We start from the raw sequence: 72,089 nt of genomic DNA on the forward strand, positions 1-72,089 counted from the left end.
AACAGGATGTCTGTGTATAACAGGCATGTCTGTGATGCATGTTTGTATATGTTAATTATTTGTTTGTCACATAATTTAAATTGAATTTTATATTTCAATTTGCGTTTCTTCTGAGGGGCTATGTTTTGCCTTTGGATGTGTGCGCATACTTAAGTGTATTCTAACATCGGCCCTCAGCCTGGTGAACTCTGGTTGACCTGTAGGGAGGGGAATAGCCAGGTCAGTTGTCTATTGGCCAAGACAAATAGCAGCCAGCACCAATCACATTACATGCATCCCCTGCAGCCACCAGCCTTGTTAGTGCAGTAATCACTCATTGTTAGAGACCTGTCCTCAGGCCTATCTCAATCTGCCCTTTAAGACGATTCTTATACTATCTATCTATCTATCTATCTATCTATCTATCTATCTATCTATCAACACTGTGTGGTTAATTACTATTCTGTCACTCTATCTGTATGTATACAGGAAATTCCACTGCTAAAGCTGATGCAGACTCACTCATTCACATCCTCACATACACGATCACTGCTGTCTGCTGTCTCCGCAGCCATCTGCTGGGTCATGTGACCGGCCAAGCTCTGCTACATCTGATGAGCTGTCAATCAATCAAACCCAGAAACAATAGACAGAAAACAGGAAAGACAGGCACAGAAACCATACACATATTGCTGGAAGCATGTGTCACGAGCTACACCATAATTGTTTATCAGCATACATGTGAGTAAACATAAAAGTAGCATGTGACTTGCAGAACAGAGACACATATTTCAGTGCAGTGACTGCAAAGTAGAAATGTAGAAAGTAGGTAGTTGCGCATATTTGGCAGGAGATTACCAGAGTTTCTGAAAAGGATGTATAATATTTGAACTTTGCATGGCACCATTAAGTCAAAAGTTAAGAGCGAAAACAAAATAAAAACAAAGAGAAAATTATTATTTTTTGAATGGGAATGGAGAGATAGACCAAACGCACACCCATCTACCACAAACACACACACAAGCGCACACAAACAAATGTCCGAAACTCAATCACCAGAGGTCGTATTAGTGAGTGGGGGAACAGATTCGATTAGTGCTGTATTAGATACGGGAAATGATTTCTGTCAAAGCCATCTTTACTGCAATTATGATATGATAATTATGTGTTTCATTATTTACGTGGGAAAGATACAAGGCTGGTGGCTTCTGGCTGAAATCACTAGTGCTGGGCAGATGAACATTACAGAAATTACAAAAGGAAAAGGCAGTTGAATATAAGACATGCGAGGGCGTTTAAATTCTAGAAATGTGTGCAAAACAACTGATCTACAAATTGAGGAGTCATGATTTCTTGGACAAAATTATTATAGACCTCATAAAGGCAGTATAATTTTAAAGCATCTACCATTTGAATTTGTAAAATGTGCTATCTAAGCAAGTTATTAGTTTCATTTACAGTGTCACAAATTCCAATGCCAAGCATATGTTCTATTGACATTGATGTTATTATTATTATTACTATTATTATTATGATTATTACTTTACACGTTAAGCCTTTTTCTGACAGTTGTTTTGAAAAAAAATGCCAGAAAATGGGACTAAGAGACCAGGGGAATGGCATGTTGCAAATGATGAGGCCAGCTGGGAATCAAACTGAAGATCCACCATCCAGGACGAACCCGCCCACATGGCATGCACCCCAACCGCCCAGCCATCAGGTTGTTCATGTTTCATCATCTTGAGGATCATTTATCTTCTTCTTCTAGCATTTAATAGGTCATTCATTCAAAACGCAATGACAATCCCTATTGCAAGGAGTATTGCCAGGGTTGATGGTACTGACTGAGGTACTGAGATATGCTGCTGCGACTTCTACTGCCACCACAACACAATATGGGTGAGCACCATTAACCCTTGTGTGGTGTTCATATTTTTGTTACACAGCAAGTGTTCACGGGTCTGGTGGACCTGTTGCATTTTGGTGTTTTCAGTTCAACACAATCAAATCATTTTATGTTAAAATATTTAACAGATGTTTTCCTCATTCCAATTACAAGCAATATAAACAACATAAATGGTAAATATTTGCTCTTTACCTTTGTTAGATCACATTTAAAATGCTACTCGTTTTTTGTTTGTTTCATTGATAAAATGTAATTACAAAATAAAATCAATTCTAATCATGGTAAGAGTAGAAAAAATAAACATATTTACAAATGAAGGAAGGTTTTTCATAACTACTGACTTTTGGTTTTTTGAACTTCCTTAGAAATTTAGCCCATTCAGGTCAATTTATGCAACACAAGCTGGACACATACAGTAACCATGTCAGTCAAGACAACACATCAGCCCCATTGAACACATTGTCTTTTCATGCCAGCCTATACAACGCATAAGGGGCAGAGTAATACTGTGTGTGCTGCATATGTACTTCTTGTACTTGATGCAAGTAGCATCACAGGCAGCCCAGATCTTTATACCATATTTTGCAGGTTTAGATGGTAAATACTGTCTGAAGGGGGAAGTGGCCCCAAAATGGCATCAGCTGCTCATCATATTGACATTAGGGTTGTAAAACAGTGGGAGGTGGTGCACCCACTTGTCCCACACTGTCCTGATGGCAGCTAGCTTGTCTCTGCCGTCAAGCTGGTCTGACATCTTGGTTATCAAACCGGAAGATCCTGGAAATTATGTGGAGGTTTTCCAGAGACATTGTTGCACGGAAAAGTTCTCTGTCAGTTTCTGCATCCTACAGGGACCACATGAGTAACTGCCATGCATGCTGGCCCTGGTTACATCCTTATCACCTTGGCAGCCCTGTCGGGTGGCTCATTTCTTGGGCAAGAAGACCATTCAATTTTATCATTTACTGACATCCATATTTCTTCACTTGCTAGCTGCTGATGGGCTTGTTCTGGTCCTGGGACTGGCTGGTCCTGGACTGGCTGGTCCTGGACTGGCTGGTCCTGGACTGGCTGGTCCTGGACTGGCTGGTGAGGTCCTGTGGCTCGTCTTTGTTTAGGAGCTAGCTGATGCTCAATCTCATTCTCTTCTTCAAAGTCACTGTCAGACCCTGACTTTTCAGAAATGTGATCCTCAGATTGTGAAATCTATTCCTCTACGTCGTTATCAAATGCTTCCCTCTCTTCCAAAACCAGTTGCAAGGCCCTCTGAGCAGAGAATCTTTTGGCCATCTTGATCAGTTGTAATAACGGAACCACACTGGCAAAGCTATATTTATTGTGGCCCAGCCCTAATTTGCAACTGGGATAGAGTATGAGAAAATAAAGACTTGTTCCCACAAGACAGATGGTGTTGGTGCTTGAATTTTGCAACAATGCTGCAACCTTGTGCGGGAACAGCAGGACGGACAATTCCAACATTGTCACACACACACACACACACACACACACACACACACACACACACACACACACACACACACACACACACACACACACACACACACACACACACAGAGGCCCAGAAAGGAGGAGGACAGAGTGAAGGTACACAGGACCCAAAATTTCCACACTTTCATTGGCCCTGGGTTCAATAGACCCAAACATCCTGTATGTAACATAAATGTGTAGGGAGGTTGTACATTGTGTGGTCATTGAAAATGTGTTGTGATATATGTTCTTCACAGGAAATGAGCCAAGGCCAATGAATCTAAATTTGAAATAAAAAATTATCGTATTACTTTTCTTTGATACAAAAATGAAAACGGGTCCCACAGACCCAAACACCATATAAGGGTTAAACTTTCAGAAGGATACAGCTAAAGGACAGCACATCAGTCACGATATGGAAAGAAAAGTATAGGTTTTCTATAACTATAGAACTACAATATATATGATCAGTGATATAACGTGATATATGATAATACTGTTCTCGACACAGAACCTGTGAATAAACTCAGAGTGTATAACAAATTTCTTATATTCTTCTGCCTACCTACCTGTACATACTACTTTAAAAAAACTGCTAGCAATTGAAATGGAAGGATAGCACCTTTAAACAGCAAACAAGTGCCGTGTTCCAAATATAGCCATACCTGCAAGTAAAGTGGGTTGTTTCCAGCTTGACATTATGTGCTCGGTGCTTAGAACTGCAGTTCTGTAAACTTGACTGGGTCTGACTTGACTCGGGTGCTGCTTACTCCAGCCTGTAAGTGACCAGCTGCTGCACAAAAACTAAAATTCACCAGATATGTATCAGTGTCAGATATTATACTTGTCATTTTAGCCTGTGGATATCACTCCTGGCACCAGTCTTTGTTATATGTTTTGTGGACACATAAAAATCGAAGAGCAATTCTAGGCTTTAAACGTTGATTGCGATTGGGAAAATATCAGTATTAAGGGCTGTAGAGAAACAGCTTGTAGCGGTACAAAAGATTACTGAAGTTGAATTAATTTGAAACAAGGCACTAGCAAAATGCAATATGGTGTGTGGATTAATATGGATATGGATGTGTTGCATTTTTAGCCATACACTAGGTAAGGATTGTAAGTCAAACAAGGAGAGAGGAAAGCAAGAAACAATCTTTTTCTTCACTATTCACCACAAAAACCACTAAACATAGAAATGCACAGAATCTTCACTAAACCAATTAAATTACAGCCTGCACTATTACTATAATCATACTATACAGCACAAAGAGCTACAGCTGCATTGTCTACTCATAATCCATTGGAATAAAGTCAATAAAAACACAAACATATACACTACCATTCAAAAGTTTGGGATCAGGAAGAAATGTCCTTATTTTTGAAAGAAAAGCACTTTTTTCAATGAAGACAACATTAAATTAATCAGAGATACCATCTAGACATTGTTAATGGGGACTATTCTTGTTGGAAATGGTTGATTTTTAATGGAATATCTACATAGGGGTACAGAGGCCCATTTCCCGCAATTATCACTCCTGTGTTCTAATGGTACATTGTGTTAGCTAATCATGTGGAAAGGCTAATTGATGATAAGAATTATGCAGTTATGTTAGCACATGAATAAAAGTGTGCGTTTTCATGGAAAACAGGAAATTGTCTGGGTGACCCCAAACGTTTGAACGGTACTGTATATGTCCATACATAAAGCTGCATTCACATTCAGGCACTATTGCATGTGTAAATACAGGTGCACATGCACATGCACATTTACATCATCATTGAGAACTGCAGTTTTCACTCTACCTCAAATTCTCGCCCTCAGCTTGAATGTTGGTTGTATGGGATCCCATGCCACCTTAACATAGCTAAACTTGCAGTGGGCCATTGGCGTCTGACAACCCAGCGTCTCTGTGGAGTTCACCAGTGGTTTAGGGAGCTGTATATTCCAATTAGCTGGCAAGATCCCGGAGCTATGGATAGTATACAGAGGGAGTCACATTCAATTACAGTCTGCGTCCACTGTGGATTTGTGTGTTTTTTACCTGTCCTCATGCATAAAGTAAATACTGCAGTTCCCATGTGCACTGGTGTCAGAATGTGTGTGTGTATGAGGGGGTGGTTAGGCTGGATAACTGTGTATGTGTATTTATGTTTATGTGCATGTTTTTATGTGCATGTATTTAATGGCTCCTCATCACAGCAACATCATTTACATTAAAAACAATGCCAGTTATGTACGTGAGATCTCTGCTTGACAGACTATGCGCAAAAATGCCAACAGCTTGTGAATGATGGTCAGCAAGCTGTCCTACATAACTCTAGCTTAAGGCAAATAAAAACACAGAAAATATGGTAATGTATTCAAGTTGAGGAAAAAAAATACAATAAGTGCCATATTTGGGCCCATACATCATTATATGACTTCCCTTTTGATTTACTCGTTTTCTCTGACTTATTATCATATGAAAATAACAAGGAATTTATATTTAAGCGGCTGGAGCCTTCGTTCTTTTGCTATATTCTTTACATATCAAAAATCGTTTGATGTGTTTTTTGAAATGCATTCCTTGAAAAAAACAAAGGCATGCATAAATTAACAGCTGGGACTGCAATTAGACAGTCACTGTGATTGGAAAAGAATAATTATCCAAAGGCTGGCCTGCTTAGGGCCTCTTCAACCACTCAGCCCAGTGAAAATAAAGGAAAAGAGGGGCAATGCAGATGACACAGAATAAAAATAAAACATATTATTTTTGACCAGCAGGGATATAACTGAAAAGAATTATCAATTATAAAGACTGCATTGTTTTTCAGCTTGTTATGGCTGGTTATGGCTGAAGTAGACACACCAAAGCACTTGCTGGTTATCTATGGCAGGGCTTCGTTAGCTTTTTCCTCTTTCAATGTATTTCTTTTTTTTTTTTTGCCCCAATCCTGTAAAACTATGCAAAAGTTGCAATGGATTGATAGAGTGCTCTTATTCTGTGAGGGTACTGGTTAGAGAGATTGAAGTTTGACTAAAAATTTAAGGCAATCAATTGACTGGTTAAGTTCTGTGAAATGTCCATGCTAACATTAAATTAATAAGGGAAGTACCAGACTTAAAAAAAGGTAAGTAAATTAAATTAGGTATAAAAATCATGAAAAATCAGGCATCATTCTGTGCTCTATGCTGAAAGTATGTCTGTTGAAGGGGATGGTCTGCAGCTTTCACACCCAACCAGATAAATCATACTAATTGTGCAAATTTACCTAAGTTTGTTTTAATTGAACCAAACAGTTTAAATGTGAAATCAAAAATGCTCACTGTAGATGTACAATATTGTTGTCACTTTTCAGCTGTGGACTAAGTTAACTTAAGTAATAAATTGACAGTCACTGGTGGCCACGAACTGCTGGTACATTGGTATCAGATGTTTGTGGGATGGAGGCTGAAGCGAGAGGAGGGGCATAGACAATTTGACAGCTTTTAACAGCAGATTATCTGTGAATCTGAGCTGTGTCTGGTTACAGTTTGTCAAACTGCCAGTTCTAAAATGGTCACTGCAGAGATGGGTGTCGGTGGTGATCCTCAACTCTCTGTGAACGTGACTCTCCAATCCCCTATTTCTACTTCGCTGCATCAGATTTAGGAAATTTAAATGGCAAATTCTGGAGAAGATGCATTTGCTTCATGCAGGCATAGCTAACTAGCAAGGTGTAGTATTGATTAAGTGGGAGAACCTCGGTTGCTATTGCCCTATAGTTTTTAGAATATGACACTATCAGGGGAAGGGGTTGTGCAGTGTGAGTCCATTGTCCATTAAAAAAAAGTCCATCAACATATAATTTCTGGTCTGCCCAACAAATCCTGTCAACAAACATGACAACACTGTACCAGTCTAACTGCACAATTAAGTACTACATAGCTCACAGTCAGCTTGTATGATTTCTGCAGTTACTTTACAACATTTTTAACACCTGTTCAAGTCAAGCATCTCAGAACAAGTTAGAATTTTCCTTATGCACTGTAAAAAAAGAAGAAAAATTACAGTCTATTCAGCAGAATTGGTATTCTGATTTGTTTGAACATGGAAATTAAAATAGCTATACTTGACTTGAAAATGCACATCAGACCAATTGTGTGTACTTCATTATGTCTAAATTTGTAATTGTGAATAAGCTGAAATTGTAATTTGTTGTTGGTACAACAAAGTTGGAAAAAAAAACACAGGGTTTCACTTAATACACAGCAAGGGCAAGTCCTCATGCTTTCTTTTCCTTGGCTAACAACAACTCAGCTACGACTCCTTGTAGCTCAACAGGTTGAGTGGGCGACCCATAAATAGGGGCTATAGTCCCCGGCCCAGCGGTCATGGGTTTGAATCCAGCTCATGGTCCTTTGTTGCAGGTCCTTCCCCCATTCTTCTTCCCACTTTCCTGTCTCTCTCACACTGCTGTCTCTCAATCAAGCCAGAAAAAGGCCAAAAAAAATTATAGCAGGGTTGATTTGAATTTGGCAGTTCTGTGAATCACACTATTCAGCTAATAAACAAGTTTATATAGGCCAAATGAATCAATTAATAGTCGTGACTATTCACAGAACAATGTAAATGTAAGTGGTACAACAATGAAATATAACTTAGGACAATAAACTAGCAAATCATTCAATTCAAAAATTTTACTGCGAAAAGTTGCCTTGAAATTTTAAATTTTCTATTCTTTTTTAAGGTGTGCAGACTTCGAGCCGGCATCTGACATTCAGGTAGTGCTAATGAAGGTTTCATTGTTTGAGCCAAATCTTAGAAGAACCACAGTTCAAGTACAATACTATTGACTCACAACTATTAGCATCCAAAGTGAGAAAACCAGTGAGATAAATTTAGCCTGACATCAGGCAGATGAGCAGCCCTGCACAAAATTGACCAAATTGCGATTGCTGCACAATGCATGTCAGTTACATTTCTATCAGAGTTGATCCAATTTCTTTTGATGTCACCATGACATAGGCAAGGAGGACACTGTGAGATCAAGATCAAAGCAGCTGTAGTTTGGAACCACATCCTGCAGTTGATCAGCAGCATCTGTCTGACCCTAGGGCATGATGGGTAACATCTGATTGGCACCACAGCTTCTAGTTGATTGTAGATTAATATTGGACTGATTTAATTGTTGAAGTATTTAGCAACACTTAGATTTCTGGTAAGAAATGTTTCAGTCCTAGCGGTCTGAATAGCTGACAGATCAGAATAGAAGCTGCTATCTCATATTTATTTCCTCTTCATTTGACTATTTATTGATGTTTTCAGTGTATTTATGTAATGTGAACCAAGTCTGCATTGTGAATATATAGTATATACAACAGCGATCTGATACCATGTTGACTTATGTGGATTTATGTGAAACTGAGGCTTCACTAAGAACAGAGATCACAGATTTCCTGTGAAGTATTTTAATACACTATACTATTAAAAATATAAGAAACTTACAAACTCATATACATCGATCAGCCATAACATTATGACCACTGACAGGGAAGCTAATCACATTGATTATCTTGCTATAATGCAATGTTCTGCCGGGAAACCTTGAGTCCTGACATTTATGTGGATGTTTGACATGCACCACCCACCTAAACATTGCAGGTCAAGCAACCTCCCAACCCCCATGGCAACAGCAGTCCTTGATGCTAGTTGCCACCCTCAGCAGGACAATGCACCCCAACACCCCACAAAAACTGCTCAGGAGTGGCTTGAGGAACATGACAGAGCTAAGATGCTCACTCAGGTTCCACATTGCCCAGATCGAAATCTTATTGAGCATCTGTAGGATGTGCCACAATATGCCTGATCTAGTTAGGTCCCACCCTGCAACCCACAGGACCCACAGAATTCAGTGCCACCATCCTGGTGTGACAGGACATCCCCAGGGGTCCTGTGTCCATGTCCCACTGAGTCAGAGAAGTTATAGCAGCATAAAGGGGACCAGCACAATACTAGGTGGTCATAATGTTATGTCTGGTCGGCGTATGTGTCTGATACCATTTCAATAAATCAGTGTGTTTCTGTAACTTCATGTACTCAGTGAGGGATGCTGGAAGCTGTGTATTGTGACTGCTGACTCATAACACCACTCTTTGTTGACTGATCTCGTAGGTGCTGGTTCATTTCCACCCTCTACCCTGTCTGTCCTGTCTTCTAGGCACCTTCCTAAGCAGCCTACTATTCTTTTCTGATCTAGAATCCACCCACCCGAGATATGGTCTGAGTCAGCCATATCTTTGTGCAAGTGGACAGTCACAAACTGTCAGTCACTTTAAGCGAGCAGTAAGTCCCTGGTTCGATTCTCAGTCGGCTGCACATGCAGCCTGGGAAACTACTTCATGTATTTATAGGAGCCAGCAGCTTAGGTAATTACATGAGATTCTTAGCTCTCTTGGGACCGTTAATTGGACATATTTTGACTGCCACTCAGAGCTCATATCAGATGATATGTGTCTGAATCGCTGTCATTTTCCATGGTCTGCTTTTCAATGATCTGATTGATGAATGACACAAAAACAAATTCTTCCTCATCGGTAGTGTCAGGTACACTTCATTTCTAGAGTTGTTGTCATCAAAACCCTCCGATATCAAAGAAAGTGCTTCACTAAATTTGTAACCCAGCTGCAATGCTGTTATGTTGTTGTGACAAAAAGCCAAATACACACTTCTGTGTCATTGGGTCTGTCAAATTGGAAATTATGACATTTCCCTCTAGAATTATCATCTAACATACTGTTATTAAAAGATGGGTTGCAAGTGACTCTATAAGCTCTTTAGAAAAAAAATGAAACATTATAAACCAATGCGACTTGTCATGTTTTGACATTTTGACACCAGAATAGTATTAAAGTCAAACAGCTTAAATAATATCAGGGAGTCAAGTGCTCAGTTAAAAGGCTGTTTATACCCTGAGGTATCCATTTGAGGGTTAAACTGTGCATACCCTGGTCAAACTGCAATCGCAATTGTAAGCCCAAACAATTGATGTTTACTGTCTGCAATTGAAATACCTGCTGGAGCAGAAAAATTGAGGTGAGTCAAAAGATTCATTTTCTTATCTCACACCAAATGAGTAGTATCTGCAGTGTCATCGAGATCTGAAATACTTTCTTACTCTTACTTACAGCAGCTGCTCTATATTCACTTTTGTTTTACGTCGACACTTACTGGTTGTGAGCCAAGGATTCTCAAGGTTCTTCTGGAATGATATTCATCCATCAAACCCTAAAAGCAAGACATCCTCTTGTCTTCCCTTTTGCTTATTGTCCATCGTCTTCCATAGCTTTAAAACACAGCCACGTCTATCCTTCTCAGTCTGTCGTTGAACTTGGAGCAAAAACAGTCTAATTCACAGGCCAAACTTTCCCTTCTCCGATATGTTGATTTGATATACTCCAATAGGGCCTTTCTCCCAGACACCATCAATTGTCTATAGATTTTTCTTAGCTCTCCTCAGAGGAGAAACAAAAGCAGACCCTGAGAAGCCTCAAGCCTAAGAGGCTTTATTGATATCGATGTTGGGAGAATATCGCCCATTTTCACCAGGGGATCAATCAGCCCGTCACTGCTTGCTTTACTAGCTGTGGCCTCTCTGCTTGTGGGCTTGCAGTCAGTGTGAATGTGCTTGTGTCTTTATATGTGTGTCTGTGCTCGTGCCAATGAGATAGAGATATATAGATTTGTAATTAAATAAAATGATTTGTGTTTTACTGTGAATGAAATTAAAAACAAGGGTTAATATCAGGTTAAATAGTCCCATACTGAACCCACCACCCACCAGGTGTAAGCCACCTTTAGCCCAGTGTCAACTGGCATAGGGTTTGGACACCCAGGAGCCTGTACAAGGCAATGTAGCTAATGGATGGATAGTCCCATACTACTCACACACCAGTCCTCTGTATTCTCCTTAAGTACAAGGGATAATATCTCTTTCACAATCCACGTCTGGAGTGTACTGTCCACCAAATTTCATAACTCAGAGCAAACCTGAGCAAATCATTTTTCCATTTAGTTAGCTGCCTCCGTTTTCTGAGGGGCTTAGCGGAGGGTTTCAATTAAAGAATTGGTTATATTACACTGAGGTAATTCAGGTTTAGCACTGAAGATGACAGCCTCGGATTCCTCTGAATAAATGCATAGAAGTAATTGCTCCAATCCATTATGCAGCATAGTGGACACAAGTGGTTAAAGTTAAAAAACAAAACAAAACAAAACAAAACAAACAAAAAAAAACCAAAACGGAAAGACCATTTTCTTGTTACCGTAACAAAAGCTTGTAATTAAGTTTCCTTATTTCGGAGGTATTGTTTAACACACTTTAAGGTACATCTGTTTCCAAATACAGAGCTTAACCTAAAATAAAGGTCACACAAAATGAAAAAGACTTGGATGAGGCCAGAGCTCTGTATACAGCTCAAAACCATTAAAAAAGCAATCTAAGAACTGTAGGGGGACAGGAGAATTTCAGTAAACTGGATCTATACTGCACAGAATGAATAAGAAAAGTTTACACTTAAGGTTTATTGCTGGCAACTTCATGATGTGCCAGACTCACAGAATGTTGACCGTGAGTTAAACAATAAAATCACTGAAGCAATTTGAGCTCAGTTTTCAATTGTCTGTCTCAGACAAGTCTAACAGAACAGATCTGTTTCTATATTAATAAATTCAGTTTATATATATAGATATATATATATATATATATATATATATATATATATATATATATATATATATAGATATAGATATATATATAGAGATATAGATATATATAGATATAGATATACATATATATAGCGAGGACTGAACACCCCCTGTGGCAAAACCCCCCGCAGACAAGCACAAATATTTGTTAGAGCGGTTGTGGCACAATTTCTGCTTTTGGGTGAAGCATTGAAATTCTCCATCCTGTAATGACTAGATGGACCCAAAATCTGTTTTGCTCCAAAGAACATAGGCAAAAAAAAAAAACAAAAACAAAAAATCACTACTGGAGCTTGAAGAGTCCGTTACAAACCAGTGCAAGGAAATGAAAAAAACAAACCAAAAAACTAATAAATACATAAAAGGAGATTTTAAAAAAAAAAGAGTTTGGACCCTGTATGAAACAGCTTTCGTAATCCAATATTAATTTAAATGTATTTTTTTCTGTCATAAATCCAAAATTTTAAGTGCACACTCTCGGTCTACACCAGGGCTGTCACTGTGAATCTTTTGTAGCCAAAAGGTCTAGACAGGATTTAGACACACCTTCAGTAACAAAATGTGAAATTACCATTATAGAGGCGTGTACACCTGAATACCATAAGAATGAACTGCTTGTTCACCTCGTTTACTGCTGCTCTGTCAATGTAACTTAAAGTAAATGCTATTTTTATTTATTTTGTGGCTCATAGGTCACACTCTAGGTGTTGTAATGGAGCACGAATGGACACTTTTAAAACATTTAATTCCAGGAGCAAACGTCATTCATGACATCAATGACCCTAACTTGATTTCAAGACAGGCTAATGGTTCATCATGGTAGACTTGCTTTTGTTAAACCTGCCAACTCACTGACTGCTACATGACTCCAGTTAAAACACGTGCAGTACATTTCTGATGAATGCACTTAAGGAATAGATTGGTATACTACATATATCCAGGTCCCTGAATGTTCCACGGTACATGCTGTACATTTAAATTTTCAGTGGGGCTTAGTTTGTCACATTCAACTCATGGCAACACGAGCAAATCTATTTCAGTGTCTTTGATTTGTCAGATAGTTTGAAAAACTTTTTCCAGCTTCACTTTTATTTTACTCCCAATATTTGCTGCATTGTTATGGACAAAGTGCCCTGCTCCTCCACAGCTTATGGTTTCTTTGTCAGCAATTGCACAGGCAAATCAATTCAGAACTTCAAAAAAGGCCGAAATAAAAAAAAAAAACTGACAAAAAAATCAATAAATCCATCCATGCATTCTTGATACACTTATATACTTAATCTTCATTAGGGTCGCGGGGAGCTGGAGTCTATCCCAGTTGACTTAGGGTGAAGGCAGGGGACACCCTGGACAGGTCACCAGTCTATCACAGGGATACATAGACAGACAGACAGACAATGGACAATTTAGAATTATCAGTTAACCTCAGCATGTTTTTGGACTGCGGGAGGAAGTCGGAGAAACTGGAGAAAACCCACACATGCACAGGGAGAACATGTAAACTCCATGCAGAAAGATCGGGACGCGAACTGGGGATCTTTTAGCTCCAAAGCCAAAGTGCTCACCGCCAAGATACAGTGCAGCCCTAAAAGAACAAACAAACAAAAAAAAAGGTGATATCAGTGTAATATATGTATGTCAGCCAAATCAGAGACTGCAGCAATCTAATATGTTGACTGTTCCTTTCAGAAAATGTTCATTAAAGCAATTCATCCACTGTATTATGATTCAAGGCAAGGCTGGGTGAAATAGCTGGAAAATTCTCAAGATAAAGGTATACCATAAACAAAATGAATAAAAAAAGAATGAAGAAGAAAAGAAGGAAAGAATACAATTTTAAATCTAACCACTGAGGACTCTATTGAGGTTAACATTAACACAATAATGAAAACTGAAGTTTTCCAAAAAAATCATTCACACATGAATATATATGATGAAGGAATCATTTCGCCTTGATATACAAAATACAAAATTAGGCAATAAAACCTGGAGATGCTGAGAGGGTGACCAGGGCAAAAGTGTCACACTGCAGGTTAGGTTTTGACTGGAAATCTCCAAACAGGGACCTGATATCAGTCTCCGTATCCCCACTGATGTTAAATCAGTCTTCAGATCAAGCTGCTTGGAATGTGTTGCTGAGGTGAAGGTGGCTGCAGACACAGGGTTGTGGGTATTTTTGACCATATTGTAAGAGAAACTTGAACCTACTGGCCACAGCCTCCACAAAGGAAGGTACGAAGGCAGCGGATGTGGGTTACAAATGGCTCAGGCGGCCATGGACTGGTGAACCTCAGGAGAACTGCACAGAAATCAATGGGGAGAGCAATGAAGGGAAAAGGATCTCCATTCTAAACATGTATGACAGACTGTAATGAGCCAGTGAGGATATTTGAGGTTTGTTCATACAGCCAAACTTAGTGTTTTCATTTAGTGATTCTGGTTTGTGTTTTAATTTTCGTTTGTACTCGATGTATTTAAATGTAGCCACGGACATTCAGCCGAACAAGTTTCATATTGTCACTAATGAAGTGTCTATCGCAGGTATATATTGCCATTGTTTAATCTAGAAATGCTAATTGAGACTACGAGGGCAACTGTATGGGATGGTTGACGGAAATGAAATAGAAAAAACGAAACGTGCATATATACATGTGCTAGTCCACATGGATTGGAACACAGGTCTGCTTTCAACACAATGGGCTAAAGTTGCACTGACATGCTGACACATACAGCTACACGCGCACTACTATGCATGCAACTATACACATACCTTTATTACACACATTCTGCAAGTGCACATGCACAGACTGCCGCCCCTTGGTACCAGTTAGAGCGACAATGACTGTGGCTGTTGCTTTTCCTGCCAGCTGGAGAGTGCTGATGGAGTGTGATTGTATGCAAGTAACCGCGCATGTGTGTGTGTGTGTGTGTGTGTGTGTGTGTGTGTGTGTGTGTGTGTGTGTGTGTGTGAGAGAGAGTGAGAGGAAGAGAGAAAGATTCTGTCTACGTGTGGGTGGGGGAGGTCATCACGAAGGAGCAGAGAAGGGGATGGGGGAAGGAGGGTTGCACACCTGGCATCCGCCACAGATGGGCATAATCATCTTCTTACCCAACCCTCCTCCCATCACTCCACACACACCCCTCTCCTGTCGCCTCATTCACGCCGAGGTATTCACACTCGCACAAGCACACACACACACACACACACACACACACACACACACACACACACACACACACACACACACACACACAGTTAAAGGAGTCCACTCATACACCCTGATTTGAACAGTAGTCATACCAGAGTTGGATTGTCTGAATTGGTCCAGCTGACAAAAGCAATTATCATCCATTAGAGTCACAAATTCTCATGTTACATTTGTTTGTAATCCAAGCAAAATTCATAAGCCTATCCGTGAAACAAAATGTCAGCATTACCTAAGCTTGTTTTTCAGTTGTAGTTTCAGTCAACTGAAAAAACAAACAAACAAAAAACAAACATGGATTAAGCGGTGACATGATGCTTTATGTTGTGGCATTTCATAAAAGATGGAGACATCAAGACAAAGACAGTTACATATTTCAGATACGACAACTCTAGATGGATTGTCACGTTTAAAGTTAATGAAAAGGTGCCACTGTATGGATTAGATTTTCTTTTGAGTACCACAAATTGAGGCAAAAACACATCTGTGTGATCTGAAAATGTTTCAAGTTTGTGCTTTATCCAACAGATTTATGCCGGTAGTTCATATTCCTATCGAGAGAAAAAGAAAAGGAAACACAACAAAGGAGAAATGGCACACAGAAATAGAGTAGGTTTTTAAGTAAGGATGAAAGTAGGCTTCAAAAATATCCTAAATTGTGCAAATTTTTATACGGAGTCTATGTTTTATGGTACTTATCCAGGTTGTTTTCTCCTGGCTAGATCTTTTCTTGTGTTGTATTTACTCTCAGATGTACGTCACTTTGGATAAAAGCATCTGCTAAATGAAAATGTAGAACTGTAGAATCCTTTATCTTCTGCTCAGGTACTGCATAACTAAGAAACAATAAAAACAATTGCCTCACGATTTAATCTCCAAACCTATCATGAAGCCCTCCTTGTAGAAATGAAGGCATTAAGAAGTTCAAAATGGGGTGATTCTCTTCTACTTTTTTCTTTCGTTGTGAGTGTCTCACTTTTTTTTTCCCCGGATTATTTTCTAGATAATATGCACTCAACCCTTTGGGGGCTGATAGCCCAACTAAAATCCAGTGCAAGGGAAGCACACCTGTTTCCTGTCATGACAAAAATACACTGCATCAGTAGTGACGCAGGACTTTATTACATCAATGCTTAATAAACTACTGTTCAGAAGAACAAAGGATATATATATATATATATTAGGGCTGGGACTTTAACGCGTTAATTTCGATTAATTAATTACAGCAAAAATAATGCGTTAAAATAATAACGCAATTAATTGCACCCTCCTCAGCTCCCTCATTTCTGGCATACTGGTAACTCTGATGAACACTCCAGCCCAGTAGGTGGCAGTAATGAACCTAAAGTCTGTTTGTAGCCATGAAGAAGAAGCACAGGAAGCACTGAGTGAAGTCAGGCACTGGTGAACAGTGAAGGAAGACGAGATTGAGCTTGTTGGACAGAAAATTTTCTTTTAAAAAATCTTCCCGATGACAGCTTGGATAAAAGCCTGGTTGTGTGCAAATTGTACAACAAAGAGTTTTCTGATCACTGCAGCACTTCAAGCCGACAGTATCACTTCAATGTAAAACATGTTGCTAACGGTGTAGTCATCCCATAATAGACCACTTTTCTAGACAGTGCTTGAGTTTACAGAAAGTCTTAAAATGTTGAATAAAATCGCTATAATTGCACTTAGATTTGCAGTAATCTGTGAATGTAGCAGACATGAAAAATGCAGATAAATAGAAATGAAACATTTTTGTGGTTTAAGTTTTTACTCCGTTGAGGCTCTGCCTCCTTGGAGGAGGAATAACCTAAACAACAAAAATATCTCTTTTAATAACTTAATTATAAACTTTTTGTTTATAAAAAAAATTACATAAATAAAAATTGATATTCCTATAAAAAGAACCATCAAAATTACACCATTTATCAGACCCAGAAAAGATGAAAACACAATGAATCTCTGGATTTTCAACTTTCTGAAACTCCTTGAACTACTTATGCTGATTTTATGTGCCATACAGTGGAAAAAACAACTAAATTCAGGCTTTAAGTCATCAAAATCACTTTTGTATATGTCCCATTTTCCTTTTTTAAAATAAATTTTAAATTATAAACACACATATGTCTATTCATTGTGTCAAATATTGCTGTTTGACAAAACTGCAACTAATTGTGATTAATTAATTACAAAGCCTGTAATTAATTAGATTTTTTTTAATTGCGTCCCACCACTAATATATATATATATATATATATATATATATATATATATATATATATATATATATATAGAGAGAGAGAGAGAGAGAGAGAGAGAGAGAGAGAGAGAGAGAGAGAGAGAGAGAGAGAGAGAGACTAGATAACCTTGTTTTAAAGTTACGTAACTTTAAAACAAGGTTATCTAGTCTCTCAGTCAAGATTTGGTTTGGATTCTGGACTAATGCTAGATGGAAAGCAAAAGACTCACACTGAATGTTGATTGATAATTTAACTTAATGTTGATTATCCATAGTAAACAATATGGATGCAAATCCTTCATTAACTAGCCACATATTCAGCCAAACAGCAGCATAGATATGGTTTTATGTTAAATAACAACAAACATCCACTTATTCAAGATTTAGAAGAATACATTCTACTCTACTAATAAATATTGTTTGTTCATACCACATTCTTTTCTGTATACTTACTCATAGACTGACAGGACAAACTGTATTAAAAGAAATGGGGCTTGTGGTGGCAGCACTGGGGTATGAGGTGTGACTGTGGGGTGATGGTTTAAAAGAGGCTCACAGGTCAGGAAGTAGGGACCCTCGGCAGAATTTCTCTTAAGGCCCCTTAAGGCCTCTTCAGGTCAGCATTGGCTCTGCATCTACCTGTTCAACAGATAATGAGTAAGTCATTGTGTGTCTTTCACAAATCGCATGATTGAAAGACAGAGCCACAGAATGACATGAACAAACCTATTCAGAGTGCATATCAGTTTTCTGAGCCAGATTTACAATGTGGGAAGCCAGAAAATCAAATGTACACACTCCTTGAAAATGTTGCCATTCAGCTGCTGTGGCCACAACTCATGAAGTGAATGTTAACACAAACAGCTGCTGGAAATGTTTCTGTTCAGCCTGTATGTTTACAGGGTGTTTCTATGTTTGCTTGTGTTTGCAAAACTTGCTCCTCATTTTTGGTATTTGCAAAGTGTTTTGTGTATTTGGTTGTCCATTCTGTATTTGCAGCATTCTTTACAATGCTATGCCCATGTTATCAATTTAGGGAAATTATTGTTTTTTTTTTTTTAATGTTTATATTTTAAAGTGTCATTGAGGGGAAAAAAAAGACTTAATACTGTACATAGTAACTGAATCAGGTACTTTGCTGTGCATTCTGTGGAGACACTGGTATAGAATGTGATCACTTGTAGGGGTGCTGGTTTGGCTAGATATATCTAGAATTCATCAGCTGATATCCACAGCATGAATTGTGAAAATCTGCACCTGAATTACAACTATTTGGAATCAGTGTCTCTGCCATCTACAGTTTAAATTTGACTAGTCATAACTAATAGATAGATAGACAGCTAGAGAAGCGGATATAATTCCCCTCAATTCCATAAATCAACACTTTTATTTTTAAGAAACTTCAATTAAGTTTTAACTGATCAAAAGAATGATCTTGATGTCTTCAAATGGAGCTCTGCTTGGTTCTAATGTATAAAGATATCTTCAATTAGAATTTAGGCAAACTGATAATTTGGATATCTGTAGTTACGTCAGAAGTTATGGCAAGTCGGAGGCAACTTGCTTTTCACCCATACAATGCCACTAAAACTGTAACCGAATACGACAAGTCTTTTAAACCATCATGGCAGAGCAGCTTGAGGCCACAGTTCTAGTAAATATTGACCACACATCTCTTATAAATGAATCTCATTCTCCTCAAACTCCTCACAGATTAGCTTTTTTTCTTTGACTATATTTTTTAATAATCCAATCCATCAAAGCAACCACAAAAACAGTTTAAATGCTTTTCAGGACCAATACCCAACGGGAAGTCTTGCACTAGCAGTGTCATGAACAAAAGTTAACCATGACTAGTAATGGCGTTTGAAATATCTGCAACTATTATTTTGACTGGTCAGAATGACATTGTAGAGATCTAGAATTCTGACTCATCACAACATAATTATGATTTGTCAATATAGCAATATTAATACATTTTTAAACGCCTTGTCATAGAATTGTGCCTCCAGATGTAGTGTTAAAATTGTCTCATGTACATGTGTCTGATGAGCTGACTTGCTAACTTTCATCACTGGGAAGCCTATATTTAGGATTCAACTGGTTTTGAGGAGTTTATAAGACCTCTGTAGCTCTGTATGCAGTAATCTAGTTTTAGATTAGACTAGCTGTCGATGGTAAGTAAAAACCTTTTAACAGAAGGCTGGACATGAAAGAGAACAAATTCAGTCCCTTTAAAAGTAGTCTGGGGATGAATGTGTATTGTACATGTCTTATAATACCTTATACCATTTGCTTCTTCAGATAAGATGCTGTCCTGTCATGTTTTGTTTTTTTTTATTTTAAATATCACTGGTATGCATTGTGGTGTCTCGAAATTACTGTGGCCAAAGGCTTATATCTAGCCCTAAATACCTTCAAAAATTGTGGAAAAAAAGAAAGAAAAAAAATTAGTCACAAAAGGTCAGATGATTTATTTATCGAAAGAAAAAAAGACAATTCCAGAGGAAGTTTGGCATGCTTGAGAAGTAGCATGTGTCATTTTCCCCCCCACCCCTTCCTATCCTCCTTCTCCCTTTCACCTCGTCCACCCCTGAGGGGGGAGCTCGCCATTTCCAGGCAACAAAAGCGGGACATGGCCTGCAGGCTTTGATGTTTATTTTAGCAACACCCCCCCACCCCTCCAACCCCGGCTTTCTTTTGTGTCTGTCCAGGTACAACAAGCTCCCCACTGGACCCCCCACCAAACAAGCCTCTTGGGGTCGTCTGAGCTCGGCCCGGGTCAGGGGATGTCCTGTACTTAAACCCTTAACCCGCTGACAGCCCTTAGCTCACTCCCCGTTTTTCCTCCCTCTTGAGCAGTATCTCTCCATCTCACAGTCCTCTATCACCTCTGTCTGGACAGCCACACACACACACATACACACACACACACACACACTCGTACAATGACCTTCAGTCTGTTTATGCACAGTTTTAACACACTACTTATGAGGGACTTTTTATTAAAAATAAATTGTATGAACCATTTTTAGACTAACTTTAACTTGCTTACACTCCTTAAAATATACAGTCACCACACAACACATTGTGGCCCATGTTCAGGTCTGTGTTGTCTTTCTGTTTGTGCTTGTACCATTGCAGTGTATGTGCTTAACTTGAGCAGAGACACACAAGGGCTGGGGATGGAACTTGGATGGATTCGGGTTAGCAGGGAGATTGGTGGTGGAGGGGGGTTACGTTTCCTTTCACTGACTGCCAATCCATCAAGTCTCAGTCTACCGCTGTGTGGGCCGACAGGCAGCACAGAAAAGAACAAGGCCCGGCAACAGAGCCCCCACTTCATGGCCATCACTCATCCCCCGGCAGGCTCTGAACTCTGCGTGACCTTATCCAGAGCCTCCTCACCAACTTCCACTCCTTAGTACCTTCATTAGCTTTAAAGAAGCAGAAACAAGTCCACACCAAACACTGCTTGGCCTCCATAAACATTTTCTGCTGGGTCGTTGACTTTGAAAAGTTCTGTAAGGTGGATGAAAGGAAGAGTTGTAGCACAAGATGTTTTATTATATATGTGAATGTGTGAGTGTGGTGAAGGGGGTTGCATCTCGTCCCCACAGTAGTGCAGCCTCTTCCTGACCACCAGATTGACAGACAGCAAAAAGGAAACGCGCAAAAAAGTGTAAACCGACAAGCTCCACACACAGATGTACACACACAGTGCAGAGGTGCCGTTACAGCAGTAGTTGACATCATTAGGCCGGACACATTTTTGTCACGCTTCCAGATTCGACGCATCTGCATTTTGCTGAATGCCGACTCGGTCTCGCTTTTTCTCTTCCCTCCCACCCAGTCTCATTCCGTCTCTCTTTGTCTCGCTCACATGTTTAATACTAGAGACGCCAGCTCATCAGAGCTGTCCAGACAACACGTTTGGCTAGTGTGGGGAGAAATAAAGACCCAAGCAGAAATAAAAAGAGAAGCTTCTTCCACTTCTATGTGGCCAATGCTCAAAGGCTTGTGAATGAGCTAAACATTGCCAGCATCTATGAATACAGCAGAAATCAACAGTCCATTTTTCCTGGGTTTATTTATAAGTTTGATCTCTTTCCAAAACACATTACTTCTTGTCTGTCCAGCTTCTGTGCATTAGCATAAGTCTGGACACATTAGAGTAATTCATACTTACGTGACGGTGTGGCATTTTATGCTGTGTCCCAGTGGCTTAATTGCATTTTCTTGTGTTGTCTGCTTTTTCTAAAAAGGTTTAGCAGAAGTATAGTGACAGGATGAGTGTATCCCCAACAGGAGAAATCTTATTACTGTGATTGAGGCCTGAGGACTGGGTGTGTTGAATTCTGCCAGTTGTGCAGGCAAAAAAGCAGTCCCTGAAAACCTTCAAGCCATTGACCTTTACCATGCAACCAGCACTGCATCAACAAAGGCCAATTTGAATGCTTAAAATGATCTGTCTTTACCTTAACCAGATTACAACCTATGCCTCACCAGGTAATTTAGCCTACCTCAACTTCCTTTTTGGCGAACTCGTCTGTGTTTGAAACTCGATTGTGTTAATAAAACTATGATCTTTCTTGATATTAGTAAACTTTGCAGAAACTGTTGCTGTGAGCACCACCTCATCCTCCTGATGGCATTGAATGTACAAAAGCAAACGCTAAAGCTACTATATAACATAATTTCCAATTCTCAGAATCCCTGTGGTATCCTAGTTTTGAGCCTCAGGGAGAAAGACCACAAAAATACATACATAGTAGAAGTTTGTCTTTGGGGTTTTCTGCCTGTTAGAAAACTTTTAAATGTGTGGTTGTATTTGAACTCAATTTATATTCTTCAAGTCAACATTGACTTTTGTTTTTCAGACAGGACTTGAACCCCAGTCTGCTGAGTGAAAGTCCTGTACCTGAACCATCCAGCCACCTCAACCTGCTCCCTGTGGGGACTTTGCCAGCCGTTACACAACCTCATCTGACTTCTGAAAAGCCTTTCTGCCAGAAGACTGTGAAGGCAAAATTCTCCCACTGCTGAGCTTTAGCATTTTTGTTTTCTTTTTCCTTGACTCACAGACATCACAACAATGTGATTGGTCAGTGGCAGTGATTGGTCCTACGTTAATTACTGTGTTGTAGGAACAATGTGTACATGATAGTATCTCATATGCCTTCAAGTGTCTGCCTGCACTGTTTGTTATTTACATGCTGAAGCACATTAATGCCAATAAAAACTCAAGCAGACTGTTGTGAGAACATGTGCATGCATTTACCATTGAGACTGCAGTTTGATTTAGTCTGAGTGCTGTGGCTGGAACAGATGACTGTATAAAGAAATAAGCTTGGAACAGAAGTAGAAAAACATGTGGAAGCCTAATCTTCAGGGCAGGATAAAACCTGACCTTCTTTATTCACAGGGATTTACCTCATTATGTAAAACTTTGACCACATTTAATATGAACATTTGACAGTGTAATGTAATATATATATATATATATATATATATCAGAAAATAAGGACTTTTTGAAATAAGAAAGGAAGGTGGATTTTACCAGGCCATATTATCAATTGCCTGAGGGTGTTGAGACTGTAAATAGTGCTAAAAATATAAATAGCTGCAGTGGTGGGGGTATGTTGTCCAATGTTAGAAGACCCTGCACCAGAGTGGTCTTTTGGCAGTCCTGCTCAGCTAAGGAGTGACCACTGGGAAGTTTGTGTATGACAAATAGTAATAAGTAATAAGAAATTTAAAAAAAAATAGTGGATTTATTTGAACAGTCTGCATGTAATGATGATGATCAGTGGTGAAGAAGCAGAAATATCAGAGAGGACTGAACAGAGAACAGTTGCCTTGTCCTACTTATGTACCAGTGTTAGAGTCTTGCTGCTAGTTCGACCATTTCCAGGGGTGGACTGGCCATCTGGCATACTGGGCACTGTCCCGGTGGGCTGCTGTGTAGTGGGGACTGGTCAACAGGTTCTCACCCCCCACTGCCACCACTGCCACCACTGATAATGCTGTGGACCGGCCTGTGCCAAGAATGCCAGGGCTGATTTTTTGCCCCAGTCCACCCCTGACCATTTCCAAGGTTTAACTGTCAGAGTCAGTGCATTAAGTTTAGAGAGTTTTATACTAAATCTCTCTAAATTTGTAAAAGTAATAAAATTATAATAATAATCACAACAAACTTTGTCTGACAATGGGTTAATCAAAACATGTTCATTTAATCATTTTCTTCTAGACAACTAATGTACGTGTGTGTGTGTGTGTGTGTGTATATATATTTCTTTATAGACTATAAAACATAATATTTCATAGCAGTGATTGATTCTTTTTATTTTATTTTTTTTAAATTTATTTTTAAGAGTATTTTTTTATCTATTTTTATTCTTATTTGCACTGCTGCTAATTGTCGTGTTCTTCCAAACAATTTTCGTTGTGCTTCTACACAATGACAATAAAGTCTCTTTATCTTATCTTTATCAGTTCAGCAAAAAATGAATCAGCACAGTCTCAAATAGAGGTGGAATACTGAATCCTATCCTGTAACTGTGAATTGAAATTGGAGCAGAATACATCATGTATATGATCAGGTTGGACTTCAGTTAAGTGATTTAATGTTGCATTATAATAACATAAAAGGCAAGTATGTTGTATGTTGTAGTATTTTAAATAATTATGATAAGTGAGATATAAAGTTCTATTAGATTTCAGGTGATGGTGACATTATTTCAATTTGAGTTACTGCTGTCTGTATACATGAGACATACACCATGGGCATTTTATTTCATAATTTTGTATTGTACCCTACCCCAAACAATACAAATGAAAAGATGGTGTTTTTGTTTGTTTGTGCAACAAGAATTTGTTGATTCACAAACATGTGCCAGTTCAAATTTGGTCGACCAAATCAGGGCCATTTGACAGCAAATTCCCAAGCTGCTTTTTGTTGCCAGTGTGCCCCTGGACCTTCTGTATAAATAAAATGTTCTCATTGAAATCTAAACTCATTTTCTCACACAGTGCTGCCTGTCTAAACATGGCCTTAGGGAAAGGTCAGGATAGATGGCTCAAAAATAATGTGAATATGCAATGGGAGACTGTTTGTGTTGTGTTTCCTTCCTTTTGTGCTGTCAGGGTTTAGACTTAAGAACCCAAAAGCATGACATGAAACAAGGGAGGTAGAAGTAAACAATTAGTTTACCAGTATCAAAAAGTGTTCTTACAAAGTTTCAAAAATCAGGCAGGGAGAAAAAATAAACAGAGTCACAGTCCACAGTCCAGAATTCAAGAAAAGTCATAAACAGGCAGGTCTCATATGCAGGACTGAATGCAAGTAGAATTCTTTAATTACACTCCTCAGGCCTGCTGCCTACACTCTGTGGTGAGTGGTGCTTCTACAGGAGGTGGTGTCTGCTAAATGTGAAAGTTACTTACATGGATGTACCTACCTTGGCACCGCCCCTGATGTTAGACGGTGTTACACGACATCCACAAATGCGTGTGACTCTAGTTGGACTTCAGTGACATCGATTTTGTCATCAGATGGTGCACATGAGGCTCTGTGTGGATGTCTGCATACCCTCCAACTGGACCATTTTGACATGATTCAGAGTAAACATGGCCAGAATATACTGATGTCAAACACCTGCTAATGTGGGAATATGTCCTATGAGTCCAAGCAAACTCAAAAGAAGTACAGTAAAAACAACTACCTGCTGGCTGTTTGTCGATGTGAATATCCACAATAGCCAGGCTCTTAATCTGGCAAGTAGATACAGTTGTGTATATAGATGAGACAAATAAGGTGGTTGGTAGAAAAAGCAGGGCATGTGGGAGTGGCTTTGTCTAAAATGACAATAGGACAATGGAAGGGGAGGGGAAAGAATGATTGGTCAATAAAAGCATGAGAAATAGAAAGAATTTAATGGTTTGTGCTGGCAATTTTGCTTCTTAAACTTTGCAGAACATAGTGAAAAGGTCTCTTGTAAAGGGTGAATAAAAGGCCTTCCAACGGTTGTTCTTTTATTTTTGTCTTTCTGTGACCAAATGAGCAATTTCTAATGTTACAGCGCACTTTTTAATATTAAAATCGTCAAAGCTGTTGCGAACACTACAAATGTGCGCAAGAAATTTGCTGTAACTTCAAAAGCTTACACTTGAACTTGAAACTACTGATTGGTCTGCATTTCATCTTAAGTTATGTACTCAAGCGGTATGAATCTATGTTTGCAATGGACCGTATCTGCAATAACCCCATCTGCAACCCAATGATATCCAGCTGCTGTACAAGCTACAAAGATACACATCACACAAATGTTAGGAATCTGGCAAACTGAACATATACACTGAACTAAAACTATATATTTCAGTGCAATTTTAGTACCACAGTATTTTTTGAATTTGTATTTTGAGTGCAAGAGAAAACTTAATTCTATTATCACCAAAAAATCTAAAGTACAGGAGTTGCAATTGTGACGAACCTCCACCTGGACACCAGGTGTGCCTGTTCCAGTCATCACCTGATTGAGCCGCACCTGCGATCTAGTGGCTCAGCTGCACTTAACCTCTCCCACTTACATTCAAGCAGCCTCTGACAGGAGTTGCTGCTGTGTGGGGCTCCAGCAGCATGATTCTGGGTTTTGGTTTTGGTTTTTAATGCCCAATTGGTTGTTTTGCGTGGCAATAAACTATTTTTTTAGTCACCACACCATTGTTGTCTCCTGGTTTTGTTGCAGCTTTTGGAGCCAAGTTGTAACAAATGGAGGCTTGTCCAAACAGTCCAACCAGTGTAAACAATGGTAGCTTTTCTGGGTGAGTACTGTTGTGGGTGTAGACTGTGTTTTTTTGTATGAAGACAGGTGCTTTGTAGTGTCAGGAGTGACAGTGTGTGTGGCCTGTTTATTCACCAGTTAATGAGGAACGGACCGTTGTGGCTGTTCTGAGACATGTGTGGTGAGTATTTTTTGGAGTGAGCACTCAGCTCTTGGAATATTCTGTTTAGTTGCTCAGGAAAAGTTTGTCGCCAGGTTATGATGCCGGTGGTGGATTTTCTGAGTTCTGTAGCTGTGCAGCATTTGTAAGTTGCTGTGGTTATGTCCCTGTTAGGCTCCAGAGCGAACTCCCTTAGAGTCCGTTGGGGGGTCGGTAGTGTGGTGAGAATGTGGTTTGGAGCAGTTGTCTCGGGAACACGTCCGAGGCTGCAGTTGGAGTCACCAATCCTCGGTTGCTTCACCGGGCCTGTGGGAGTTGGTGCATAAATACCCGCCACAAGTACCACCTGAAGACTAGGGGGGGAGAGTTCAGTTAGATTCTGATTGAGGCAGTCAGAGGGACGGAATCACGGTGACCAGTCAGAGGTTTTGCTGTTAGAGAGCAGCTGTGTTAAGCAGGTTTGTATTAGTTTGTTTAGTCAGTCTGTTTGAGTCATGACTGCTGTTGAAGCTCGTTTAGACTCTGGTGAGGCTGCTGCTGACAGTGAAGCTGCTCTGAGCAGCTCGATTTTAACATTTGAGCAGCAGGAGAGGTTGCTGTTGTTACGAGTCGAGCTAAAAAGACTGGAGCTGGAGGAGCGCAGACTGAGTCTGAGTTCTGCTGGGGTCGTCGGTCAGACTCCTGGGGGTTCGTCTGGTCTGCATTCATTTGACGTGTCCATGAATCTGCATTTGGTCCCTCAGTTTTGTGAACGTGATCCTGATACGTTTTTTTTTCTCTGTTTGAGAGAGTGGCTGAGACCAGAGGCTGGTCAGATGCTGAGAGGACGTTACTCCTGCAGTGTGTTCTCACAGGTAAGGCTCAGGAGGCGTATTGTGCCCTCAGTGTGGCAGACAGTAAAATCTATGCTTTGGTCAAAGCTGCTGTTCTTAAAACATATGAGTTGGTGCCTGAGGCGTATAGACAGAGATTTAGGTCCTGGGAGAAGTCCGGTCGCCAGACGCACATGGAGTTCACCAGAGAGGTGACTACTCATTTCCATCGATGGTGTTCTTCACTAAATGTTCATACATATGATGCTTTGTGTGATTTAATAATCCTGGAGCAGTTCAAGGACTCAGTTCCTTCTCACATTGCAGTCTATATAGGTGAAACTAAGGTGAAGACAGTGGAGGAAGCAGCAACTCTGGCTGATGACTATGTGCTAACACATCGGGGTGATTACAGGGCTCAAGGACTGTGGTAAATATCAGTCAGTAGGTTAGAATAGGATGGACAGGTCTGTGTGCAGTCGGGCACAGAGGGATCAGAAGAACAGCTCTCACTTCTGTAGAGGCAGAGGCCACTGGAAAGCTGAATGTTCTGTAAAAAGTAATGCTGAAGGTGTGCAGGTGGAGCCTGTCGCACTCACTGCTCCTGTTGTTGGTTCTCACAGATGTAAGGTTGAATCTGCAGTAAACTATGACAGTTTTTCTGGTGGCTGTTCAGCTACCCGGACGGTGTGTGGTCAGGAGGCTGAGTCGGGCCCTAAACAGAGTGGTTCACTGTGGTGATACCTGAATCTCTTTTGTCGGTTTCTCACGGTGACCTGGTAGCAGAGCAACGAGCTGATCCTTCCCTTGGTGCTTTGGTTTATTCTGTGTTCTTGGATGGGGAGAGCTCTGCACCAGGTTATCTGGTAAACAACAACCTGCTAGTCCGGAAATGGGTGCCAAATCGGAAAGGTTTTATTGGTGATCCTGTTTTTCAGGTTGTTGTACCTTCAGCATTCCTAGGGGAGGTACTGAGGACGTCATATGGTCGCTGTGGACATCTAGGGGTTGTACAGTTACATCCGGAGGTACTTCTTTCGGCCTCGTATGAAGAGAGATGTGTCTCAGTACATTAGGGAAAGGAAGAGCCAACCTGGTCTGCATAGAGTTGGTGTATGATGGCCTGGACATTTCTATTTGAAGTAGACTGTAACCCGTAAGTATAAATGTCTGTACATAAGAACTAAGTATGGAGTATTTTGGAAATTGGTGGCCAACTATCATGCCAAGTTGTTGTGTGCTGCTGACGTTTTCTGTCTGATTTTCCCAGGGGGAACCTCATCTTTAGGGGGGGTGTGTGACGACCCTCCACCTGGACACCAGGTGTGCCTGTTCCAGGTGTCACCTGATTGAGCCACACCTGCGATCTAGTGGCTCAGCTGCACTTAACCTCTCCCACTTACATTCAAGCAGCCTCTGACAGGAGTTGCTGCTGTGTGGGGCTCCAGCAGCATGATTCTGGGTTTTTGTTTTTGTTTTTAATGCCCAATTGGTTGTTTTGCATGGCAATAAACTGTTTTTTAGTCACCGCACCATTGTTGTCTCCTGGTTTTGTTGCGGCTTTTGGAGCCAAGTTGTAACACAATCCTAACTGTACATGCATGAGCATCATTTCACATGTGTTGCAACTTCATGTGCGTAGTTACGGAAACACGTTTCTCTTAAAACAACTTTTTATGTGTATTTCAGCCAGGAGATGGATGCACCAGCCTCTGGGGTGATGGGAGAGATGGATAACTCGGTAACATCTGGGCAAGCGACAGTAAAGAGGGATTTAGTGTTAGCCCCGGGAAGGCAGGGAGAAGCTGTGTGTCCATTAAACGCTTTATTACAGAGCCAGCAGCCCCATGCTAACTCACTTAGCCCAGTGTGCAGGAGGCTCTGCTCAGTAGCCTGACTGTCTGTCAGGCTGCCTGCTATGCAACATACACCATGTTGGATGCAGCGGCGCCTTTACAGACTCTGGTTAGCTTGATAGTTCACTCATTTGTCAGTCAAAGTATATAAAGTGATCTACATTTTAATGTATAGCAAAAGTAAATGACTTGTAACTGAATTCTTAAATGGAACGCTTCAGCACTTGTTAATGCTAGATGAATGTAGACCATTTTCTGTTGATATGATGTATGATATGATCTAAAACTGTTCTATAAATCTTTTCTATACTGCAATCCAATATCTATACCAAAACAACAACAAAAAAAAAAAACACAGACACAGTTGACATTCATTTGTCAAAGTTTGTTTGTTTGTTTATGCTTTATTTAGTCTATTTTGGGGATGGGATTTTTGTTAGACTGGTAGTGCTACAACACTGAAGATTTGAGTAAATGTATGTGTAAAATAGTTTTTTCATACCAACATATGAAGACAGCCATACAATGCATGGTTTGATTTTTTTTTTCTCTGACTAAGAACACAGTCACAACAGTTCAGGCTCAACATTCAGATATGAAGTTCTACACAATGAAATCATATCTTTCTACTTGTCTGTTTGACTCACAAGCTGTCAGTCAAAAAGCTGTACTTGTCTTTACCTTTTTTTTTCTGCTACTGGCAATAATACAAATAATATTGTATAATAATACAAAATTCAAATCAAAACCAAAGAACAAAAACATACTGTAGCACATAAAGATGCCTTGTATACTTTTAAATGGTTTTGCTACATTTCAGTAAACCAGTCACTGTCCTTCAGATCTCATACATTGATCAAGCATAACATTATGACCACCTGCCTAATATCGTGTTGGTCCCTTTATGCTGTTAAAACTCCTCTGACCCAGTGGGGCATGGACACAGGACCTCTGGGGATGTCCTGTGGCACCGGGATGGTGGCAGTCAACTCTGTGGGTCCTGTGAGTTGCAGGGTGGGACCTACCTAGATCAGGCCTATCCTGGCACATCCTACATATGCTCAATAAGATTTGGATGTGGGGACTGTGGAACCTGGGTGAACACCTTAGCTCCGTTGTGTTCCCCGGTCCACTCCTGAGCCGTTTCTGTGGTGTGTCGGGGTGCATTGTCCTGCTGAGGGTGGCAACTGGCATCAAGGACTGCTGTTGCCATAGGGGGTGCGGAGTTGCTTGACCTGTTTAGGTGGGTGGTACAAGTCAAACGCCTACATGAATGTCAGGAGTCAAGGTTTCCCAGCAGAACATTGCATTATAACAAGATGATTGATGTTATTCACTTCACTTGTCAGTGATACTATTTTTGGAATTAAAGACACTACAAAAATTATCCGAGAATGCAGCTCTGCAAGGGACATCTGGACTTCAGGCCTCCCCAGTGGAGGTTGGTCCAGAACCCCCCGTTCTTAATGATATGCAAAAGTGTGTTTTAAAAAACCATGCCTGAAAGCACCACTTTGAGTCCTCCTTTCTAAGAATCCTCCTTTACCATCTGGCTCTTCTTTACCATCGAATTCTCCCGACTCTGAGGATCCACTCTGTCCACTGCTGTTCAAACTTACATCCACAGGCTGACCGGACCATCCATGGAGGCAACGTCGTCATCATTGTCACAGCACGCAAGTAATTTTCAGTCACTGCAACTTTCTCAAATTTTCCCAAATTAGCCTACCAGCAAATTGGCCACTGCTTTCAGGTGTGGTTTCTTTATCAATTTCCCTCAGAACACCGTATTTCAAATATAATATTAACCCCAATGTTACAGTTAAATATTGTGTTCTCTTCCTTTCCTTCCATTCACACTTCACCGCCTTGTTTGTTTCGTGTTGTTATTTGTCTTAATGTGGGCTATTGTTGTGTCATAGTTACTTGTCATTACTGTGTAGTTTAATCAGTGTACATAAATATTAATTCAGTGCCTCAGTTGTTTTGTTGTTCATATTTTGGTCCCTAACTTGTATAGATTCCAGCTACTGAAATTCTATACAAAACCTGTTAAGTAAAATAATTCCCCTACAAGCTCTTCTTGACAGTGCAACAAGAGGTGCTTCATATGCTGAATTATTATATTTATCTAATCCAAATACTTCGTTGGCCGAATATCAGTTAGACTATTTAATAATTCTGAATAAAGCAATATTGACCCATTTGAGCCAACATTTACCCTACATTTTATAATTTGGTGGAAAAACATTGTTTAATAATCTTACAGTTATAATTCGAGGAGGAATATTAAGAAGAAAACAGAAATTAAATAATAAATCCTACAGTCTGAACTTTTGACTGGCACTGAACTTCACTCAACTCTTCCTGTTTTGTTTGCTATGGAATGCTTTGTGCTTGATGTCCATTCTGCATATCATTAATTTGCCTGTTTTGGTCGCAGGCGCTGACCATATTTGATGTGAGCAAACATCTAATCCCACAAAACTCAAAAAATGAATGAGCCAGAGCTGCTTTGCTTGTTTAGAGGATGGTGTGCTGTCCAGCCAGTGTCTGCTTCCCACCGGTTCAGGTGCTCCAGTGGCGGGGAGGTTCAACAGGAAGCGGAAGCTGGTTGAGCAAAACCAGGTCTATTGTCATGGGGTGCTCTGAACTGCCTGAGAAGGCCAGGCAAGAATGAAAGTGATTCCCTGGTAGGTACGAATTTTCCTGAATCTAGTGATACAGGTGCTACAACTTGTACTTCTCTACCTTCTCCACAAAAACCGTCTGGCATGAACCCTTAGAACCAGTAGCCTTCTACTATGATTCTACAGGCACCTGAAAAGGGCTCAACTGAGAAGACATTGCTTTCTGCTCTGCGCAGGTCAATTTTAGTTGCACTCCTGAGAACACGTGGGGCAGTGAAATACTGATTTGTCTAGAGATTTTTGCCAGGAACCTGAAGGAACCCAGCTGGTTTCAAGGTCCCAGCAGTACTGTCAAAGGTCATGGACACAGTGGTTCACAGAGCAAGTGGTCAGTCCAGGGTCTTTTGTAATTCCTTGTTCATTGCTCAAAGGCACATTTGGCAAAGTGAGACAGGAATGCGTGATGCACACCAAGACACATTCTTGGACAGCAGGAAATCTACTGGGGAGACTAAGGCTTAAGGCTTAAGACTTAAGGCTGTGCTAGATGAAGTACAAAAAGTAAGGACAGTCTATCCATCAACAGTTGAGGTCTGTAGCCCAGGGAATTGTGGCAGCCTCCAGTGGCCTCTAGAAGCTGGAAAACCCAGAGGCAAGGGTTCCTCCCATAGCAGATACAAGGCCATCATTGCTCCTGCCCTCTTTGTCAGGAGTGCCGGCCTTTTCCTTCACTCACTTCAACGCATGGTGTCAGTGCACCCTGTGTCGTTGGAAGAGCTGTACTCTAGAGTTTGGATACCATCTGCAGTTCGGGGCCCATTGCTCTTTTTAAGAGGTGTTGAAAAATTTTCTTTAAATTATTCACGAACAGGCAGAGGCTTTTAATACACCTTTTTTTTTTGTTGTTTGTCAGTCACATTAAACCCTTACTCACTGAGAAATCCATGTTTCAACTGCACTTACTTTTTAGCGGACTGCATTTTGAGAAGTGACAGATCTATGTGCTAAGGGCCTGTCAGGGCCCTGATTCATATTACACTTGAAACAGGCCAGATAGGAGACTGGTAACAGATCGTCACACTATGACACTATGTGAAGGACTGTCTCATTATGTGTCCCCACACCATTTAAAACCTCTAGCTTCCTCTTGGCGTGCGTATTTGTGTGTGCTTAAGTGTATGTGTTGTAAACATTTGCCTCTGACAATTTGCATCTTGTGTGCATATGTGTGTATGTGTGCAGTGTGCGCTTGCATGAATCTGCACACCTCTCTTTGTTTATATATGTGTGTGCATGTGTCTGTGAGAAGACCTCCTGCAGCAAGAAGAATGAGCTGATGTCCTGTGTTTGGCTAATTAAGACAGCAGTCTACTGAGAGAGAAAGAGAGAGACTCGAGAGATGGCAGAGAGGTGCTAATTCATAATTGACGTAATGGATGAAATCTGTCTCTGAGCTTTTTAAGACACACACTTGGTGATTTCAGTCTGATTAGATGGCACACACCTTTGTGTGAATAAGGAAAACACACATGATTGACCACAATCCTTAATTAATAGCAAATCTGTTGTTGCAAAATACGTCTGTTTCACTGTCATGGTCACACAATGTCATTTATGATTGGTTGTCAGTCTCCAGAGAGTGGGTCTTACCTAATTTGTGCCTGCCAGAAACATCAGACATCAAAAGAAAATGAAATAATCTTTAGAGGGTTAGGGTGTTAGCATGTAAACATGTTGCAGACATGGGAGCAGTGAATAATAATGCAGACTCAGATTTCAGTAAATCCAGCAACGGGAAGCACACGACCAGCCATTTTCAGGCAAAAGAGGAGCTCTATGATGATGCAATTGGACAAAATCCCATCTTTTACATCAGGCCTTAAAAATCAGGGTGAAATGACAAGTGTAACCACAGCCAATGGCTATTCTCCAATCTATTTTTTGTCTGACATATGGATGGATCCTGTCTTTTAGAGCATATTGTGTGATTGTAGGCCATCACATACTGTCAGTGCAGGCTGACGTGTTAGATACACTGAATACAGAATCTGCTTGTCTGCAGTGTGCTGAGGCTGTCTTTGACACTGTCTGTGTCACAGTCTAACAGACAGCCAAATAACCCCTTGGCAGTGTAAACAAAGAGAGATTACACCCTGGTGAGTGGAAGGAGTCTGCCTGTGTGCTCACAGCGTTGAAGGGAGAAACTGACTATGGGTGGTAGCAGCAGAAAGAGAGAGAGAAAGACAGAGAGAGAGAAAGAGAAACAGAGAGAGAGAGAAGGATATAGTAGGTAGACACTGACTGAGATGCTGAATATGGAGGATAATGGTTAAAAATACCTAGAATGCACGCAAACCTCAGAATGACATATTTGAGGGAATAATATTGAGGCCCACTGGCTGGCATCAGATGCTTGGTATTTCATTTTAAAATAAATACAAGAGCAAAATCAAGTAAAACATATGGAGTAGTGTGTGAAGGTAATCTGCAATTTTGTGACTAATTTTGTTGCAACAATACAGTTCAAATCTTCATTTGACATTTTTATTTTGTGTATACTACTTATGTGAACTGCCTTTGTCATTAAGGACCGTGGCTTTATGGTGACACCCTCAGATGACATAGTATTGTCACTGAGGACAAAAAGAAGAGCTGACCTTTGCAATAGGCTTCATTGCTAGCCTTGATATGAGTAAAGGTGATCTGTCCCACTGCTAAATACATTCTTTTTTCCCTGTGCAAACAACACCTGCATCTGTTCACTGTCTGAGGTTTGGAGTAGCTTAAGTATTAACTTAGCTGTTAGGAATGTCACCTAATGGACTCTGCACATCTTCACAATACTGTCAGACTTTGCCTGCTACATCGCATACCCTGACCCACCAACGTTTCCTCTATCACACAGAAACAATTGTGGGCTGTTCTGCGTGTTTACATAATTTGACACAGGTATGGGGACTTGTAGTGGCTCTACAGAGATTGAGTCTATGACTAATCTGAACTGCACTTCCACCCTTCCCAGAAAAGGTATTTGTGTCTGGTTTGCAGCTAGTCTGATTAATGTCGCTGACTCTAAAAGTTCATCATACGATCTCATTTTGTGTAGTTGCAAGTTTTTTTTTCCATCCATTCTTAATTAATGAGATATACCTGGACAGCAGGGTACCATAAGACTTCTGCTGGAACTCCATCCAGCTGACACTGAATGATGTTTTACCACTTGCACTGAGGAGTTTTGATTTTCACTGATGGAGGGGGTGAGGGCCTAGACCAGCTCTCTACACGGAGGAACTGGACAGCTACTGAGGGTTCTGACGAAGAAGCTCTCCACAGTTTTTCTGTTGTTCCCTGCCCCGTTGACCCCTGGGGAGGTAACTCTCTGTGCTTCATTCCTTGATTTGTTGTACGTCATTGTCTCTCCTGTTCCAGGTTTGCAGCATCACTTACTCAGTTAACACGTTGTGTGATACCGTAAGATTACTAAGGTCAGGTCTGAGTTGCAACTTAACTGGTCTGACCTGCTCAGTGTGGGGTGTGGCTATGAGTCTGCCATGGACCATTCGTTTTTTGTTTGCAGCAGGAAACAACAACCTCCAAGCAGCACACTATCACACCAACAATTTCAAGTTTTGTAAACAATATAGGATGTAGGTATAAACCTGCCATTGGGCATTTATTACAGGCCACCTTTTCCTTGCTTTCCACTGTCTGTTTATGAGATATTAATTAGTCAGTGCAACAATACTGAGGAGGAATCCACTTTAAAGTGACATCTGAGGGTGGTCTATCAGGTAGGATACCTCCATCAAAAGCCCCTTCAGATAAAGATCTGGACTGACTGCACATGTGACAGCTTCAGCAATTTCAGTTTTAGAACGTTCTTTCCCTTGCATAGATTCAGCTGGTTGACAAGGCAATAGGACAACTTGTCTCTTTGGTCTTCTCCAATCTGCCTACAGATCAAAAAAGCCCACCTCAGTGGTCAGCTCCATCATTGTGGTCAGCAGTGCAGGTTATTCTCTACCTGTGCTGTCATCTTTACCACCCTTGTTTCCGCCAATAGCAGTCTAGGGTCATTTAGCTTCTGCTGCAGTTTGGCATATTTGTCTTTCAGGAGGTCTAACTCTCTTATCTCACTATGGGCCGTTTCTGTTACTGTTGGATTTGACTGTTTCAAGGACTTAACAACAGACATGTTGGAGATAGTCCTGAAATGTTCTCTTCATCTTCTACATTGTCCAAAATCCTCCCAGCCAACCTGATCAGGGCACATCAAACTTGGTTTGCAAACAATCCCAATAGCTCACTATACCGCACTACACACCCACACAGAGATTAGCTCTGGCTTCTCCAGTTGGAACCATTGTACACACTGCTCAGTGCCTGTGTATTGTCACATATGTAGTGTGCAGAAACAAAAAAAAAATTGCCCATATTTGTAATGTGTACTGCAGATGTGCTGCTAAATTACGTCAGTGGAGCATACTCATCATGGTCTATTGACTGGTTTTGGATCACCTCTGTTCCAGTTGCATTGCATTATGGATCAAAGATACTGCATGGACAGTATCCAGCGGAATGTACTTAGCAAACCCAGGATTAAAGTGAGCCTTGTGGTGATCTTAAGTTCATATTCTGCTCGTTTTGGTTGAAATTTTGTGTACTTTCCAGTTACGTTCATACTATCTAATGAAACAGTGGGCAGCACCAGCATTTTGCTTCTGTTGCACTTATAGTTGCTTTTGCACTTACGTACCTACTTGAACTAGCTCTACATTGAAATGTAAGAGCAATTGTGTCTCCTTGTTTCCATGTCCTTATATTGCTGATCAGCTGGTGAGGATGCTCAATTTTTGCCTGTTTGTCTCTTAACCTGTAGTCAGTAGGCAAGATCTTCTGATTTATGAAGTGGAGTTATAGTTGAGTAGCCTATGACATTATATGGCTTTGACTTGTAACTGAAAAGGAGACTGATGTACTGCCAACACTGTGTTTACATTCACTTGTCCATAAAAAGCCACAGCAGTTGTGGTGAGCAGAAAGTTTTGAGCATAATACTCTTGTTAGATGTTTGTTAGTGACAAGGAAGCAGTACTAGGGAGTCTTTCCCTAATGTTCACTCTCAAAAATTCCATTAGCATCAAAACTTCGTATATGAAAACACAAGTACACTGTCACAGTTCTTGTGGCCTTCACATGATGTCTCCATTGAAGCTGTAGCCCAGATATGTGGTAACATTTCTGAGGAGATGCATGTCAGCTACACATAACCTGTGGTGTAACCTCAGTGCCTCAGGTCTGGCATAGTTCTGAAGAAGTTTAAATCCACCTTCCCAATGTGGGAGGGGGGGCTTTGTTGAACCATTTTTAAAATCAGTCTGCACCCATATCAGATGTCACAAAGATACATGCCAAAACTGCAAGTAGAACAAACCACCAAAACTTTGGTCACAGTGTCTGACAAACACATTAACAGTTGTCTTACCTTAGTCCTCGCCAAAGTCTGTGCAAAATCATCACTTAACTATGCAGTCAGCGCTAACGGTTTCCTTCTTGACATAGTGAACATGTTATGCTATCACTTTTGAAACTCATGCATTTTAAGGCACAAAAACAAAACCAGAAAGAGCTATGTTGCTTTGCATTACACAAGCTGTTCCTATGTACAGTGATGATGGTTAAGTTGTTTATTACTGTGAATTAAACACATCTTTTCATCCTAGTATGTGATACTTAAACAATAATTTTATATAGTTTTAAATGACCAGCTTGTTGCATAGTAAAGCCCAGTGTTATTAAACCAAATGAGGAATGTAGTCTCATGAAATTGTAAATAAGTCACATGCCACTAAAAGGACATTTTGCATCTATGTATTATATTGTGTGTGTGTGTCATTTAATAAGATTTAGCCGCTATTTAACCCCCGAAATTGTTGTGTTACTTTACAACTAACATTTTTACCAACAACACAGTCTATTAAAACAGAAAGCACAGAGCTGGTAAAATGAATAGACAAAGGCTGTAAGATGGAACCTAGTAAGCAGCTTAAGGTACAGGGTTATAGTTAGGGGGCCGTTCATCCCTGCCTGAAGAAGCTGCACATGACATGGCATTTTTTTCTATTAATTAATCAATTTATTTATTGTGATGCCATGAAGTTGCTTAATAAATTGGCATTAACCTATATGCTAATTCATAGGCTGAAATGAATTACGACTGTGTGCTGCTCTGAGATAACTTTTCTTATGTTATGATATTGTAATGAACAATGAAATTTCTAATAGCACCATTTTCTGATCAGTCACATGGCTGTTATAACAGTTATAAGGCCACCTGTTCCAGGTGCTGTTCAGAAGAACTGATCTAATTTAGTGGTGCACTGTAAGTGGCAGCGGGTGTTTAATTTAGGCACATATTACCTCCTGCAGCCAAGAAACTAAATGGCAAAGAACCAAAGTAGAAGCAATTTCTTGTGGCTGAAAACATACGGCGAATGGTCTGAGCACAATATGTAGCCATCATGTGCTTGAAACATTAACAAGGCAATGAACTCAGCCAATTCACTGAATGTCGCTGAGTAGAATTGAGAAGCGTGCTTTTGTCAACCGCTTGTCTGGGAGGACAGGTCTCGGGAATTATTCAGAATTTGGATCCTATAAGAAATAAACCTCTTTCTAGTTGAACAGTTCCACTCTGCAATGTTAAGATGAGCAGCTAAGATTAAGTGTGTCATTGAGCTGCAGCTCTTAGTAGGTCCTGGTCATCTTCGATCATCAAATGCAGTGAAACACTTCCCAATAAACCATCATTATCTCTGTGCTTGTGTGTGGAGATGTCTATGTGGACTCTAGCTTTGCTCTCTCTGTGGGCCAGCTGAGGACAATCAGACTATTTATATCAGTGGAGCATGATTGAAAATATGCTTGAATAAAGGTAAATAACACCATTATCCTTTGGCATATGTGAAAAGGAACACTGTTGTTTTTCTCTTTTGCACTTTCTCCCTCTCAGAGGGTGAATAGTTAATGTTATGCTGCTAACTTACCTGTCTCTTAACACCATGTAACCAGTGTAAACTATATAACATCTTACTGCTGACACCTACCAACATTTTTCTCTTTGTTAATTAGTAACACAGTTGTGCTGAGTACTAGAGAACAAAACAGACAAAAGAAAACCATATTTAATCTGTATTATAGTCACTTTCATACTTCCTGTCAGGCTTTTAAAAATACCCAACTCAAGTAAGCCATCTAGCCTTGGCCCACAAGGAAATAGTTTAGGTATATGAATTCATTTTATCTCTAATGGACGAATTCTGACAAATCCTGATTATTCATAGGTTGCGTGGTATCAGATTCCTATTTTCTGGGAACTGAGCCTAAATTAGGTGTTTTGTGCTCAGCGCGCATTATTATGTCTGTTTACCTTGCTACAATTTTCCTTTCACAAAGTCCATATGATGATACTATTGATTGTTAACAATAGTTCAAATAAGGACTTGGGTACACATAAAAGTGGGGAAATGCTCTGCTCATATGGAGTTTTATTGACTCTGCAAGACAATAATCAAAACAATCAACAGGCCTACATATACAAGATTTGGCAACTGTCAAGGTATGGTGCAAAACCTGGTGTGTTCATTAGGTAGAGCTCTCTTTAAATTGTTAATTAATGTTGTGGGAGGCTCAACAAGTAACTCTGAAAACAGCTGAAATCAATGACAAGACATACAACTGTCAGCAGCTAGAACTCGTTGCAGGTTTTAACCACTGATGCATTGCACAGCTCCTTAATTGTTCACAGCACAATGAACAGTGTGCAGGTCAATTTGTAATTTTGCACAATGAATATCAGCACCTTTAATAATGCATATACATTCATATTTATTACTCATACACATAATTAATTATGCTTCACATATTTGCAGCTTGGGAATCACATAATTCACATTACAGATGGAACTATTTTACAGAGATGTAATGTAAAAGATTTCCCAATGTTGGAAAGTGAAAGCAGATATGTATGAACCAATGAAGAAAATGTGTATCACTCTGTGTAAAAGTACAAGACCATGTTATTTTGTTCTACATATTCCAGACAAAGATGGAAATTAGTACACCAAACAATCAAACAAAACGGTTCATTATTCCAATATACTGAACTGTCTTTTGTTACATTATTGTTGTTTATTCTAACGTTAATGCGTAACAGAGAACACAAAGTGGTCCAAATCCCTTGAGAAAGTATTGGGGGTAGACTAAAAATGTATTACCCTGTTACTAATCTAATCTAATATCAAGCTCACGTTAAACAAACCACTCAGCAGTTTATAAAAACAACACATTCAGCAAACATTAACTTTTCTCATGTACAGCAATAATGCAAATATTAGCATTATCCATTTCTGCTAACATATCTGTGCTATTATATGACAGGAACCGTGTAATAATCCTACTGCAGACTGCTGTAGTTATAAATTAGGCTTCCATTTTTGGTCCCAAATTGGGATCTATTGCTTCTGACAAGGACAGTTAAACATGTATAATTCAGGTTAGGACCAACTTTTTATCTGTCATGTAATGGTTCGGCATTAACACATTGTGGGTTCAGTGGAGAATAAAAATTTCAATTTTGGAAGTAAACCAACAGCTGACAACAAACTTACAGTTTGTTACTTCTTTTACATATATATCCCCCCATACCATTCTGTTCCTATCAGGGGCTTTCTGTGTCAACAGATCCTCACCACTCCTACATCTCCTCCTGTCAGGGGCTATCTCTGTCAACACCCCCCACCCCAGCTAATAGGCCTGTCAGCTCTGTGACATCGCAGGGTCGAACCACATGATGACACTGGACGTCAGAGCCGTTGCCCATTAGCGAGCATGACTTGCCTTCAGTGTCAGCAACCGTGACATGCCTGATTCACTCGCTTACACACTGACCATGATATCATATTAGTCGGGAGGTCAAGGAATGACCCGAATGAATAGCAATAGAATACAATATATTGAATGGCACTGGATTTTGTGGCAGTTGTTCAGTTTTGAAAATCTTAGTGAAAATCTGCACGAGCCTGAAACTCAGTGAGGTCAGGGTAAGCTGGAACAACTGTGGGAAGAGTCAGCAACAGGATGATTAATTAGTTAACAATTTATATTAATGTTCATTGAAAGACCTCCACTTAGAGTGCAATTAATTGTAATTAAAAGAGCAGCTACGGTTATGTCGGCAAGAAAAAAAAAACTAACAATATAATCAGGGTAATTAAATGGGGGTGGTCGGAACCCTGCAGTTATCAAGAACCGATGATGCCTGAAAATCAAGTGAAGTTGATCCATGTGTTTATGCACAAACACATAAAACAGCTTGTTTTACAAACATGTCACAACAGTATCTCAATTACAAGTGCAGGGGATTACACAGAACATGGCTGAAGATCTCAAAGCAAATCTCAATCATGCATTTGTTGATGCAGTGAAATTAAAAAAAATAAGAGTGCTGTAAATCCAAAGAAATTGCCTTTTTTCCCCGATCGTCCATTCTTATGTCTGCTCTCACTGTTTTGTTTAAGTTCAAAATCCCCACAAGACAGTGGGTGATTGACAGTTGTTCAGTACAGTTCACAGTAGAGGAGCTAATGTGATGCACTGAGCCCACCCAAAACTGTCGAGGCCGACAACCAGCTCGTCTCTTCAACGACGCCAGCTGAGATATCACTCTGCATGTCACTGCAAATGGACCACATCCTCTGTGCGCGTGCATGTATGTGTGTGTGTGTGTGGGTAGGTGATAAGGCCACTTACCTCCATATGACCTGATCTCTCTTTTTCCTGGTTTCCTCTCTCTTTCTGCTCTATCCTAGATCCCGACTTCTTGTCATTGTAATTCAGCATGCCCCCCTGCCTCCCTCACTGCTCCACACTGCTGCTCACGCGCACCTGCGCGCACGCACACACACATGCACACACGCAAATGTTGAAACAGAGAAAACTCTTAGATAAGACTCCCCATGCCAATCAACCTTCACTACTTTTACTCACTGTGACAACCTTCTGTTTGTCAAATGCCACGATTGTCGTGTTGCTGTCGCCTAATGTCTGATGGTGTTAGGTGTCACGCACCAGCTTTAGCTTGTCACACTCCATCTGTATGTCAGCCTGCTACTCCTCTATGGCCCTGCTTTCAATCAGGCCTGTCAGTCAGCTTGTCCCCAAGCTGTCTTTTGGTCTCCCTGTCCATCAACTGCCACTTTAATTTCTTCATCAGTTCGCAAGTCTTTTCACTGGATTCTGCTCGGTATCAGGGGACCTACTTGAAAACAACCTTATGCTAACACTTACGTAACGGGACACCGAGCTACCAGGTAGCTCACAGCCAGGCAGTGCTGACTGACATGCCATGATTGAACCTGTTCAGCGGTGACACATCCCAATCTACCTTGATCTCATGGATGGTTTGGCAAATGATGGAAGTGGGTGGGAGGAAAACTCAACTTCATTCTCTCTCTCTCTCTCTCTCTCTCTCTCTCTCTCTGTCTCCCCCCTCCCTCTCTCTCTCTCTCTCTCTCTCTCTCTCTCTCTCTCTCTCTCTCTCTCTCTCTCTCCTTTTTAATCTAACTTTACGTGTCAAAACGTCAATTCAACACCAAGGGGATGTGACAAGCTCGAGGGCCTGGAGGGGACGGCTCTGACTAGAGGGCCCTGGTGCAAATAGATTTTGATTTTCCTCCAAATCAGTCAAAGTGTTTAGCTTTAATGCGAGCTGATCAGAGAGCCACTTTGAGCACGACAGGACGAGGAGAGCGGGACAGTAACCGGGGAGATTAGCCCTGTCACTCCAGAGATCAGTGCCTATCACTGCTGCTCACACTCACAGGGGGACACACGTGTAAACATTGTGGATTGCTCAAAAATCAAAGACTTATCCAGTTGCATATATGAAATTACAATTAGTCACACTAACTGTTTTAGCTCTTGTGTACCTGCTCAGAAAGATGCACTTCCGAAATTCATGCAACCACAATAAGTTCAGCCCACACTTTCAAAAACACATACCTTCACTTCTTATCACAGTTTGTATCAGCTGTGTAGTGCAGACAAAAAGGTAACGCGCAGTATCCAAAACCCTACTGGTTCTTTTATATAACACCATTTCAAACTGCAGAAGAGCCACACACACAAATAAAAACACACTCAAACACGCATACGACTGTCCGTTTCTGTAGCCTTTGTGGATGATGATGAGAGTGGAGTCTGGCACTGCTGACGTAGTGACACCTATTCAGGCAATGCTTATCTGGTAGGGGTAGTATGATTGTAGCAAGTATCTACTTTGGTTTGTCCAAAATTTTCACACCATGGGCCACATAGAGAGAGAGAAAGAGAGAGAGAGAGAGAGAGAGAGAGAGAGAAAACAAAACAAGTATGTAGTCCTGAGCCAAGTGGCTTGGATTTTAAGGAACTATCCCAGTAGGTGAGTTTGAGCATTTAATGCTGCAGTAAGATAATTTTATCATCCTCAAATTTCATTCAGTATAAATCTTTTGGTATGGCAACCTTTGGCCTGAAGAGCTACAGTCAAGTCAGGTCAGGTGTAAGTCTTGTAGTTCAAAATACATCACAGAGGTGACTATCAGTCAAATAATTGATTATCATTTTACCATGGCACTTCATCTGTGGAAATCTGGACTCTTAACGCTGTAGAGCCTTAAGGGTTCAGAACTGTTCTATTCTCTGCTGCTGGTGCAACTTAAGTATCTGCAATATCTAGTATCTATAATCACAGTCTTTCCATAAGTTTAATCAAGTGTATACTTTGGTATGTAATAGGGCTGCGTTAACGCAGATTAATCCATCATCATGAATAGTAGACTTACCGCCAAGTAGACTTACCATCGCGGGGCAGTTGATCCAGTGGTGGCAGAACCAACCAACTCAAAATGAAAGACAGTAAACAGTAGGGCCTGACCGATTAAATGGGCCGATTATAGCCCTTTTCAAAATAATCATCAGCCGGAGTTTTGTCGATTAAACGGTGATATTCTTGATTTCTCATAAAACAGTAAATGCTGTTAAGTGTCAGAGTCGCGCAGAATGATGTCCTTATGCCGTTTGTCCAACACATGGAGCTCTGACTCCAATCAGTCCTCACCGCTGTCTTCTCAGTAACGTACAGGAGTAAGCTACAGCCAGACAACATTACAGGAGTGGACTGAGCCGACAGGTACATTTATAACGATGTTGTGAAATTAGCAATGATTCAATATGTCTCCCATTTCAGTTAAGAGAAAAAGTTAAAGTTAAAATGATTAACACTACTGTCTGTCTTCAGCTACCATCATGATGTCATGTCACTCTTAGTTTTACTTTGTCAGAAAATATTACAACATGACACAGGCTCTAACAGTAACTCATTGTGTGTGTTGTTGTGGAGAAACGTTAGTGTCTGACTATTTGTGACCATTATGTATTTAAAATGCAACTCTGTCAAAGATGGCATGTTTTCACATGTGAGAAAGGCGTCTCTGGTTTTCATTTTGGTGCATATGACTCCTGATTTCATGGCAAAGAAAATAATGGAGTATAGAAAATGTGATTTAACGTTAAAGGGCATCAGAGGGCTGCATAAATAATATTTTGCCAGTAACTTCACCTGTACTATAACTTACCTCTAATTTGCAGCAACAAGAAGTACAAGACAAGATGCATTTCATAACTCATTCATAGATTGACTCTTTTTTAAGGCTGAATAATTTCCCAGAGGTTTAATGCTTTGTTGCATGTTTTTGTACTTGAAAATTCCTCTCTGTTGTAAAGTTAAACAAATACTTAACGACAAAGTATTGTAAAACAGTAAAATGTTCTGGATGTAATTTATATCTTTGTTTTTGTAAGCATTAAGGGAACAAAAAAGAAGATATTTTATTCATTATATATTTTTTAAATTAATCAGCCCATTAATCAGTTATCGGAATTTTTTTTCTGTCAAATATTGGAATCGACCTCAAAAAATCCAGATCAGTTGGGCCCAACTAAACAGCACGTTGGTCCTCTCGGTGAGAAATTTTAATACAAAAAACCCAAGACAGAACAGTCGACCGACATACAGTAATATGCTCACTCTGCAGGAAGGAGTTTTCTTTTCACCGAAGCACTTCCAGCTAAAGTACCACATTAACGAGACGCATGTGTTAGTCGGGGATTTTATCATGAACCTTTAAATGTGTTTAATAAACACCTTAAGTGCATATATAGTCTCTTCTTTTTTGAGTCTGTTTGCACATGCAAAATGAAACACTGTTATTATAGATTGTAAATGAATTATATTTAATTGTGATCAAAATGAATCCACAGCAAGCCTGTGATTAATCTGATTAAAAATTGTAATCATTTGACAGCACTACTATTTAACCATTATATAGTGGTGGTTGGTGCTTTTTGTGATGTGCATATATACATATATTAAGTGAATAAATAAGCAACATTGTTACTGAGTTTTACCATGTGATAAATACTTCTGGGTGAAAAGTAAAATTAAAAACCAATGTGAAGTGTCCTGGTAAAGTGGTGGGTTACTACAAACTACCAGACCAACTTCACTGCTTTGTGGCACTGTCTATAAAAGTCTCTGAACCTCTGCAGTAGGAATGGAACACCATTCTTGGTGGGCGGCTGTGGCTCAGTTTTCCACTAATGGCAAGGTTGGCAGTTCAGTCCCTTGCCCCTCCACATGTTGATGTGTCCTTGGGCAAGGCACTGAACCCAAAGTTGTTAATGATGGCAGGCAAGCACCTTGTATGGCAGCCCTGTCAGCACTGGTGTGTGAATGGGTGACTGAGAAACACATTGTAAAATGTAAACCATTTACCATTCTTCCAAAATATATTTTCCATTTGGGTGTTGTGATGATGGTGGTGGAGAGCACTGTGTAACCCATCAGTTCAACATCTCTCATTGGGGTGTGGTTGAGATCTGATGACTGTGAAGGCCATATGTAAGCATATATTTCCCATCATTTTATACTCTGACCTGTCATGCCATGTTGATGGAGTCCTTGTCATCTTAGAAGACATCACTTCCATCAGGATAGAAATGTATCATCATAGGAGAAAGGTCATCACTTAACTTTGTATTGATTTTACAGCATCCAGGTCTGTACCATTCTGCTAGTGTTCATCTCAGAGGCACTGACCCACATGTCATTTGTGTTTGCAAGGAAAGGTTTATGTATTGCAACTTTCCTAAAACATCCCTCTACATGTATTCATCAGACTGCTCTTCCTGATCACAACCTGTATTGACATTGTCAGTCACCTAAGAAAGACTTGATCTTCTGTTACATATGACAGTAAAGCATTACCACGGCAGTCATCAAATGTGGGTAGTTAACCACAGTTTACCCCACTGACGTCCACTGACGTCACTGATGTCTTCCCCAAAGATCTGAATGCAGACATCACCTTTGTCACTATTTCAACTGAACCAGTAGCCAGGTGAGCAGTCTGTGTCAGTGAAGCACCTGCCATCTGTGCCCTAACTATTAATTCTCTTTCAAAGTTATTTAGACCTTTCTCTCTTGTAATCATGACACAAAATCAGGTTAGACTGGGCCTGCTCACCATTTTTATGCCAGCCCGAGAGTATGATTGCACGGTAACTGCTTAACTGCACCACGTAGTTTATCTTTGTGAAAACATCTGCAATCATTATTTTTCTCCACTCATTCATTGCAGTTTTTCTTTTGATTTGTCACTCATTTGTATATTTTTCATGTCCTCCACCCAATTACAGTTCAGCTCATCTGTTAAGCAGCCTGCCCACATTAAACACGTATAGCAGACTTAACATGTCAAGTCTCATCTGTTGAAACATCAGATTTACACAGACAAATACAAAACTTGTGTGTTCTGGTCATAGTTCAGAAATCCCTAGCACACCATGGAGGGTCTTTGCTGCCTGGCTGCTATCAGCACTGTCAGTTGAAAAACCAGTCACAGTGAATAGTAGCAGGTGTTGCACCTTTTTCCTAAATTGTGTAAGTTTGCTTTCAATTGTATTTTTTTTTCTTTACTTTTTATTGACTTTCACCTGATTTTGAAATTCCTTTGGCTGTGTCAGTACTGGAGAATGGTGTGGCAGGCAGCACCTCATCACCATTCTGCTGTTGTGGGGGGGCTTGTTTGAATTTCTTCAAATCAATAGCATCTTGGGTGGTACTAAGCCCAGGATGCTGCTACTGTGCTCCCGCAAAAAAACAATGTGGAGAATTGTTTCAAGTGAACATTTGCATGCAGGGAGGTGGGTGCTGTCATTAAAATCGCAAATTCATTGAAAGAACCAAACAGGTCTGCATCATTGCACAATTTCAGCGTGTACATTTTTTGAAGTTCTTATTGTTTCCAGCAGTGAAGACGATTTTGAATATGGAATAAATGGGATTGTCCCAAATAAATGTCAGGCTCTTATTCCTGAAGTCTACATCTGGTGAGTCACTATGGCACATCTCTCACACTTGATTACTGATTCCTTGACAGTTAGCTTTTGCCTCAGTGTTAGGGCCTAACTGGTCTTACCTACAAAATCAACACTAGTCAACAGACTACGTTAATCTTTCTGACACTTTGTCTCTGACAATTATTTTCAGCATCTTCATTTCTTATACTATACTTTCTAATACTGCGGATAGAAATTGTGTGAAAACTAAAAAATATGCTGCACTGTACGCATTTGGTATCAGGGTAAAATTTCTTAGCTTACAAGATGTGTTATATAAATGTAACATGGGTATATCTGTTGAGTATCAAAGTTTTGAAAAGTAGTCCTTAAGCATCTTTTCATATAAATTCTGTTTATTTACATACACATTAGAGAAGTTTCGCCCACAGTTTTGTGCCTTTTGTGTGTATTTGTACTAAAAACAAAAATGTCAAACCTCCTATTCTGGACCATAAAGCAACATTTTTTGATTTATTTTTGGCTGTGTACCATCATCTGTTTGAACATATTTTGCAATCTGACAATGTGAAGTGATCTCTTGAAACACTGTTTGTAAACCTTTCCATTCGGTAAAGAGCCTTTAACTGAATGCCCTTCAGAGGGTTGATGAGTGGTTTCAGTACATCATCCCTGTGTAGTTGAGAAAGTGTCGCGTTGGGCTTGGGGACGGACAAGATGCCCCTGGCCTCACCACTCGGTACATCTCCCTGTGCCGGTGTCTGCTCATTTGAAAGAGCTTGATGGCCTTGAACTCTCTGAGTGGATGGGAAGTGACAGCATCAAACCATGAACAGAACCAGTCAAACTTCACAGCCCCTCCTGTCAGCAAGAAAATCCCACTTGAAGGGAGGGAGGCATGGAAAGAGAGAGGGAAGGAGATAGATGGAGGTAAATGAGAAGTTTTGATGGAGGCAATACAGCTCAGTCCATCATTGCAATGTATCAACATACCCCTTCCAATTTCCACAGACCATGCCAGCTTAGCGATCGTTAAGCACTAAGAAGTAAAAAAAAACCTCTTGCATGACAGCATTACTGCTCTTTGGATATATGCATACATATCCATGCACATATACAGTCATATATTTCTTACTCATAGCCCTGATCTCACTTTCACACCAATTTAAGTCCTGTTGTGTTTTTATGGACTTTAAAAGGCCGGAGAGAGGATCAGAGGCTGGTTTCCCATGAGGTCAGCACTTTCCTCCAGCGCTAGGGATGGGCTTTAAGGTACCTTGTAATGTGCAAGGATACGGGACCTAATAGATTGATACACAGGTTTTGACATGCTATTTGAGCGTGCAGGCCTGCTGTAATTGGCCACGTCATCATGCATTATATTAACGATATATAGAGGAGTGCCCTGAGACGAGTGTCTTGGCCCGATCCGTCAGCCATCAGTGCAAAATGCATGTGACAGGCCTCTCTGAGAGAAGGAAGAAGAGAGGGGGAGAAGGGGAGGGAGGTGCTTTTTTTAAAGTATTACTCTGATGGACATCTGAGCTCAAACTCTGTCTTTTTCTGTGCTCTCTGGCTTTCATTCTAGTCATCTAGAAGCCATCCAGGGACTCATTCACACCTTAACTCACCAGCTCACTGAGGACACCAGAGGCACTTACAAAGTTCACTTTAGTCCAAAGCTACAAGTTTACTCAACATTCAGTTCAATTAAATGTTGGTATCACAGAATGTGGTTTTCTAACAAATTCACTAAATAGTTTACTAAAAACGCCAATTACTTTCCAATAAAATGCTTATCCTGTTGAGTTTTTATACATTGATTAAACATATTTAACTTACACTGTCCAAATTCTTCTTGTACAGTAGGCACAACACATTTTGGTCCCTCCAGGATTTCGTGGGCATTTTTCAAGATTATTGTAACCTAAAATGCCGAATTCGCGTCAGCTTTTCTAAAATATTGCGATGGAAGTTGCAATGTTTTAAGCGTACTTGTCACGATGAAATTGCGGGAGACAGTGACAGTTACTAAAAATATGCTTTTTTTCAGCTTTTAGAACATGTTTCAACATTGTAATTGACAATATTTATTCCAAAAGTAACTCTTTATCACTCTCCAAACCATTTACACAAAAGCTGGAACACCACGGTGGGAAATTAGCACATCCAGATACTGGTTTAACATTTAGTGGTTAGTAGATTTAAGGCACAAAATGATCATTTACTATTGAATGAATCGCATTTGGACATATCACACCATCATAGCACACAGGTGTTCACACACACGCTCACAGCTTGTCACGTCAGTTAACAAGAAAAGCACACAGAGAGCGCAGTACTCCGCCAAGACCATTCATTCCCCGACCTTGCGCTGAGCACAGGCATGTGTTATGCATGTGTACGTTGTGTACAGATACTGAATCACGTGACCTAAATATCTAGCGGGCGGCAGGAATTAATGGGGCTCAGAAACATTCCCACAAGTTAATCAATTGTTTCTTGTATCATTTCCGATGAGTCCACAGTGATGAATTTGTAGTAGGATTGCAATCATATGATCGTCAGCAGGCCGCTGAGGTAGTGGTCACTTTTTGTCGTGATTAGCGTGCCGCTATCAGATGCCATGCTGCTATCTCAATGGGAAATCCTTAACAAATCTGTGGATCCAGACTATAAGCCGCATCACTGCCAAAATCGAATCACTTGGTCCTTGTGTTATTTCTGACATTCCCTGAAAATTTCATCTGAATCCGCTGTCCGTTTTTGAGTAATGTTGCTAACAGAGGAATGATTCACGTATGCTGATCGCCACATAACTAGGCTGTGTTCCTTGGCGGAGTAATTAATCTAACTTACCTTAATTCTGTTAGTGCTCCAACAGATCTGAATGCAACAGCTTTCGTCATAATGATATTTCTGGTCTATGTCTGGTCTTGTTTCAGCCATTTTCCTAATATGTTTTGCGGTAGAAAAGTGTTTGTCAATCAATGATTTATTTGTTTATTTATTTATTTATTTATTTATTTATTTATTTTTCATCCACCACAATATTGCATAAGGTGCAAAACAGTTTACCTCTGCTTTCCTGAAGAACATCAGGGAATTGTTTTGCACAGTCTTTAGCTTTTTTGTTGGTAAATGAGAGACATTAGAATCGCACATGCCTGGATGTTCAAACCATAAACAAGGAAGTGAATTCAGTGATGTGCTATGATTGGTGGAACTCACGGAAGGCTGCGCAAAATTGCAGAAAAGTTGCGGTCATTGAACAAAATTGCAAGGTCACGTAGAATTTGTGGAGATTGGCTGAATTTGCGTGAACTGGTGCGATTGCAACCTCGCAAATTCATGGAGGGACTGTTTTTTATTGTGTTGCTTAAGACACACAGAACAGGCAAATACTTCATTATTAGATCGTAAGAGGTTAATGATGAACAAAATAATAACTTATGACATTTTGTCATAAGTTAAAATGAACAATGATTGTTGCAACTGTTGTCATCTGTCAACACTGACTGTAAATTAAATTGTATTGTATTATACAGGGAGATGGCCTATGTCGGCCCAGCTGGGGCTGGTTTGAGAGCCTGAACATCTCAGCTGATAAGCCTGGAGGTGAAGACTGCACTCCAACCTTTGTTCTCCCTGCCTTCCAACCACTCTGATTGGGCCACCACCTGGTTTCCTCCACCCTCATCCAACTAGCTGCAGCCATCATCACACCTGGAGTATAAATCCTCAACGAAACTCTCAGTCAGGGTGGCTGGGATTTAATGAGAACAGTTCACCCCAGTGCCTGTCTTTGTGTTTGTGTATAAATTGTAACTTTACTTAGATGCTGTCGCCTTAGTGAAGAATTTACTGGTCTGTGTGGATTTTGGCTTTGGGTGGCAGCTGTTAACCTAGTGCAGAGGTTACTTCAGTCTTGGTGAAAACTGTAGCTTCAGTTAGCAGCTGTTTAACTTGGTGTAGGAGTTATTGGAATTGTGTGTGATAATGTGCATTTTGAGGCACTTGTTTGCTTAATTTCTTTTGTTGGTTATGGGTGTTGCTATTGCGTTTAAGTTGGGCTAAAGAGTTTAGCTGTTCTTTGTTTAGCAAGCCTAACTAACTCTAACTAACTCTGTTAGCCTTTGCATGGTTTTATTTGGTACTTTGATTTAGCAACATCCACCCGCTAACTGTTTGCTTGGTATCACTGTTTTGTTTGGTAATTTTGTCACTAAGCAATAAATTGCTGTGCCCTAACCAATAACATCTGTTTTTGTTGAATTTTTTTTATTTATTTTTTTTTTTTGCACTCAGCTGACCCTAGAGGCTGGGTCGCCACAACTCCCATCCAAATTATACACTTTCTTGTGGCCTAGAAGTGAACACAATGGCTGTTTGCACAGCGCCAAAGCTTGGATTCTTGCTGCTCTTTATTTGATTGTTTTTTTTTTCAAATGCATTCTTTTGTACAGATAGGCCTATGTAAAGTTATTCTACAAGGTTCACTTGAGGATGTTTTTCTTTGCCAAAATCCAAAACCCTAATTAGTACAATAATGGCATATACAGTGTCTAAGGTCTCAAATTGAAATTTTGAGTTTAATACACTGATGCGTTATTTATTTTCCTAAGGATAGCTTATTTCCACAAACTGACAACACTGGCTGTGGATCAATATCAAACATTTTTGTTTTGTTTTTTAAAATATGAACAAGTACCTTGATTTCCAGCAGACAAAGTATGTCTGATTGTGTGAAAAATCACTCGTTTTGAGTGCATAAAATGGCTTATAGTGTGGCAAATGGTTGTTTTCTTTGATTTTTCAGCGGATCTTCCATCTCTCATCATATGTGAAAGCGCATCAGATTACCCTTTTGAAGTACAAAGCAGCATAAATGTGTTAAAACAAATTGTTTTAAGTGTGAGTCAAATACTTTGATTAGGTGCAGACATCTTGTGTGTGTGGAAAAATATCAAAAGTTTTCTCTGAGGTTTACATCAGGTGAAGAACCTTAGGGAATGAGATAGGTTCATTCTGTTGGGAGTCTGAAGGCAAAAATAGTAGAAGCGTAGAGTCTTTAAAGCCCATCCATCCATTTTCTCCTCAAGGATCCCAGTGTGTTCCTAGGTCAGATGAGATATGTAATCCCTCCTCAGTCCTCTTTCAAAGTCTGCATTGTTCTGTGCACACGGACGTGAAAAGCATGAAAGGGCCCTAAAGTTGAACTCATAGCAACTTTCTGGAAGAACTCATTTTGGTTGCTTGTATTTGCAATCTCATACATCTGGTCACTTCTCATGAACATAGGTAAGGGTTAGAATGTAGGTCAAATAGTGAATCAAGAGCCCTGCCTTCCTGCTCATCTCTCTCGTCAATGGATCGGCAGTCAGAGTCAGATGCAACCTCACCAGAATAAAGAGTCATGTCCAGGAGAGAAGATGGAGGGTCTGGTGGCTAAAGTTACATGAGGCTGTCATCCAGTGGGCCCACTACTTGCAGGGATAGGCATCAGGGTTGGGATATCGATTTGAAAAACACTACTGGCAATACGGAGTGGAATTGACAAAAGAGTGGTAAGAAGATATAGATGAGTGGTGGTTAATGTAGAGCTGAGGAGCAATATTTATCTTAGTTGGGGGGACCAGATTATGAAGTTTATGATTTTTTTTATTCTACGAGATTTGGAAATTCTAATTTGTCTTGCAAAAAAATTGGGTCCAATTATTCTATTCAAAAGGAAATATTACCCAGTGTCTTTAGTATACCTGAGTATGTGAGCAAGAAAAGGACAGAAAAATGTACTTTTCTCTTTTCGCTTGACCCATAAAATGCCTGCGTTGGCATAGTGTGTATTTAAAGCTTACAAGGTTTTCTATTTTAATAAAACACGTTTTACTTCTCACACATTTTTTTTTTAAAAGCCATTAGATGTAGCAGTGTGAAATAAGGAGAAAAAATAATGCAAATGACAGCTAAAAAAGTAAGGAATGAAAAAGAAATTACCAATATTTTAACATGATAAAAGCAGAACTTTTTTTTTTTTTTTTTTTTTTTTTTTACAGTGATGATGATGGTACATTCATGACCTGCATATACAAAGAGGGACCCGGGAGCTAAAGGAAGGTGTGCAACATTATGCATTTTGCAATTTAAGCTTCTTTAAAGCATTGTTGAAACATTAAAAAGTGTGCAATAAATGGTCAAATCCTTTGACAAGATATCATTTGGTGCCAAAATTAGTTTAGTGGTATGAATGCATGTTTTTTAACCTGCAGATGGGACTTTTGTCTTCCCTTTTCCTCTTGTCTCTGAGAGAGGAATTCCTTAAGCAACGTTGACATGTGCTTATGATGTATACACTGCCAATCACGTTCTTTTATGGATGATGATCTTTTCTCTGAATGCCAACTTACTATTTTATCAGAAATATCAACAACTTTCAGTAGATCATACACCTAGATGCTGTGGCTGACTCTGTCCCCATCGCTACAGTTGCTCCCACATGACCTGCAGAAAAGCAGTCATTGCTAGATATGATGAACACAGTGCTACTGGTGCACCATGTCACCACAGACACCAGTTTTAAAACTGTGACATACTACACAGTACAGAGAGGTTTACCTGATGCATTATGTCAACTTTGGATAGAGTCTTGAATGCAATGGACATCCATTCGAAAATTTTATTTTATTTTTTGTTATGAAGACAATCTAGCTCAAAGAGGAGGCACAGCATCTTTACTCCACAGTAAAATATTTACTGTTTGTAAAATAATTGGTTATACCTGTATGAGGTGCAGTAGATTTTAGAGAAAGAAGCACATCTGGGAAGAAATATCCAAATTAATTATACAGGATATCAAGTGCAAAGCAATGACAACTGTATTCAATAACTGGAAGCACAAGCCAATAAATATAAACTTTTGCATCAAGCATCAAGTTGTGAAGTAGAAAATGTGTTCTTTGGAAACTGTTGACTTTTTGACATATTTGCACAAGTAAACATTTGATTCTTTGTGAGCATATCATCTTTAGTTACTAGCTCTATATCAAACAAATTGCCATTTCATGGTTAATAAATATATGAAAACAGATTTGTCCAATAGAAAATGTGAGTACATGGCTACATTTCTCACATGTTCAAATCAATCAATGTAAAATCAGGGGTTCCAGATTAGGTGCCAGTGATTACAACCTCCTTAGGGAGTGACAAGGAAAATCTGTTTTATTTAAACCTGACACCCCAGCTCTACTGTTCTCTTTGCTATATGTGTTTCATGTCATCATTCCAAGATTGAAAGAACTCTCTGAGGCCGTCAGAAACTTTTCTCTGACTGCTAATTTGTCCAGAACTAGCTGCCCCTGAAAATTCACTTCAAGAGCAGACCCCTTAATTTCATGACAGGATCTTATGGGGTCTGATTGGGTTGTACAACTAACTCAAGGACCTCTAGGTAAGTCATACTTTCCACCAAGTTAACTTATGATATTAGCTACTGAAATGTTCACCAGGTCTTCACACCAATCAATGTCAACATCTGGAGCTTCTCAGCATTCGCAGCTTTAATGACATTCTAATCTGTCAAACAAGACCTCAATTCAAAGGAAAGAATGGAAATTCTATCATTAGCCGCTATGGGAATTAGTTGGACTACACTCAGGTGTGTGCAAATGGTGCCTAGATTAGTTTGCATGCTTGAAGAAATGATTAAAAAGTCTCACCTTGGGCCCCGTCTCACCTAAGGCCTGCTAATGCAAATGGCATGTGTGTGTGTGTGTGTGTGTCCATCCATACATGTGAATGCTTATATGCTCACTTGCATGTGTGTGTATGCAGGAAAGTGTAATGGAAACACTGACTCCTCTAATCTTTAAATTACCTCCAAAAAAGAGAGCACTGACCTTTACACAGAAGTTATATAAAGTTCAATTTAACAAGCTTCTCCTCTCTATGATTTATTAACCTGAAATCTGAAGAGGAAATCATTTCTTTACAACTATGCCTCTCGGTTTGCTGCATAGACGGGCAAAGAGAATCACCTGTGGAAGAGTTTGCCACACTTTTCCAAGTTTGTACTGTTGTGTGGTACATGCTCTCTTTCTGTTTTGTCTCAGCTATTCCCCAAATGAACATTAGTGCGTGTATATTAGCTACAGTGGCAGGACAAAAATGAGTCAGGCATTGAAAAGCAATCAGGAAAATCGATTCATGCTTGTGTGCCGTATGTGTCATTTCATTTCCCTCTCTTTGGTCTTTTGTTTTCTTTGGCTGCTGGTGTCATTTCATCCCCTTCACCTCTTTTCCCAATGTTCTCTCGCTCAAAAAAAAAAAAAAAAAGGATCCTCCCTCTCACTGTACAGCTTGAGCTCCAAAGAGTTGGTTTATTTTCTTAAGACGGGGAGAAAGGAGGGGCAGTTGTAGAATCAAGTAAGTGGGAGCGAGACAGACCGAGAGGACAGGGGTAAACAATTGAGATGAGAGAGTGAATGACAGAGAGAGCGACAAAGATGGAGAAAAAGGCAGGATGGGAGGAGGGAGATCTCCACAGAGCAGCCAGGCAGTGTTTGAAGCAGGAAGCTGGCTAGACAACAGAGGCAGCTTTATTCGACAGACACAATGAGCGAATGCCACAATGGGAGTCATGCTGAGAGCAGGCCTGCACTACACCGAGCCTCACACACAGGATTAAAGCGAGCACACACTTCAATATCCACCCCATGAAAGGAAAGGGAGGGAATATATCTTACACACAGACACCATCAGAGAACACAAAACACTGTTTGGTGTGCTTTTTTTTTCTCCGTCTTTTTTGATGAAGACATTTTGTGAATAGTGTAATGTTTGCTTACCTTTCATAATAGCTGTAGGTGCACTGTGTCTGCCAAGCCCCTTTTTTTTGCCATATTGAGAGATGATCCTAGCATTAGAGTGAATGGGGAGTCGGGGAGGAGGGGGTGAGGTTGCACAAGTGTGGGAGCAAACATCACAGGTGCGGCGCTGTTTAAACAAACCCCTTGTCTAAATCGTCTGTTAGCCATTGGGTGGCGATTTTTATTTATTTATTTTTTTACCCTCCTTCCCACAGTACACCTGGGCCTTTGAGCCGCTCTCCTGCTCTGTGTGTCTAAAGCTGTCAAGACAAATTTGCATAGAAAAGTCGTTTGCATATCAAACAGCTGGGACGCAGAGCTCACATCATCTTTCATTGATTTACAGGGAGATGCATGTTGTGCTGACACGCTGGAGTGCATGTCCCCTTTACCTCCATCTGCCCTTTGTGGGCATATCTTAAACGATCACCGGTGGCTGTGTCAGGAGCTTACTGCATGTTTCTGCCTGTGTGTGTCTATTCTAACGCCATGTGTACTCCTGTGCATAGTCTGCTCTTCTGTGATAGAAAATGTGTTTGAATGCAAAATAATGGACCTTCACCACCTCTCTCTCTCTCTCTCTCTCTCTCTCTCACACACACACACACACACACACGCACACACACACACACGCACAAACTCCCGGTCAGCCCTGTTCTTGACAGGGTGCAGTGTGGCTGCTAATAATGGTATTCGTCATGCCAGCAGCTCTCCATGACAGTGCTCCTCGAACGGCCGCCTCACAATTGTCCCTCAAATATGAACTTATCATTTAATTACACTTGGGGAGGGATTTGATTGCCTTGTCAAGATGCACGTTAGTTAAGGGGAGAGAGATCTTAGCTGGCGTCGACCTCGCGGCCCTGACAAGCACTCGGCTCATCACAGGATCATCTAAGCTTCGAGTCCACCCTGCACTAAAATCCGATTCCTCCTCCTCTTTTTTCTCTCCTCCTCTACAGTCCCTTAATAGCATGATTTTTAACTCATCACTCTATAAGCAAGCTTTCTCTAAAGAGAAGTTGCCTTCAGAATGCGAGGCGATTAGCCTGGTTTCTATTGAACCTCTTTGCATTTTTTACAACTCTATTTGTTTTCATTTATGAATGCAGTTTTGCATGAGTCCGAAGCTGTGCGGTTTGGTGGTGGATAGTGTCGGCTGTTTTGCATGTTGAAATCCCATTTCTTCACTTGCCCTAAATTAGTCCAGTGTCTGGGGTAATGAAATCACTCACGACATTAGGAAGTAACTTGGCATTCCTTTTTATTTCCTGTGCACTGTTTAACAGTTCTCCTGGGGGAAACGGGCTCTTGCCAATGAAAGTTCCACCCTGGCATGAGCTGAGCCTTCACAAATGAAGACATATGTCACTAAGTGAGAGACTAAAGAAAAAGGCCCGCAGAACTTTTTTTTTTTCTTTTTTTAATCCACCACATACCTCTCAGTTAACAAAAAGGCCTCATAAATTCAACCTTTCCAGTGAGACACAAATGAAATTTGGTGCCTGAAGTTTTGGCTGTTTCTCTCTTGGGTGATTGGAATGAATATGGGGTAGTTAAAGTTTAATATCCTATTATGTGTGTCTGTTTAACTTGCCTGGTTGCCTGGACTGTCAGGGACCTCTCTCCCCATTCCTTTCTGTCTTTCGCTCTCTGAGATTTTTCAATATTTTCCAGTGCTTATGAGCATTTGTAATGACTCAAATGTGCTTTTTCATTTGACATGTTGTGCCTCCAGAGAAAGATTTGTGTCATTTAGGAAGGTTGAGTCTGTAGCCTATGATGTGTCACACAAAAGTGCAAGACATGTAAATCGCCTAAAATGTGCAGCTACAGACAAGTTATTAATTGTAATATGGAAAATATTACACAATAACTGACAGCATGTATATAAAATGTGCATAAATTACCAAAATATGGCATGACAAAAATGGGACCTCATAATGCAACTTACTGGACAACCATAACAATAATGGTAACTTTTATTTTTTTATACTACATTTTTGAACAATGCCAAGAAGTGATTTTACTGAAAAAATACATAAAAATACATATAACAAATTAAATGCATTTACAGAAACAGAAAGAAATAAAAAATTTGTATAACACTAAAAGTGATGTGGCTCACAAAGGACCATTTAATGGAAAAATCCATCCATTATCTATACACCGCTAAATCCTCATTAGGGCCACTGGGGGGCTTGAGTCTATCCCAGCTGACTTAGAGTGAAGGCAGGGGACACCCTGGACAGGTCTCCAGTCTATCGGAGGGCCATATATACAGACAATCACACTCGCATTCACACCTACAGACAGTGTAGAGTCTCCAATTAACCTCAACATGTTTTTGGACTGTGGGAGAAAGCCAGAGTACCCGGAGAAAACCCACACATGCACAGGGAGACCATGTGAACTCTATGTAGAAAGATCCTGGATCCACGAACTGGAGATCTTCCAGCTGCAAGGCGAAAGTGCTAACCACCAAACCACTGTGCATCCCCATGGAGAAATCCAAGTTCACAAAATTATTTTGTAGTGTTGATATAAAGGAAGTTACTGAAAAATCAAATATCATCAGGAAAATTGTGCCACAATTGTTTGTCACCTATAGTTTGAAAGTTGCTTTCATGGCATTGAAACTCAATACTGTCTTTCAAAATGCCATTGTTGTTTTCTTTTTTTTTATTATTATTTACAATGTAGCTCAAGGAAGTGAGCACACCAGTACAATTGCAACTTTGATCAGTCAATGTAAAACTACACTACACTTCACAGTAGCAAGCTGTAATATTAAAGTAACTCAGCCATACATGTTCAAGCGCAAAAATCATTCTGAAAAAGAATAACGATAGAAAAGGCCCAACCACGCAAGGTGTCATGATTGGTATCTTAGATTTTTTTTTGTTTTAGTTTTAGTATTAGCTCAGCCATGAGGTTGACTGTTTATTTTGCTAAAAATAATACATAAATAAAATGAACATACATGGAAATTTTCATTTAAGGGGGGGAGGGGGGGGTCTTTAAGTTACATTTAAGGTCTATTGGCAAAGTTATACTGCAGGATTGTAACTTGAGTGTGTGTATGTATGTGCGAAAAGAATCTTCTGAAAGTATGGAGTGCTTTAAACATAATGAATTAAATCTTAAATTATGAGATCAGCTGGAGGCCGAAGCAAACAGGCTGAAATTTATCACTTTAAGGCACAACTTCTCACATTGTTATCATTTACTGTGAATTGTATTATGCTTGAAAACTTATTACAGCTGCGCGAAAGCAAATTTAGAGTTTTTGCAAATTCCTATTTTGGGTTTTTGAAGTCGGTATTGCTGACAACATCTGAGAGCTTCAAAAAGCTGGGCAACATTTTACGCTTTTTTTTTTAAAAGAGGAATACATTCTAACGACTGTCTGAGAGACTTTTCTTTAACCTGGTATTTCAAAAATTTGTTGTTGATAGCATAGAACTATAATCTATAAAGGATTAGTACATGTTTTACTAAGCATGAATAAAGCTTAATTGCCATTTAATTCTCACTTGTCAATTAATTTGAAGGGGTGGCTTCATTAGAAGGCAACACTTGAAAATTCAATCAAAATTTAGCAGATGGTTTAACATAAAAATTCTGATAGGGATACTCAAATATGCGGTTATGGCTATGCATGTGTTTCCTGTCAGATTCTTTACATAGAGAATACCAAAAAAGACTGTCTAATGTACTGTGGTATAGGTTATGCTGTGACAGCAGCGAGGAAAGCTTATTACTAGTGGATAAACACTACAGTGTTTACTCAGAAATAATTTTATTATTGGTCTGAGTAATACTGAAAGTGGTAGCAAATAAGGTCCAGTTTTTTTTTTATTAAAAAAAACAACAAAAAAAACAAAAAAAACAACTGGTATTCCTTACCAGTATTCCTTCAAATTAATTGACAAGTGAGAATTAAATGGCAATTAAGTTTTATTCATTTCAACTGGCTTTTTGCAAAATGTATATCCATTTATGCATATATAAGGCAGATATTTCCAAATCAGCTTGCCTGTGTGGGTCTGATAATGACCTAGTGCCTGCATGTGTAGACTGCACAGTAACCAGGTGACTATATTGCTTGTAAATACATTCAGTTCTAGTATGATTTCTCCAAGTAATCATCTTTTTGTGCTATATAGATGTGCTCCTTTACTAATACATGGTATCTACTGTATCAACATAAAAGAAGCCTAACTTGTCACTTAACCATTGCAGACAAGAAGAGAAGAAGCAGCTGGAATATGATAATATGCTTTTCAGACAGGTTACATGCCTATCAGTAGCCGAGTAGTAGTGCTGTCTTCCTATTACTTTTAATTAATTAAGGCTTTTTTTATTTATCGGGGTGATTTTTACTTTCATCACCGTGACTGTGATAAACCTGGTAATATGCTGAATGCACCGTACACACATTCCACATCAGCATCACATTCTGATGTGACAAGCGTGGAGGAGTAATTGATTACATTAATAGCTAATTGCTGGCTCATAATTGGATCTGACTCAATTAAAAAAACCTCTGGGTGATAGTAATGAAACAGGGCGCTGCGGCTGAGCGGGTGGTGGTAGGACCATGCTCGCTGCTGTGCCACAGGCAGAAAGGGAGGAAAGGGGGAGAGGGAGCTCTTGATACACCTGCAATGCTAAATCATAAGTGCCTCACTAGATAGAGGCTGGCCTGGGAATGCTTTGTGCTGTTTTTGCAATTCCTCAATGCGGATTTATATCTTTTGCTTTGGGAAAGGTTGTAATATTTCACTGGGTGTGCGGCAGAGGGACTGCACACGTGAGGATTTGGAGTGGGGGTTGTGTGAGGGTTGGGGTTGTGGAAATACGGTATCAGCATATATTGTAATTTCATTTTGATAAGGCCATGCTTATAGCCTGGTATGGCTCATCTTGAGCAGAGTGAAGTAAGTGTTATTTTACATATTCCCCTAGCTCAGGGACACTGAAGTGCCATCATTAGCGGGGCTGCGCTAAAAGGGGATAGGATCTGTAAATTAGGACAGGTGCTCAGCTAGTATCGCTAATACAACACACTGGAAAGCTGTGATAACACAAACCTGGCTTGAAGTCAGTTTATTTCCTGAAATGCAGATTTGATGTGTGCTGATATGTGTCTCCATACGTGTGTTTAGTTGAGTCTGTATGCAAATAGGTACACATTAATATTCCTGCGCAAGTGTGTATCTAGTGTCTTAATCTTCGCAAGTGTGTAAATGTGTGTGCCTCCGTGTCTGTGTATTTCTGCAGTTTTGTGTCTTCCATTCTTTCTGCACGCTTGTGTGTGTGTGTGCATGTGTGTGTGTGTGTGTGTGTGTGTGTGTGTGTGTGTGTGTGTGTGTGTGTGTGTGTGTGTGTGTGTGTGTGTGTGTGTTTCATTCCCTACCTCCGCCGCCCTGTCAAAATTTCCTTTCAAAGCTGTCTGATCGGGTCGGGCCTTGTCAGCCTGTCACAGAGGCCGGCGTTTCATTAGGGCTGCCGCTCTCCGTCCGTCCGCCCCGCCGAGCACAAGAGCTCAAACACATGCGCAAATTAAATCGACATCCAAACTCACTCCCATACACAAAGCAATTTAAATGATATTCATTAGAGCGATGACAAGTCCTGATGAGCCTTTCAGTACTGCAGAGAGGCAGGAGGAGAGAGACTGAGAGACAGAGTGAGGGGATGGAGGACTCTTTTTTCCTCATCAGCTTTTTGCCAACTCTGTTTCATGGGCATTCAGGCGAGACACCCATCAACGCATCTCCTCTTAAATAAGAGAAGAGATAAAAAAAATACAGATGATGTGAAAAGTGCCGTTGTTTGTCTCAGATATGCTCACCTGTCCAGTTCACTTCACTCCTTCTGAGTCTCTTATTTCATTTTGTGTTGTCGCTTCATCTTTGCACTGAGCTATGTTTCCTAAAAGCTAAGAATATATCCAGTGATGGAACTTGTTGACCTCCATACATGATTTGTAGCACTAAATCCCAATAAAGACAAAAGCATTAAAAAGAAATGCTTTGCACTGTAAGTAAGCTTGCATAGTTGGAGTGGTATGTTGTCTCTGAATGGACTGAATATTTCAAGTTTGAGTATTGAGTGTTGCACATCTTTAAACCACAAGAGTGGCGGACACATGAATACAGTCATGGAAAAAATATTAGACCACCCTTGTTTTCTTCAATTTCATGTTCATTTTAATGCTTGTTAACACTAAAGGTATATTACTTGAAGAATATAATGAACCTGACACAAAATGCAGCCGATTACATAATACTTTATGTCCTATTTGACATGCTTAAGCTTAATTTTATTCCCAGGTTATATAAAAGGCCATTTCGTATCATAAGCAGCACTACACATGCAAAGGCCTAGAGTGGTTTCCTGCTTACATTCAAGCCTCAACACAACTCAGAAGTTGTCAGATCTCACATGATGATTAAAACAAAAGAATTTTGTGAAGCCACAAAGGCAGCCATCTTGGTACTGCTGGAAATTGGCATGAGTGAGAGACAGGTAGCAAAATAATTGATCTCCAAGACAGCCATTCATTACACCAAGAAAAAACAAGCCCAACATGGAACTACCAAATTGTTTGCTGGTCGTGGCAGGAAACGTCTTTCTACACCACGAGATGACCGTGCACTCATGTTTCCGTATCAGGAATCATTGTCAGACCTCCAGGGACCTTAAAAATGAGTAGGCACTGTCGAGAAATGTGACTTGTTTGGCAAGGACAGTTCAAAACCAACTTCTTGAAGCTGGAGTCACACAGGGCACAGAAGAAGCCCTTCATCAGCGAAAGGCAGAGGAAAGCCAAGTTACTCTTTGCTGGAGATCACAAGGATTGGACTGTTGATGATTGATAAGGTTCTCTTCAGTGATGAATCCAGTTTTCAGTTGATTCCCACTCAAGCCAACTTACTGTTTAGGAGGAAGCCTGGAGAAGCCTACAAACCAGACTGTCTTGCCCCTACAGTAAAACATGGGGGTGGATCAGTGATGATCTGGGGTTGTTTCAGTATGGGTGGAACAGGGCAAATGCAATTGTGTGAAGGTCGAACGAACCAGGTCATGTAGGTCTTTCCTGCCTCCAATGACTGGATTTTCCAACAAGACAATGCCCCTTGCCACACGTCAAGGTCATTTACATCCTGGATGGTAAACCAGAGCATTGTAACCATGCAAAATGGAGAAACCACAAGAACAAAAACAAAGCAAATCGGTTTGAATTTGTGCAACAGGAATGGGCAGAACAATGTCAGAAGCTGGTGGAGAGGAGCCAAGACGCATGGCTGCAGTCATCAAAACAATGGTTATGCAATCAAGTACTAACTCCTATGTGTATCATCTCACTATAACAGACAGAAAAGGAAACATGGGATGCCTAAAAGCACTGATTTTGGCAGTACAATGCCATAGCTATTGATGTAAGAACTTAAGTGATTTTGATTATTATCAAGAAAATTGTGGGAAATGGCTAGATATCAGCTCTTAAATGAAACTCTTATGAGGTATTTTTGTTGTTGTCATTGTATTTCTCCAAACAAATGTACCTTTACTTGTAGCAGGCCTTAAAATGAACAAGAAATTGAAGAAAACAAGGATGGTCAAATAATTTTTTTCCATGACTGTATGTAACTAATAAATAGACAGAAAGCAATAATCTTCACTACCCTCCTAAAACATACATTAAGCTGTTGGCTACCTAAACTGCATTAACAAGCCTCTCAGACGCTTACAAGTTACCAAGCCGTGAATCTACTATCTGAGTGGTAGCTACGTATTCAAATATTGAAACTCCACAATATTCTCAAGCAATCAGTTTAAAAGGGATACGTTCTGCAAAATCTATTATTTCTTTGTATTTTAAATAATCATGTGTCCTCAGAGTGTCTAGAGATCAATGAAATAGAAGAAGAGACTATCCCCTCATTTCTTTCCTATATTCATCAATAAAAACCAATGAGCCATTTGGGGTCGTAGCCCTGTCCGTCCGTCCATCCATTTTCTTCTGCTTATCAGAGGGTCAGGCCATGGTAGCAGCAGGCTGAGCAGGGCATTCTAGATGTCTGTCATCCCAGCAATATTTTCCACTTTCTCCTGGGGTCTCAAGGCTTTTGGGGACCAGATGAGATATGCAAATCCTCAAGCAAGTTGTAGGTCTACCCTGGAGACTCATCCCATTTGGATAAGGCCAGGAAGAAGGGAACCCAGAAGGAATTTTAATCAGAGGCCTCAACCACCTCACCTAGCTCCTTTCAAAGAGAAGGAATGGTGACTTTACTCCAAACTATTTCTGTCCGAGCTCTTCATCCTCTCTCTAAGGCTGAGCCCAGCCACCCTTGGTCACTTGTATCTGTGGCCTCATTGTTTGGGTCAATACACTGGAGTTCAAGTTAAACCAACATATCAGTTAATCATTCAGAAATGTTGATTCACATTCTCAGTGTTGCAACTTCTGCAGGAGTGTTTTTATTTTGGGTTTGATTGTGGCTCAGGTGTATATTGCACAGCCTTCTGAAAAGGTGCATTATTTAAACAACATTGAAATGGCCCTTTTGACAAAGAGCTAAAACCTGACATGAGACTTGGATTAATTTGTCAAAAATGGGTATACTGCGAATTGTTTTTTCTATAGTCAATTAACAAACTGACACATTTTTTAATTTTATTTTTTGCAAATGTCGCTAATCTTTTATCTATGTTGATTTCCAATAACCATATGTCAATTGTGCCACTTTTAATTGAAATGATCAACAGTGAAAACAACACCAGACCTATTTTGAAATAGTTGGAGAAACACGTTGCAATTCAGAGGTCCGATACCTTTTGAACTAGCAAGTGCTAGTTGTGTTAGCAGGATGGTATATGAAGGATTGGCTCAAAATACATTACGATGCCTGTGTTCATGCTAATAACAGAAAATGTCACCCAGTGCAAAAAAAAAAAAAAAAAATGTGATTCACTGCTGTTAATAGTTTTTGGAGAGAAAGTGAGACCTATGGACTGAGATTTATCATGCATCTGAAATATAGAAAATACTTGTTTTGGTCTTTACATGATATTTATTAACAATAGGAAAATAGGAAATCATGCTAAATATGAGCAGCTTCATTGAACAATTGTTTTTATATTACATATGGCAAATAAACACTGTCAGCTGATTCTGATGTACGAAAACGTCAGAACCTTCCCCCCTCTATTACTTTCTCTGCCTTCCCAGGCATAAGCCAATTAATTCAGGTCTCTCCTCACAGCCCCTAATTAACCCCTTCAGGACTGAAATTATGCTTCACACTGGTGATTGAGGCCAAGCTGAAAATTACCCATCCTGCTCTGTCATATTGACACCCCCCCCTCCCTGTTTAAAGAGTATGTATGCGCATGTGTGTGTTTGTGTCAGCACGCAGGTGCTTGTCTTTTTGTGTTGTAGTCTGATTCCTCTTGATTACCACCAGGCCTTTGTTAAATCTACATGAATTTGTTACCTCCCTTCTCTCATTAGCATGTGCACAGAAGGCATGCACCATTTTTTTTTGCGTGCACACACTGGATAGAATGCTATATACTGTGTAGCATTATGTAATATGTTTCTGCTGCCATTCGAGGCCCGTAGGCCTCACTGAGGGCCAATTGCCTTTTGTTCCTGCAGAGGCCAGCCATGCACACACACTGGCTCTGATGTTGTAATCAATTTGTGCGGCCAGACGTGGTCTGGACATGTGTGTTAATTAACGTTCTTGTGGGAGGAAATAATTTAACCGCGATAATGAGCTTGAAGAGAAGCAGTGAGAGGGGTGTGATCTCTGGAATATCAGGGAAGCAGAATAGGGAGCATCCTAAGCCTCCTTCTGCTGGCTTCCACCGATCATGGAGACACAAGGGAAGTTAGTTTGGAGAGTGGCTGTAATAGTTTGGTTAAAATTGTATTAAGGGATTATGTCTAAACAATTAAAAACAGTGTTAAAGCCTGCACTGCTTTAGTGCCAAACTGAATCTCTGTTAAAATGTCCAAGCCACCACAAATGGTCACTTTAAGTGTACCTTAAACTGTCATTTTGTCCTTTCTGTCATAACATCAAGCTAATGTGAGGGTTGTGATTGGTACTCCAAGCAGCTAGGCCCTCTACTTAGCTATCATCCGTTTATCTTCAGGTTTGATTTTCCTGAAGCAACGTTATGACTCATTGAACCAAACCAGGAAGTTTTCATTGTAGAAAAGCACCTTGATATGTGCCACAGTGTACATTCCATCAAAGGTCAGTTTTTCCTGACATACGTTTTCTTCCCACTGTTGAGCTGCAACATCCCTTCTAAAGACAGAATTCCTGATCATTTGTTGATCACCAAAAAAATAACAAAATCCAAACATTTTCTTGTTTGTTTTTTGACTCCATAGCTACCCACTAATGGAGTGATCACCAACTCATCACTAGTCACTCAAATTTCTCACTCCCACTCCTGTTAAAGGCTTTAGAATATTCATCTTTTATCTCCGTATTAACACATGGATTTTCTTAAATCACAAATTTTAAAACTGGAAATTAGATTTGGAAATTAGAGCAAATTTAATTAGCTTCAGCTGCTGATCAAGGGCTCTGCTGTGTCTGAAAGCTGAAAGCATAGATTATACTTTCAAATGGGGTCACACATTTGACCTCGTAATCAAACTTCATGACAGTTATGTACACATGCTCCCATATAAATGTATGCACACATATGCACAGTGCATGTTACTGTGGGATAAACTGGGTCGCTGATTGTTTTTAAGGGGCACTTTAAATGATACAAAGCATGTTTTCTTATCACCAGAAGGAGCTTGTTTCACCTTTGACACTGAGATACTATGAGATAGAGCTTGAGGACCAAACATCTGCTGTCCTGGTAGTGGAGATACTGTCACTGGTGGGCGGGATAAAATGACAGCACAGTTGTCTTTTTCAAGTTATGTACTATTATTGTGAAAAGTAACTGGAAAGCCGTAAGGCAATCAAGATGGTACAAACCTAGCAGTGTACTGATACTAACATTTAATCTTGTCTAGTTCAGAAAATGCAACCGTAGATGTTGTCTTTATTTGTGTGCAAATGATTTCAGAAAGAGGCTGACAATTGAAAAATCATTCAACATACTACTGACTTGATTTTCAGTGATCCTTTTAACAGATAACCTCATGACAAACTGGTAAGTTAAATATGTAGCATACTCATCAGCCATGGCATTAAACCCACCTGTTAAATATTCTGTCGGTCTCAATCATGCCATCAAAACAGCTCTGACCTGTCGAGACATGGGCTCCAAAACACCTCTGACAGTGTCATGTGGTATCAGGAACCAAGACTTTAAAAGCAGATCATTTCACTCATCTAAGTTACAAGGTGGTGCCTCCATGGATTTCACTTTTTTCCTGCACATCCTACACATACCAGATCAAATGGAGATCTAGTGAAATCAACATCTTGAGTTCTTTGTCAAGTTTCCCAAGCCGAACCTGAGCAGTTTTTGCAGTGTGGCAGATAACATTATCCTGTTGAAAGAAGCTACTGCCAAGCATGCTTGGAATGAAGGCATGTATATGGTTTACAACATTGTTTTGGTACGTGCTACATGTCAAAGTAACATCTACATGAACTCAGGAACCAAGGTTTTCCCAGCTAAACATTCCCAGCCTTCCTCCCATGCCTTCCTGCTGCCATCTCTTCCCCAGGTAAGTGATGCATATGCATCTACTGTCCATGTGATGTTAAAGAAATCATGATTCATCAAACCGGTACACAGAAAGAACCAATACATTCTGTGCTCTATGGGATTGGACCATATGTCCCAGCCTTTGCTTCCCGTGCCCTCGTGAGCAACCATGACCCTAGCACTAATTTCTGCGGTTGTATAAGTTGAGTATAAAATCTGGCATTTCTGACATACATTTTACACACTGTTAAGGTTTTCACTCATCTTTGTACGTGTATTATAATGTATATTTCTTTCTGATATGATATGGTAAAATGAAGCATTACTTCATGTTTAGTTGCATTGATCATCCTAGAAGACAAAGGACAGTTTAGACAGATTGAGCAGCACAATATTAGGTAGGTGGTTTTAATGTTGTGGCCGACTAGAATAAGAAAAACGGAATAAGTCAAGAAACATGAATTCAGATGCTGGATGGTATAGTTAGGCAATTAGCATCCAATGATGCCCTGTGGCATGTATAACTGGAATTACCACCTCATGACTGTATGCCTCCACCTGCACGTTAAGTTGCAGTTTACATCCACTTCCCCTTCTGTTCCTGAATAATGGTGCTGAATGTTAATGGTCAGAAAGTGTTTTTGCAAAACATTATGAATGCATATTACTATGTTTGTAAGGTCACAATCATCTTTGATCATTTAAAGTTAATCCTAGAGTTAAAGTGAACATTTGAGGATCAAGTATCAGCACTCTTGCCATGACTTCAGTCTTTTCTTTCTGTGTTTTTTTTTTCTTTCCCCTTTCTGCTTTTCTCCAGTGGTCCCTGGTCTGTCCCTCTCTGTTTGTGTTTTTCCATGTCTGCTCATGTGTGTACATGGCCATGACCACTCAGGTGACTGAGAATGTCAATGCAGGACGTGATCAGACTGTGTCAGCAAGAACAGTCCGGCGACAATTACATGGGGAGGGATGTTATAGTTGAGTTGTAGCGCATAAACCCCTCATTACAAAAATGAATGCACATTTCAGAGTTCAGTGGTACAAAAACCATAGGCATTGGTCTGATGTGGACATGAGCGATATGGTCAGATGAGTCATCCTTCACCATATCCTTGAGTACGAGTGTATGTGTGGTGTACACTAGGAGAATGGTACATGCCTGAATGTTATACTGAGAGGATCTGGTGGTCTGTTATGCTGCATGGAACATTTTGCTGCCATCTTTTGGGTCCCCTTTTCCTCTTTTGCAGAACGATCACTGCCAATCAATCCAAAGTTGTTCTGAGTGATCACCTTTATTCTCTGATGAAACATTTCTACTCTAGTGTGAGTGGTCTCTTCCAGGAGGACAATGCTCATATATGTAGGAGAGGTGGAGAGGTCACTGAATGGTGGTGAGGGTTAAGTAAATGGATTGGTGAGTATGTAAATGTTGTAAATTATATTACTCAAAGGTCTCAAAGGTTCCAATGACTCATAGAATCAATGCCAGTGTACTCTGAAGCTGTTCTGGCAGTACGTGGTGGTCTTGGTTTGTATAATACTCGTTGCCCTTCATTTCCACTAGGGTTTAATTAGTCATAGGTTTAATTGTAAAAATGAAATCTGGGGCACATGCTGATGGTATGGACATTTAATATGGTTCAGCAAGCAACATCTCTATCTAGTAAAATACCAGCAATAAAATATGTCTCCTTCCACATCACCTCTGCCCCTGAGAAATGTTCGTAGAATTCAAATTGCATCCACATCTCCCACTAGTCAGCTAATGGTCTAACAACTTTCGTAGCTTGTTCTTCAATAGCTATTACAGTAACAATAATAGCTATTTCCAAGTGACCATCAACAATGCTGTGGATTGAAACCAATGCACCAGTCTTTTGGAGATGTAGTTTTACTGCAGTGCCACAAGATATTAGTCTCAGTAGCGTATTTCATCTTGGTGGATGCAGAATAAAAAATATTTAACAGTGACTTGTGATATCCTGACTTGATAACTGCAGCATACTTGCATAAACATAGACCCTTCAAGTGTTTTTCTAGAGAACTGCTCAGTCTGAATGTCACACAGGCCATGTTAGGCAACTTAGTAGTCCTACCTGAACTCCAATCTGATTACCTACTATTTCATAAAATGCATATATTATGGTCTTAGTGGTTAGAAGCATTGCAGCTTCAAGCCCAGGCTTCACCAAATCTCCTTAGAACTTTGTGATTGGTGACATCACCAGGGATTGATTGCAATTAGACAGAAAGAAAATGAAACCCAGACTCCAAAAATAGCGCAAACATTACATGGAATGAATCATTGCTGTTATGGTGAGAAGCACAAAATCCCCACAAAATCCAGTAAACAGCTGTGTGTACACTTTTGATTATTTATTTATTTCACTGTTTTGATTCAATTGAGGCGTTAAATTGCTTAAATGATTGCATTGTTCACCATGATGGAAAATGTAATACAGACACAAAAATGTGTCTCATAACATTAACATGTGCAGATCTGACAGAGATTTCTCAACCAAGGACAGAGCTCTCATTGAAAAGAGTTGCAGATAAGTGAGTTCAGACTGTATCCTTTACTAAATCTATTCTCATCTGTGGAGATACTATCCATCCCTGGAACAATACAGCTGGTGTGTGGATACTGGTGATCTTGGACTGGTTTATTATGGGACTTACCAGAACATTTGGGACCCTTGATCTTGCAGGTACACATATACTACATTCAACCAGCCACCAGTTGAATGCAGTTCTGTAGTTCTTTGGCAAAGTAATTTACCCAACATTTATTGTTCAGTTATGTGGGGTGTGTCATTAAAAAAATTAAAAATCAGGGCACCCCGGTAGCTCAACAGAACCCATAAACAGGGTCTATAGTCCCAAACGCAGCGGCCATGGGTTCGAATCCAGCCCATGACCCTTTGCTGCAGGTCCTTCCCCCATTCTTCTCCTCACTTTCCTGTTTCTCTCTCACTGCTGTTCTGTCAATAAAACCAAAAATGACCAAAAAAAAACTTTAAAAAAATCGATTTAAACAAAAATATAAAAGTTGTCATGATGTAAAAAGTGATGTTTACAGCATCTTATGTCACTTACAGTATTGCATTTTGTTATAACCTATGCTGCATGAATGTTTGGTTTAACATTGTTATATATCCCATATCTATGATACATATTGTGTAGCTGGGGCGTAAATCATAAAAAAAAGTAGTTAAATAATGTGTAACTGACCTGAATCAGAACCATCTTATCAAATTTCAATTTGTCGTAGTTGGGGAAAAAAACAAAAAACAAAACTGTCTCTCTCTCTCTCTCTCTCTCTCTCTCTATATATATATATATATATATATATATATATATATATATATATACACATAAAATCAGAAATTAATAAATACAGGTTCGATTAACTAAACCTTGTCAGCATTTCTTACATTTCTGGTGATCAGTTGCAGTTGCACCTTATCTGTATTTTATATTGACAGAGGATGAAATTGCCACATTTCATGCAAAGTATTGTTGTTCATTATATGTATATTTTGGCTAAATAAGTTGTATGGACCACAGCTTTACTGTTTTGTTTTGTTGTTGGTTTTTTGTTTTTGTTTTTTTTTTTTTTTACCCGAAAACTCGGGTGAGAGTAACAACCTGCATATATTTTTACTACTGCAGTATTCTAGTATGAATACAATAATATTTTATTACACAATAAAAAAATATGTTATGTAATTGTTCTATTTTGTGACCTTTCTCATTGTGCAATGTGTTTGTTCTCTGTAAGTGAATTTTAACTTGCTTATTACGTAGTCATGAACATGGGGAAACAGTGGGCTGACTACAAATGCAGATGTGATGTCTGATGATTAAAAATGACAATAAATTTTGTTACATATTTTATGTATTGTATCTTTAGCAAGTAAAATGAACACACCGACACACTGTGATCATTGGGTATAGGTTATTTGCTATGAGTGGAGTTTGGCACCTACACAAACACAGATTCCCATGTGCATACACACTCACTTGCTCAAACATATATTGTACATGTTCAATTATTAAAAACACACAAAACATTATATTCAGCACCTGGAAATACACACATACACACACACACACACACACACATACACACACACACGCATACACAGTACATTCAGTTTTTGTATCTCAGACACACACGCACGCACACACACATGCACACACAGGCATGCACATTGAGCATGCATCTGCTTGTGTGAGTGGATGTGTGTTAGAGCGTGTGACTGGGATTCT

This window comes from Amphiprion ocellaris, chromosome 1 (assembly GCF_022539595.1).
Source record: "Amphiprion ocellaris isolate individual 3 ecotype Okinawa chromosome 1, ASM2253959v1, whole genome shotgun sequence".
NCBI lineage: Eukaryota > Metazoa > Chordata > Actinopteri > Pomacentridae > Amphiprion > Amphiprion ocellaris.